At 44.1% G+C, this 54525-nt stretch overlaps 3 protein-coding genes and 1 long non-coding RNA gene across 5 annotated transcripts; 1 reads left to right on the top strand and 3 right to left on the bottom strand.

Moving 5' to 3' along the window:
- Positions 1 to 4163: 4163 nt before the first annotated feature.
- On the bottom strand, positions 4164 to 15212 carry Cstf1 (cleavage stimulation factor subunit 1). 2 transcript variants are annotated; one of them, XM_074075009.1, is made up of 6 exons: positions 15072 to 15212; positions 12782 to 12979; positions 10932 to 11209; positions 10586 to 10783; positions 9290 to 9680; positions 4164 to 5993 (listed from the first exon to the last, which is right to left on the bottom strand). In XM_074075009.1, the coding sequence occupies exons 2-6, from the start codon at positions 12948 to 12950 to the stop codon at positions 5734 to 5736; spliced, it is 1296 nt and encodes a 431-aa protein (XP_073931110.1). In that variant the 5' UTR covers positions 12951 to 12979; positions 15072 to 15212; the 3' UTR covers positions 4164 to 5733. The 2 variants fall into 2 exon arrangements, with proteins under 2 accessions (XP_073931110.1, XP_020025731.1); XM_020170142.2 differs by lacking the exon at positions 15072 to 15212 and adding an exon at positions 14873 to 14980.
- A 66-nt stretch (positions 15213 to 15278) lies between these two features.
- Aurka (aurora kinase A) lies at positions 15279 to 41401 on the top strand. Its single transcript, XM_020170143.2, has 9 exons — positions 15279 to 15418; positions 19228 to 19274; positions 20304 to 20571; positions 22642 to 22696; positions 31309 to 31500; positions 32524 to 32662; positions 37436 to 37584; positions 39734 to 39908; positions 40051 to 41401. Exons 2-9 carry the CDS (start codon positions 19233 to 19235, stop codon positions 40228 to 40230), a joined length of 1200 nt encoding a protein of 399 aa, XP_020025732.2. The 5' UTR covers positions 15279 to 15418; positions 19228 to 19232; the 3' UTR covers positions 40231 to 41401.
- LOC141423434 (uncharacterized) lies at positions 20482 to 37903 on the bottom strand. The gene is made up of 4 exons (XR_012448321.1): positions 37870 to 37903; positions 22060 to 22139; positions 21208 to 21339; positions 20482 to 20619 (listed from the first exon to the last, which is right to left on the bottom strand). It is a non-coding gene; the product is annotated as an uncharacterized lncRNA (long non-coding RNA).
- Positions 41402 to 41454: 53 nt separating the features above from the next.
- Positions 41455 to 50099, bottom strand: Fam210b (family with sequence similarity 210 member B). The gene is made up of 3 exons (XM_020170145.2): positions 49716 to 50099; positions 44409 to 44584; positions 41455 to 43887 (listed from the first exon to the last, which is right to left on the bottom strand). The coding sequence occupies exons 1-3, from the start codon at positions 49899 to 49901 to the stop codon at positions 43671 to 43673; spliced, it is 579 nt and encodes a 192-aa protein (XP_020025734.2). The 5' UTR covers positions 49902 to 50099; the 3' UTR covers positions 41455 to 43670.
- Between the last annotated feature and the right edge of the window lie 4426 nt (positions 50100 to 54525).

The following is a 54525-nucleotide window of genomic DNA, read 5'->3' as shown; positions in this document are numbered from 1 at the left end:
TATCTATCCCAGCTCTTGGGAGGCTGAAGCAGGAGGATCAGCCTACTCCTGCTTTGTTTGCTAAAAAACAACCAAAACCAAACCAAACCAAACCAAAACTGTGCTAGTAGCTCATGCCAGTAATTGTAGTCACTTGGGAGGCTCAGATTAGGAAGATGGCAGTTTGAGGCCAGCTTGGGCAAATAGTTTGCAAGACCCCATCTCAATCAATAACTGGGTACAGTGGTGTGTGCCTGTGTGAGTCTGAGATCAGGAGGATCATGGTACCATGCTAGCCTGGGGAAAACAGTTTGTGAGACCCCCCCAATGAGAAAAGCTGGGCATGGTAGCATGCCCCTATCATCCCACCTACAGCAGGAAGCATAAAAATAGTGTCACAGTTCTAGACTGGCCTGGGCAAAAAACCAACCAAACCAAACCAACCAACCAACCAACCAAAAAGCAAGACACTATCTCCAAAATAACCAAAGCAAAAGGACTAGAGGCAGACAGCACCAGTCTAGCTCTAAGTTCAAACCCCAGAACCGCCAAAATAGAAAGTATAAACAAGGAAGGACAAACTTGCTCAAGGCCAGAGTGAAGAAACTTAGCCAGCATTTGAACCTGAGACAGAGGCCACGCTGTCTCAAGTTCAGACAGTTCCCACAACATAGGCAAGCTCATCTCATCAGGTCCTTCCTCATACTTCAGGGCTTGTAAATTGCAAGCTACAATGCTGTAATTTGTGTTTCCAGGGAACTCAATCTAGACCAGAAGACAAAACTAAGACACAAAAGTAATGGGATTGGCCCTGAAATGAATTAGGCTAACTTCTCCATAGCTAGCTGAGGATGGGATTCTGTGAACAGGGCTTGATTTCTCAGTCTCACGTTTGACTTGTCTGTGGCTTTTATGAATGGAAGGTGTGAGAAACTGCTGTATTTGGCCGCAATCCAGTTATGTCTTAAGGCAAGTGAGTCTCTCACATGCAACAATATTGCAAGGGCTGTGTGTTCTAGGAAATTGGGTGCTTTCGAAATATGTCTGTTTGAAGGCTCAAGAGTTCGAGAGAGCCAAGTTAGGGAGATTCTTCTGAGTTTCTTAATTCTCTTGGCAAACATGCTACTGAGAACAGCACTTTGGATCAAATTTTCTTTTCTGGCTTGGTGAATCTGATCAATTTACTTCTATAGAGCCTAATAAGTGCATATGAAGGCAAGTTGCTTTTGTATGCTTTCTGTATGCTTTTACATTGTTTTCATGCTGAAGCTTAGTCTGGTAGTATTTTAACACAGGGCACTTAGTACCCAAACTACAAAATACACACAAACATGACCAAGGATGTCCAAGATATTAAAGGCTTGGCAGAAGTCTTGACTGCACTGCTTTAAAATCACCTTACATTATCTGGCAGATTTTAATCTCAGGAAGATAATCCATAAAAACAGCTGGAGTAGAATTTCATAAATTGTCAGGCACTGGTGGCTCACGCCTGTAATTCTAGCTACTCAGGAGGCAGAGATCAGTAGGATCGAGGTTCTAAACCAGCCTGGGAAAATAGTTTGCGAGACTCCATCTTGAGAAAACCCATCACAAAACATGGCTGGTGGAGCGACTCAAGGTGTAGGCTCGGAGTTCAAGTCCAGTACCGCAAAAAAGAACTTCATAAATTGCCAACTATCATCAAATGTTCTGGTGTAGGCATGATTCAGGGGTACTGGGGTTTGGCAGTTGCTGTAACTAATAAAGGAAACTCAGCTTTCCAGCCCAAAGTTTTTTTCAAAATTTTTTCCTTGCCTTTTATTTTAACTAGCTTGAATTTTGATACCCAGGTTGAGAGAGAAAAGGAATCAAAACAAGGATTAAAAAAAGACTCAAAAGAAATGCTGTGGACACAGAGGAAACACGAAGCTACAGGAAAGGCTTGATGTTGGCAAAACAAGAAAAACCAGGGCAGAAAGTGATCCCACAGGCAGGCAGTTGTCATGGGAGATGGGGAAGGGTCAATTCGCCAAAATATGACTGGGAAAGAGGCCTCAGAAGGTCTGAGGCTGAAAATCCCAAGGGAGGGGACAAAAGCATTAAAGTGTGAAAGCCATAGAATTGCTCTAATTTTCTACAAGTTTAATTCAAACCTACTTTTTTTTTTGTTTTTGGCTGGGTCTTGAAATGTAGCCCAGACTGGCCTCAAACTTGAGCCTCCTGTCTCAGCTTTCTGAGTGCTGGGATTACAGGAATGCCCCATCAAGCTTGGCTCTCAAATCTACTCTTGATCCTTGGTCACATTTTAGTTACTGCTTTAGCTTTTTTTTTGATGTACTGGGGCTTGAACTCAGGGCCTTCATCTTGAGCTACTCCACCAGCCCAATTTTTTGTGATAGGGTTTTTCGAGATAAGGTCTCACTATTTGCCCGGGCTGGCTTCGAACCGCAATCCTCCTAATCTCTGCCTCCTGACTAGCTAGGATTACAACATGAGCCATCATCGCCCAGCTGTTTCAGCTCTTTAACCATACTCTACATGCTTACATATTCTGCATCTGATAATTCCCTAAATCTTTGCAAATCTCATTCTGTGTTTGTTTTTTAGTGTATTTGACTGTCAACTTGTAATTGTAAGCTTTATCTGAGAAAATTGAGGGTTAAGACGTGTTCTACAGAGAATTTGCGCCAACTTCTGCAAGGCACTCAGGGTCACTATTGGCTGGAGATGGCTTTACATTTTCCACTTGTCTTTCTCCACGTTTAGAACCCCGCGAGGAAATGCAGAGGAGGTGGGATTTTGCCAAGTTCACCCTTTTCCTATGGGAGTAGAATGGGGCAACTTTTGAACTTCAGCTTTATGGATCTTGATCAAAGTTCCTATCCCACGAAGGCTCAGAGATGTGATGTCTGTTTGGAAACCATTAGGCTGCCAGGATTGACATATGTCTTTGGTCCAGCTGTCAGCTGGAGCACTCTTACTCCTCTGAAAATATTTGTTTTGTTGTTTTTGCCTCTCAGGAATTCCCTTACCTTCTTGCTAGCTCAGCTATTGAGAGATTAAAATAAATTCTACTCAGGTCTGTACTGAGCGGGCTCTCAGAGTACTTTCAGAAACAGCAGTCTTCCCCATAAAAGCAATGCCTTCCCTTTCCCCTAAACCTGTTTACATCAGGATGCATTAAAAAGAAACTTCACTGGCTGAAGTGCACACTGGAGACCATGGTGACAAGCCAGAAGCTGTTGGCCAGAAGATAAGTGACTCGCCTGACTACTTACCAAGTCGGTGACAGAGCTGAGACCAGACTCCCCACATTGCCTTTCCTACAGAAAGCCCAAGTACAAGACAAGACAGTTTTCTCCAAATGATCCAAAGACCCTGAATTATACTCAAGTTCTTTAAGTTCACACACTGTAGAAGAGTGAAGATATAGAACTAGAAGTGGTTTAGCTGCAAACTTGACTTCTAGAGCATGCACCACAGAAAGTGTGAAGAGTACCAGTTATAACTGCTGTTTGAGTATAGGTGTTCAAAGCAAGCTCCAAAAAAAAAAAGAACTAGCTTTAATTGCTATTGTATACAAAGTTTATTTTAGAGATCACATATATTTTAAAAATAACAGAAGGTGCTCTCATTCTCACTGGGTATTATCCATCATTTAAACGCCAGGGTGCTCAGCGGTACCATGGTACCATCACTAAGGTACAAACACCAAGTCTACATAATATTCTTGGCATTTATAACAGCCCAAACATTAACATGACTTTTAAAATAAAGCAAAGAAAGAAATCTATTTTAAAAACACGCAAAAGTTCTTGATCTTGTAAGTCCTGAAACTACAGAGCTGCTGAGATCAGTCTAGAAACTATAAAGAGCAGGCACTATTGCTTTCATTCATGAGTAACTGGAAAGATCCAGTGGAGTTGTGGTCAGGAATGTGAGCGGTCACTTCAGTACGTGAACCAGGGTGGACTACTACACTCGCCAAACCTGTTTTACAGCTTCATAGGCTGAAAGCAACAAGGAAGTCAGAAAAAGAAGGGAGGAGTTCTACTGGCTAATTTTTTTTTTTGTAGAACTGGTTATTCTTGTTCCCACTGAGTAGTTTTCTTTTACTCTCATAAGGGTAGTACCCCAGACGGCCATGTTCGAATACTGGAGAATCAAGATGCAAAATAAAACTAAACTTGCACTCACTGTGGACTGAAAAATACAGCTCTTTGGAAATCTGAATTAAGACACTGATTTTTTTTTTTTTGTGGTATTGAGGTTTGAACTCAGGACCTCATGCTTGCTAGGCAGATGCTCTTACCACTTGAGCCACTCCACCAGCCCTTTTTTGTGTTGGGTATTTTTGAGATGGGAACTCGAGAACTATTTGCCCAAGCTGGCCTCAAACTATGATCCACCTGATCTCTGCCTCCCTAGTAGCTAGGGTTATAGGCATGAGCCACCAGTGCCTAGCCCCTAAAACTCTGTGACTTACCACGTGGGGAATGTGTAAGATAGCTTTACACACCAAGCAATTAAAATGATCCCCAAGGATAGTGACTAGAGCAGAATTTTTCTGTAAGAGATTCTTGCAAAATGCAGCAATTACTTTCACTTTAACCTATTTATTATTTCTACCAAGTGCGCCTAGATTATATTCCTAGGTACTGCTTCCTGGATCATGAGGGAGTTGCTTTTTTGGATAAAACATAAAGCAGTTTATGTTAGTAAGAGGGGAATGTGGGGTTCTCTCACCTAGACAGAACTGAGTCCAGAGAAATAATATTTCCTTCTAAAAAATGTCAAGAAAAACCAAACCTCTATTGGATGGATCACATAAGTCTTCTAAGAACACAGTTCCCATGGGCACTGGCCATGAGAAGTCAGTCATGCTGGAGACAACCAAAAAGCAAGCCTTAAGATGACCTAATAGGGGCTGGTGGAGTGGCTCAAGTGGTAGGGGTCTATCTAGCAAGCTCAGAAGCCCAGAATTCAAACTCCAGTACCACCAAAAGAAAAAAAAGATGACCTAAGAAAGCCAAGCAGTATCAAGGTGGAGACAGACTGAGGGCAGCGGCCAGCCCTCCTAACCTCACTTGGATCTCACAGATCATTCATGGTGCTTCCCATCGACTGCCAATCATTTTATTAGGAACGCATTTACTAAGTGGCGGAAAAATACTGGGTGAGGTACGATGGGCCCAGCTCCTGATGAACCTTCAGGAAACACGGGCCATTCGTTTTATTGAAGGGAAAAATACAGAGCACTGAAGTTGCAGATCTGCGCTTTATTATCAGAATGGTGTCACTTTAGGATAGAGTTGAGAGGTTCTCAAAAGTGGTTCAACATGGCACGCAACTCCAGGTCCTCAGAGCTGCTCATCTGCCACAATGCATCTGGAAAGGAAATACACAGAGAGGGGAGCAGGAGAACCGAACCAAGTCCTCACGGTAGACTCACCTGTGATCTAGAAAGCACTTTAATAGTCTATCCTCCTCCAAATGACCCAGAGTCAAAGAAACAGCGAGTCCTGTATTTACAAAGCCGATAAAAATCACACTGTAATAATCAGTGAATGCAGAACTGCACGGATCTGTTTCCAACCTTTTCTACCATGATTCTCCATCAAGGTAAAAAGATTCTCTTGTACAAATCCAAGAAGGATGTAGGTAAGAGGTGGGAGCACGCTGCAGGTGGTTTGACTTATGACTGAAGCTGACGGCAGGACACAGGGGAGCAAGGCAGAGTCCTCGAGACAAGAGTCCTTTCAGTGGGGCGACTCAGTCAGTGGTTGATCGCCGGTACCAAAACCGGGCTCTGAAGTCGTCACTGCATGTCATGAACCCAGGGTTGGTGGGCGAATGCACAATGCAGCGCACAATGTTGTTGTGCCCCAGGGACAGCAGATTCCTGCGCTCAGCCGTCCTCGAGTCCCAGCAGCAGAGGCTGATGGTCCTCTCGTCAGGCAGCAACACGTAGTCCTCGGTGTGGTTAAAGACGGCTTGTGTCCGGTGCACCTGCCGTCCACTCAGGCCCGCGCCTGCCACAGAAACCAAGATGTTAAGGGCCTGTGGACCAAGGGGTCGGCCTGCGAGGGCTCCAAGTTCACGACTCAGACCTCAGAATGTTCTACATTGTTCTTAAATGTTCCATGGAAAAAATGCTTTAAAACTGGTGAATGAAACAAATTATACAATATGCAAACTCTAAAAATGCATCAAAAGGAAAACCATCTTTCTGCCCCTTGCCTAAGGCAACCCTGTTACGTTTTATTCTGATACACAGCTATGCAGAAAAACACAAAAAGGAACCAGGTGCTCATGGCTCAAGCCTGTAATCCTAGTAACAAGGGAGGCTGAGATCAGGAGGAGGCCAGCCCAGGCAAATAGTGTGGGGACACCATGACCAAAAGTAACCAGAGACAAACGGACTGGAGGTGTGGCTCAAGCAGTAGAGCACCTGCTTTGTAAGCAGGAAGTCTTGAGTTCAAACCCCAATCCCGTCAAAAACAAAACACCCTACAAAACTGGTGCTGCGTTATATATTTGTCATAGTAGCTTAAACCAACCTTGTGTTGAGCACTTTTTCTGCATTTACTAGCTGCAAGTGTCTCATGTCTAAAAGCATCATTCCTTAACACTTCCTTCACTGCTAGAAGTTTATTTGTATCACTTATAAACAATGTTGTGAAAAACATTCTTTGTACAGACAGCTCTTTATTTCCTCAGGATTAAACTCCTAGGAACAGAATTACTAGGACAAAGTGTATGGCCATTCTCTTTCCAAAACAAAGCTTTATCATTTTATAACAAAAAATAAAACACACTTTATGTTTAGAGTATTAAAATATAAAGAACATTAAAACTGCCAGATAATTTCACCACCCAGAGACAACGCTGCTCATATTTTGGTGGATATCCTTTCCAAATATCTGTATATGGACACTCATTTGTGAGTTACAGAAATCAGGGCATAGCTCACACCTGTTTTCATAGGCGAGTGGGTGGTGCAGATCTGTAAGAAGGAATGAGTATAGTTTAGTGGATAAAAGTACACGCTCTGGGGTTAAAAGTGAAGTCAGCGCTTACTACTGATGTGGCCTTCAGGAAACTATTTAATACTCATAAGACTTAACTTTCTTGCCTGTCCTAAAGAAATGCCACCATGACTATTTATTTCCCAGTACTGGGGTTTGAACTCAGGGCCTTGATGCTCTATCACTTGAGCATGACCCAAGTCCTTCTGTTTAATTTCAGATAAGGTTTCGTTTTTGCCCAGGGCTGACCTTGGAGCATGACCTCCCTTGGCTTCCCTCTTAGCTGACCATGAGCATGTACCACCGTGACGAGTCCCAGTGAGTATTTATTTTAAAGGTTTTATGCAGAATGGATTTATTCAATGTTTTATGGTGAAAACTTATGTTGTTTCTAACCTTCAATGACTCTAAATGAGAGGATGGACATTCTTTTATGTACGTGCATTAATTGTTCAATTATTCTTTTTGGCTCAATTTCTAAGCACAGATACAGTGTGACAAAACCCACATATTTAAATTTTTGATACATGACACCAGATTGCCCTTCAGAAATATTTTAGCAATTGATCTGCCTACCAGTAAAATATGCAGATTTCTTCAAATCTTTATCAATACTAGATACTACTATATGTTAAAATTTCTGAAATCTGATGAGCCAAAAGATACTCCTTTTTGTACTTATTACAACTGATCATCTTATATTTATTGCACATTTTTTATTTTGCTTTTTGGCCTTTCCCATGTCAAATTTGGGCTTATCGTTTTCTTATTTATAAAGCCTCTTATAGATTAAGAATGTTAACCTGTTTGATTATGTGTAGTATGTTCTATAGTGTTAATTTAGCACCAAATTTTTTAATGCTCCCTTTAGAGTTTTTCCTTTTCTGTCATTTATTTCAGAAACACTTGGAGAAACCTCAATGTGCTGACATGACTTGACAGGATCTCCACTTGTGAATAAGTAAAAAGGTAATTTGAAAACCCAAATTGTAATTCTCCAGTTAAAGAAACCAACTACCCACTCACTAGCACAAAACCTTCCAGACCATTACAAACCTAAGCTCTTGTCAGCAGTCTATACATCTGTCCAGACGCATCACTACTCCCAACAGGCTATCAGTAGTGGAGGGGAGCATTCTTTTACACCTTAACTCTGATCGCTCTTGTAGCCTCTTCATGAAATAAGCACACAGTTCTTTACAAGACTAGCTGTTTTTCAAAACAGCTTCATACAAAAGAGTCTCAGCAAAATCATCAAGAATGATGATTAAAATGGCTCTTCTGGAGATTTGCCAGGGAGGCAGCAGGGAAGCAAACATCCTTCCCAAGGAGACACATCTAGGTAGGTTATGCTGCACCCTTGTGGTTTCAGCACTTCAATTTTCTTCAAGGCGCTAACTCACACAGCAGAGCCTCTTCAATAAAAGTGTTTTTGTGACTTTTCTGAGCTATGGTTGGTGATTTTAGTGTATAACACAAATATATCTCACAAGAGAGGAAGCCAGTGAAATTTCCTAAAGGGTTTCTACCAAAAAAAGTCTTCGCTGCTATTGGAACAGGAAAGTAAGGCATAATTTTTTAATACTACTCATTTTTCAACCCTGGTTACTGGTGATAAGATAAATTTAAATAGATTCATTATAAAAAGAGCTCATGGTATACCAATGACAGACCAACTGAATGAAAGAATTTAATGAGTTCAAATTTGGTTTTCTCCTGCTGAGTCCATTTCACGTCCTGGTTCAGGTGTCATTAGGGGGCTACCTCTGCCCTCATAGGGCTGGGTCAAGGTCTTCCCTCTCACCTTTCTCCCCAAGTGCATGCCATTACTGAGGTCCTCTAACAGACTTCCCTTTGGCCTGTGTTCATGTTTTTGTGGGAAGAGGGCAGGTGACTGGTGTATGAATGGACCACCAGGTTCTCAAATGTTACCTGTGTGGAATCCAGACCTAGTCTACCTAAGCTGTGATGTATTGAGAAGAGCACAGTTAACAAACCATGATTCTATCCCCAGCTCTGCCTCTTACTGTCACTGTGGTTAGATGATTTAATCTCTATTTTTTTCCTTTTTGCTGTGATGGGGATGGAACCCAGGGCCTTTTACAGGCTAGGTAAGTGCTTTACCACTGAGTTACAACCTCAGCCCCATGATTTAACCTCTAAGCCTTGGTTTCCTCTTAACTGAGAGGGATAACATCTACCTTGCCAAATGCATACATTTATTGTGTTGCTCTACTCTACTTATGAGCTCTGGAAATGGTAAAATAAAATAGAAATGTTAGCATCAACAGCTCACGTACCCGTGTATCTGACCAGTGTTCGTCCTGTTGAGATTTCCCAAAGTTTAGCCACAGAGTCTTTTCCACTTGAGAGAATGTACTTAGAATTTTTGGAAAAAATGGCAGAACAGACTTCAGCACCATCATGAGCTTTCTCAAAGGTCGTGATGCAGCGATTGGAAACACCATCCCATAATTTGATGCAGCCGTCCTTGCTACCTGTTACGTACATATTGGCACTGGGATTGTAATTAACGGAGCATATAGCATCTGTGTGCTGATCTTGAGGATTGCAAGAAACAAAACATTGAAACGTGTTGATATCATAAAGGCGAAGAGTAGGGTGTTGTGTTCCGACAAGTATAAAGTCTCCAGAGGGATGAAAAGAAATGGAGCGTAACATTTCAGCTTCCTGCAATGACAGAGACATTACGTAAATGACAATTAGCAAACAGTTAAATCCAGAGGAAACATGGGAAATAAAATCTAAATGATGCAAAGAAACCATAAAACAAACACCAGGTATCACACAGGTATAAGAAGGAATAAAAGTACTTTCTGGCATAAGGTTTTTTTTTTTGGAGCAGAGATTTCTAAAACTGTCTTATTTACTGGTTTGATTGATTATCTCCAACTACAGAAGGGAGCTTCATTTGCAAATGAACACTGGGAGAACTGAGAATGAGCTGTAAGTAGATTAACAGATTATTGGTGCATGGTATATGATGCAGTGCCTGAAGATAAACACACCTGTAAATGAGAATGGCATCTATAATTTGCCCAGGGCTACAAAGAGTAAAAAATAAGGTTAATCACTGAAAGAGGGGAGCCACTATTAAAACATTAGTATTTCTGTAACATATATTTAAAGCAGGGCACCAAATGTCACCTCCCCAAGAAACACTTGCTCTTTATAACCAAATGCATTTTTTTTTTTTTTGGATTCCCACAAGTTATACTTCTAGGGAAGGTGGCAGTTTTGCTTTTAAGGGGAATCTGTCACCTCAGTGAAAAAGTGGACTTGAATTCTTGTTCTGTGAACAGCCAGCAGCAGCCCTGACCAGCCAGAAGCAGCCAGCACGTGTCAGGATGTGAACCAAGTGCCAATGGAATATGGAAGTGTCCTGGTTGTTCTATTTTTGTTTTATAAGATGACCACTGAAACCACTTTTTGTTCTTTTAAAGTCATACAATGGTTCACTGTATTAAAATGTAAAGCTCCCTTCCAAAAATTTCTTTTATTTCAACTTTTTTTTGTTTTAAATTTTTGTGTTTGAACTCAGGGCCTCGTGCTTGTCCATTCCAAACATTTCTAACCTGAATGTATTTGAAGGCTCTTTTTGCAGATGGTTTGGAATAATCAAACAATTTAAGAGTATAATCCCTTGAACCAGAGGCCAGGATCTGTTCTGTTGGGTGGAAAGCGAGACACGTGACTTCATCCACGTGGTCGTAAAGAGTTCGAATCACAGGGTGGTTTTCCATGTTCTGTTGCGCAGTCTCATTCATCATGACCTGGGCCAACGAGAGAAGGACACATGCTCAAGGACGAAGCCTTCTGACTCAAAGCATAGCATCCACAATTGCAGGCACCAAAGCAGGTCTAAACCACACTCTCATCCTCCAGGCTGAGCAACAAAAGGCTACTATGTTACGGCTTTACCTCTATGGGCATGGCACTTTTAGCCAACATTCTTTCTGTGTCAAGGATCTTTATGGAAGCATCAGCAGATCCAGTGGCTATTAGCTGCCCATCTCTACTGTAGGTAGCTACACGGCACGGTCCTTTATGGGATGTGACATAGCATGTCTCATATTCAGAGGCTTCTGGGGACATTGTCTGGACATCTGCGTCGAACTCCAGGTCAATCCCTGTGCCAGGGGCAACTGTGTCTGAACGGCCAATTGCGTACTGAACTGCAGTGTCATCGTTTTCCATCCCTGAAAGAAATCAAAATTAAACAGTATGAAAAGAATTAACGGCCAAGACAAAAGTTCTGGATCTAAACTGAAGATATTCATCAGTATCAATCTACAATTTCTAGGAAACAATCAACAATTAACATTTTACAAAATTATGCAACTATTGCCCAGGCTCTTCAAGGCTCACAGTGCTGAGAGGCAACGTGGATGGGCCGAGGGTCAGGCTCTATAGCCAGAGTTTACTACTTTAACTACAACCTCAGAAATGCAATAGAAAGAGCAAGAGCGGTTCGCAGTGAAATTATTCATTTTTCCCCCATTCTGAGTTTCAGTATTTTTTTTAATGATTTTTATTTTCATTTATTTATTTTTTATTCATATATGCATACAATATTTGGATCATTTCACCCCCTTTCCCTACCCCTCCCTTACCCCCCTACTCCCTCCCTCTCCCCGCTCACCCCCTCCCTCTCCCCCCCACCCCCTTGCTACCCAGCAGAAACTATTTTGCCCTTATCTCTAATTTTGTTGAGTTTCAGTATTTTTAAGGCTAAGATCTGTTAGCAGCTTTGAAACTCATTCAGTCAGCCACACTGTTTAACATCCCGGGAAATGTTTCTGAAAACATGTGAGTTAAATAAACTCAAGAGTATTGAGTATACGTGCTTTAAGTTTTAAAACAACCACACAGCACATAAATGATACTCTTATCAGTAGGAAAAACTAGAAGTATATATGACTAAGAAAGTGATCTAAATTTTACCACCCAGGGAACGTTATTGTTACTGTTGTCATGAATTCTTTTGGCCTTTACCCATGCACATAATTGTTTTATTTCTCAAAACAAAAATATAGATTTACATTGTGTAGATGACTTCCTTGGTCATTTAATCATACACAATAAAAATCTGTCTTTGCTAATAAATTTCATCTATACATTATACTACTCTACTCAGTTTTATAGATGTTTAAAAGTTGATAGCTAATTCCATGTGGTGGGGGCATTTTAGTTTATTCATTTTACTTCCCTCAGGATAAATCCTCACAATTGGCTTTATAAGTCAAAAGGAACAGACATGCTCTGTAAGCCATTTTATTGAATGTAAGGAAAGCACAAGAATACACCACTGAACAAGACAAAGTCCTGATCTTTACCAAGGCTGTAGTCTATTTTTTGTGGGAGGAGAGGGATGCTGGGGAGCAGGAAGGTGAGGATGGTAGGGAAACCAAATAAGCAATAAAGGACTTTCAGACAGCAATTCTATCATGAAGAAAATGGGAACTATTGTGGTAGAGCAACCCGAGAAGCATGGGGAAGACAGCGGGATTATTTTTAAAAAGGTGTCTAGGAATCTGAGGTGACATTTGAGCTGAGACTTGAAGAATGTCAATGATACAATGACTGAGTGCTCCAAATAAAGTGTATAAAGTTTAGAACTAGCTTAAAGTCTCCATGATCTGGACTTCACTTAATGCTTCAGTACCTAGTGCACTTGGCACTAAAAGTAAACAAGGGTAATGGAAAAATTCTGTCATGTGGAAACATCTAGAAGTTCACGGTGAGCTCTATGAGGTGCATTCACAAGATACCTAGCTTGATGAGATGCAGGAGCTGCTCTGAGGGTGCGCAAACTGACTGCGGCTTGATTTCGTTGATGAGACCATTGGCAATGCTGATGTAGCCGTCATACAGCAGCTGGCTAATAATCAACTTGTAAAGTTGCTGGCGGTCCTTCAAGCCCACTTTGGTTCTGTACATCTTGGAGAAGAGGACAGTTTCCTTGCCAGCTGCAAGAGACAATGGGTAGACAGCAAAAGGTAGAGGCACTAGTAAATCCAAAGCAATTCAGGTCTATTTGGTCAGACTTAATCGTGCAGGGCTTAAATCACAGCTGACTAGCTGCATTATCTTTGTTCAGGAACCTCATTTTTGGCTTACTGGAGGTTAAACAGGACCGTGCATGTGAAGCACTGAGTTGAATCTATTCAGGTAACATTAGCTGATATTTATATTAGAAACTCTCATTAACTTTTCTTTTCCACCAAACTACCCACCTATGGTTTTTATTCTTTATTGCTGCTATCCCTGAAGATTCCATTTCTTCTGTTAATTAAACATTCATTGGTATTTGCAATAAGCAAGACAACTGCTGTTCTGTTGGATGTCTGGACTTCAGCTTCTATCAGCTGAGGTGTCTGTTTACTAATGGTTGTTATGTTCATTCTTAAAACCTGTTTTAAGGCAGCTGGACTTATCACTATAATTATACAACCTAGATAGTCAAAATGAGGACAAAAAAAGGCCATTGCACTATGAAATTAAAACTAAGTTGAAAGCTTTGGAAAGATTCAAAGTGACATTGCTTAATAAAATATTGCCAAGTAAGATATGGACAAAACAACTATACAAAACAAATGGAAAGAAATGTAAAAATGTGAACAGATTAGGTACTCAGATTTATTCCCAAGTGTCTATGTTCCCCTTTAGATTATAAAAGTGAAACAGAAAACTGTAAAGTATGCTTTCTGGCTTATGCAAAAATGAACTCCAATTGTGGACATGAGTAGATCATTTGATTACAATATATCTTTTTTCCTTTTCCGAGGTACTGAGGTTTGAACTCAGGGCCTCATGCTTGCTTGGCAGGCAAGTGCTCTTACGGCTTGAGGCTTGAGCCACTCCACTAGCCCTTTTTGGTGATGGATTTTTTTCCCAGATAGGGTCTCCCGAATTATTTGCCTGGGCTGGCTTTAAACGCTAGCCTCCTGAGCAGCTAGGATTATAGGTGTGAGCCACCGGGGCCCGGAACAATGTATCAGTATCTTTATGCATGTATATGTTTGCAAGAGATACCAGGTTGCTGGGCTCTGGGGAAGAAATAAAGAATAAAAGTGACCTCAGGACCTGGGTTCTTACCCACTGTGCAATCTTGATGGGTGTCAATAACAGTTAACATTTATCAAGCACTTCCTACCTTCTGATACAATTCCAAGCACTTTCTAAACATTAGTACATTCAATCAAAAGTATCAATGTATTCCAGTACATATGGAAACAAATGTACACAAATCTACACTAGTGGAGAAGACATCGGCACACAGATGGGATGACCAAAGGAGCTCAGCGCTTAGGACAACCACCGAGCTAAGTCAGTGTGGCTGAGAACTCGTCCCAACATAAAGTAGCTGCCACCGCGGTCTCGGAACTCAGTCCTCGCCCCTGCCCGGCCCATCGGGGGTGGACAAGACTTTAAAAAGGAAAAAGTGGTCGAGCCCCCGTTTCTTAACTCCTACAGAACTTCCACCCACCGGGCCGGGGAAAAGGAAGCCTGCTTATCGCCTCCACTTCGCAGGTGGGGCCACTGAGGCACGAGGAAAGGAAGATCCCGACCTAGGACCGGTGACACCAGAGCAGGAGCGGGGCCGAGGGAGGGCGCGCAGCCGTGCTCGTCACCTCCATCTCCACGCACAGGCGAACGAGGGATGGGGTCACAGCAGCAGCGAGGCCCTTTGAGAAACGGGGTGTGCAGGCCCAGCCCGCAAGCCTGGGAACATGAACTCGGGGCGCATGCCTCCCCGCTCACTCACTACCCTCCCCGCCTCGCCCCACTGTCTCATGTAGTCCACCACAGGCCCCGGCCAACCGCACCCGCCGTCCACCCCGTGTGCCCACACCCCGTACCCGCTGATCCGATTCTTGGGTCTCCGGCTCTATTCTACAAAAATGGAGGCGCGAATTCTGTCCGATCGATCGCTCTGCGTGCACGTCCACTGCGCACGCGCCAAGGGCACTGCGGCGAGTGCTGCGCTATCGACCAGCCTCACTCTGCCTTGCCCTTCTCGCCATCTTACTTACTGGCACGTTCGAGACGTTCGCTCACCTCCTCCGACTTTATCTCCTATGCGACAACCCTGAATCCAAGGGGCTGTTGTTTCACTGACCAATGCCTGGTCCTGGAGACCACGGCGGGCGTTAGACCCGCCACGGATCTGGCGGGCCGTTGACTCCACCACTTCCGGGATCTTACGGGAAAGTGCGCCTGCGCACGACCTGCGCCGTGGCACGTTCGCTTTGAGCCAATCACAAGGCAGCCTCTCTGTAGTTCAGGCCAATCAGCTTCCAGATGAGAGGGTTTAAACTGCTACTTAAAGAAAAGAACCTTTTCGTTATAACGGCTGAGCTCTTGGAAGGACTTGGTGGACTTGGGTCGGAGGTGGGAGCTGGCCGGTGGGTAGTCCAGGGGACCAGCTGTATGTGGCGGGCAAAGACTGGGGTGAGGTGTAGCGGCCGGGGCGGCCTTTGATGGCTGGCGGGGCTGCGGGCCGGGTGGCAGGAGGGGAGGGAGATGTCCGCTCTCCGCCCGTGTCAGCTCTCCGTCCCGTTCCGCGGTACCCTCCCGGGCTGGGGTTCTTCAGCAGCTTCATCCGCGCCTGGGTGCCGGCGCATCCTCTGAGGTGCCGCGGAGACTGATTGCTAGAAAGGAGAGGGGATTGTCGCGTGGAGTGGGTGGGGGAAGGGGGCTTCCTGGTTGTGTTTTGTAGTCAGTGAGCAAGGACCTGGGAAAGAAATACGGAAGGTTAGCCGGACCCCGATGGCTCACGTCTGTAATCCTAGCCACTTGGGAGGCTGAGATCGGGAGGATCGCGGTTCGACTCCAGCTAGGGAAAATAGTTGTGAGACCCGCCCCCCCCCCTTCCCCATCTCCAAAATAACTAGAGCAAGATGGACTGGAGATGTGGCTCAACTGGTAGAGCGCCTGCTTTGCAAGCACTAAACCCTGAGTTCAAACCCCTGTCCCCTCCTTGCGCACCCCCTCAGTGATGGGCGTCGTGAAGGAGATAAAACTAGTGGGGGGACCGGGGTGTGGGGGGAAAGCGGCTGCTTCACATAGAAAGCTGGGAAGGCCGTAGCCCTGCTGGCCTGGATGAGCCAATGAACTAGAGCCTTCTGCCGAGGCCTTCCCTGGCCGTTGCTGCCTACACCGAAGACCCCAGAGCAGTTATGTCGGGGTGACTTGAGGTCCTGGCTAAACATACAGTCTCTATGCACATCCAGTAAATCAGTCTCCTAGGGGTAGGACTCAGGTGACCTAACAAGCTCCCCAAGTGATTTTTTCATTGAGAGCTAGTAACTGGAATTGGTGAGTGCTAATCACAAGGGGATGTTAAAATGCAGGATCTAGTTTATTAAAACTGATTGGATCAGAGCATGTCCATTTCTAACAGACATGGGGGAGGAAGAAGTGGCTACTGCCCTTGACTTCTAATGGCTCTACTTCCTCTTCCTTTTGAACTAAAAGCTCTTCAGCAGCATACTCTGATTTTTGTCCCTCTTGTTCATCTCTGAAGACATTCTTAGGCCCGAAGGAGTTAAAGACAAATACCTGAGTGCTGCTAACCCTGTTCCTATTTAGAACAGTAAACCTTTGGTCTGGCCTTGATGGAAACTGGAGGTCATGTGAGTCCTGACTCTAGCTGCAGATCTGAATCACCTGGAGAGCAGTCTTCCTCAGGGGATGGGGCAACTTACCCCAGAATTCTGGATCAGAGTCTTACTCCTCTGTGTTTCATCTTCCTGAGAAAGAAAAGTAGAATAAATTGGGGCAAATGTTTGTAGCTCCTGTCAGAAGAATGTTGAATGAAAGTCCTTGAGTTATGATCTCATTCCTCTGCTACTTGTAGTTGTTAGGGAAAGTGAAGAAAGTGTTAGAGCATGCATGAATCTTTATTGCTTTTACTAATCCACCCTTTTATATAAGGGCTCTGGGTCCTGGCTTTATTGGGAGCTACTTATTTGTAAATTGAATATGAAACTGGGAATGGGAGAATGCTTTGTGACTGGATTCTAGAATTTAAAGAGCACCTGGGTAAGGATTTTTTTCCTGGTGTGTGTTCTACCTACTTGATGGTGCTTGTGCCTTACTCCCAGCATGGGCTAACAGAATGTTTTAACCTGTCTTTTTTACTGATTTCCTTTGTCATTGGATTGATTCATTTCTAAAGTATTTGAGTCATGTTACATGCTATGCACAACAGCAAATCCAATGGGACCAAATAAGCCTTTAGTCTCATGATACTTATTTTTGTGGAGGTTTTGAGCAGGTAGCTGGAATATCTGAGTCTGAGAATGTTTCTGGGGCTGTGGCTTAAGTGGTAGAGCACCTGCCTACCAAGTGGCCCTGAGTTCAAACCCCAGTACTGACACACACACACACACACACACACACACACACACAAACATGAAATGATATTCACATTTGTTGGTAGAGCAAGCATGAAGCCCTGAGTTCAAACCTCGGCACCACAAAACACTAAGATGTTAAGGACTATGGAGAAAAATAAGGGAGAGATGATCCTGGGGACATGGGGACTTTGAACTTGAAAGAAATGAAGGAGTGAGCTGCACACTTGGAGGAGGAGTCTATTAGGGAGAGCAAACAGGACTTTGAGGAAGTTCAAAGGAGCTTTGAAATGCAGTAGACAGAGGAGGTAAAATCAGAGGTTGTCAGGGTCCTATGAGAGCATGTAAACCCTCCTGCCTGTAGGAATTTGAATTTTTTTGACTGACCTGGGGTGCAGTTGGGGCCTTTTGAACCAAGGACAGACAGATCTGCCGTGTCACTAGGATTACCAGCTGTAGTGTTGAGAATGAGCCAGTGGGGCAAAGGTGGACACGGGAAGACCATTGAAAGCCTGTTGTGAATAATCCAGGGCCACAATTTTGGTTGGACTGGGTGGTAGTAGCAGTGGAGTGTGGCGGTGAGCTGTAATTTTTTTTTTTTTTTTTTTTTTTTAGCAGTACTGGGGTTTGAATTTCATGTCTCACGCTTGCTAGGCTGGCAGTCTACCACTTGAGTCATTTCACCTATCAGAGCAATGATCTTTTAAAAAACATTTTGTTTTACTTTAAAATTAGCATACAGTGATAGGAAGAGGGGGTTTCCTTGTGATAACTGCATGGATGCATACCGTGTACTTTGAACAGGTTCACTCTGTCGTGATTATTTTGCAGTCATCAAAGAAGCTGATAGATAATGTGTGGACTATGAGAGAGCTAACCAGACTGCGACGTAAGTCTGGAGCCAGGGGAGAGGTCTGGACTGGAGTTGATATTGGGAGTCCGCAGCCTGTGGGTGGTGTGGGCGAGCTCACCTTGGGAGTGAGTGTAGATGGGGAAGTAGCGCTGGACCTGAGTTCAGCCTCTCCTCCCTCCACCCCCAGGAGGGGAAAAAGAACATGTAGGAAAGAGGTTCCCTTCTCTTCTGGATGTGTCAGGATTGAGGTGCCTGGTAGACATTGCTGGGAGATTCTGAGCAGGTACTTGGTATCTGAGTCTAGAAGCCCGAGGAGAGATTGGAGCAGATGTTGCATCTTGAGTTCCCCTGTGATGGTGTTTAGAGGCAGTGGATGAGGGTTCCTACAAAGGGTGTAGACAGGGAAGTCGGGTCCAAAGGCTTACTTGAGGGTCACCTCAGACCCTTAGACTGGGAAAATGAGGCCACGCCAGCAAAGGAGGGTAAGAACTGAGGTGGGAGAGAATCCTGGAAGCTATGTGAGCCCTTGCAGTGGAGGATGGTAGGAATTGCTGATCAACTTGGTCAAATGCAGTGAGGTGAGGGCGGAGTTGAGCGCTGGGTTTGGCAACACTAGGGGTCAGCTATGAGCCTAAAATGCTGTAGGGATAAAGAAAAAAAAAAAAGCCAAGAGCGAAAGCGGGAGAGAAGAGGTAAAGTGGCTTGAGGTAGCCCTGGGACAAATAGGTGCCAACAGGCAGTGCAGCATGGAAGTGTCTACTAGAGAGAGGATGAAGGGGCAGACGGACAAGTCAGTTCAGGAGGGTACAGTGCCTGAGAGGGTTGGGGTGCAGTGTAGAGGGGGAGGAAAAGGTTACACGCCTGTGCGTTATGTGTATCGGATGAGAAGACTTAGCTGCACTTGTGCGAGGAAGTGTGAAGTGCTGTGTGTGGCGGAGCTTTTTCATGAGGGAGTTGGACTTTAAAGCAGGTGGTTTTCAATGAAAGGTATTTTTCTTTTCAGGCATCATGGACACACCCAAAGAAAACTACATACCAGGGCCTGTTAAGGTAAATGGAATTACCTTTAGTCACAATCACATTTTAAAAATCACATGGAGGGGCTGGAGGTGTGGCTCAAGTGGTAGAGCACCTGTTTTGCAGGCATGAAACCCTGAGTTCAAACCCCAGTCCCTCCCCAACCCCCCCCACCCCCTGCCAAAAAAAAAATCACATGGAGATTGGTGTCTGGAATTCTCTTTACCTTGGATTGTAACTTCAGAATACTTGATTCTACACTGGATCTGCCTGAGTGCCTATAGGTTGTGGAGCAAGCTTATTTTGAGAAGGAATTGGCTTTGTATTGACATTTTAGCCCTCTTTGTGGAGTGTGCATACAGAGACACTGATGGACGTGAGGCTTGGCTTTCCAGCACTGGCCCTCGTGTAATTGAGATGAACTGTTGAAGCTGGAGGAATTTTCACCCACACTCATTTTGGGGTCTTAACAGCTACTTAAGCTTGCTATATGCTACGTACAGGTATAGTAATAATTGAGTGATAACTTTTTGAAGAGCCTACATTTGTTCCCTTTGCAAATAGACTTTTTTAAGTCTCTATTCTGTAAGTATTTGGAAAATGAAACACTGGCAAATGAATAAAGCTTATTGTGGAAAACTGAGCTTATGCCAAAATGTGGACTGCTTTCCAAACTTGTTCACTCAAGACTACCACTGTTGCATACTTTTATACTTTAGTCTTTTTCTAATCATATGAAAGAAAGCTCAGTGGAATTGAGATTTTTGGTACAAGAGTTTGGAAACGATTGTATTTCCAGGAATTCTTAAATGTTCAGTGTCTTCCCTCATCCAGTGGAAGTTTACTTAGTGAACACTTGTTAGTGGGGCATGACATTTAGGGTGAAGAACTTGGGTTGGAGGGATCATTCAAGTATTCCTTTCAGCCATATGCTGTGTCTTTGTGAAATGTTCCATTTAGCATCAGTGACATTCATTCATTATCCTAAAAAGCTTTGTAGAATTTTCAAATGTTCATCTTTTGTTCAAGGAGGCCATAAAGCTGATTTCCCTCCCATCTTAGGTGACATTTCCACTGGGTGACGGTCCAAAGCGTGTTCCAGTAACTCAGAAGTTTCCTTCTCAGAGCCAGGTATCTGCAAGCAGTGGCCAGGCTCAGCGGGTCTTGTGTCCTTCAAATTCCTCCCAGCGAATTCCTTCACAAGCGCAAAAGCTTGTCTCTGGTCAGAAACCTGCACAGAAGCAATTGCAGGCAGCCAGCGCACCTCGTCCTGCCTCCCAGCCAGTGAATAACTCCCAGAAGAACGAGCAGCCCCAGCCATCAGCATCGGGTAAGCGAGCCTTTTGAGAGGTTTGATAGTCATTCTTTCTAGTTGTTGCTACAAAAAAAAAGAAAAGAACAAATACATAGACTTGCACTTACTGTTTGGAGCCCTAGCTTTTGTATCATGTCTGTCAAGGGTGAGGAGACGATAGGGTGTGGTAAGAAGTAACAGTGTCTATGGGGCTAGGCCTTGCTAGAGGGACAGACCCAATTGCCATCCTCTTGGAAGAGTTGGGCACCCAGGGCAGATGCTGCATTGGCCTCACACCCTTTCTGTCGCTTAACAGTGGCTCGGGGTGTAGGGTGTTCAAGTAGGTACACTTGAGGAACCGAAAAGTACCAAAGTTTTGGCATGCAGGCAGAAATCCAGACAAGTGGAATGGGGCACACTGGGGTGAGGTCACTGTGAGGGCATTGCTACTGTGTTAAGGGGGGGCTTTGTCTCCAGTGCGTTGGAGAGCTACTGAATGGTTTTGAGCAGAGGAGAGACTGATTATGACTAGCCTTTTAGAAAACTTTCTCTGGGGGCGTTGAATGAATTGGAGAGTAGCAATTGCTGGAGCCAGGGGTACGGGATGCAAGGAAGGTCAAGGTCAGAGATGGCAATGCTCTGGACTGGGTGGAGCAGAGTAATGTTATTTACCAGTTAGTTGTTAAGTGAGCACAGATAGCAGACTCTGAGAGGTGACTCCTTCATCCACATTGTCTGACTCAGTCCTTGTAACCACTTCATGAAGACAGCCAGGGTTATTGACTCACTTTCACAGGGCAGCAGCTAAAACTCAGGAGTAGTTAACTTATGCAAAGATTAGCTAGTGTGCAGAGGTGTATACGAAGTTGAGAGCTCATTTAGGATGCAGACTCAGGAAAAGTGAAAGATGAGCGAGGATGAGTTAGGGATAAGGGAACTTCCCCTCCACCCTCAGGAAGTTTAATAATTGAATCTATAAAATAAACCAATAGGTAAACAGAAGAAGAAAAGCATTTTTTAATGTTTATGCCATATGGTTGAAGTTTGTATATTATTCTGAGCTCCAAGAAAGTACCAGGTACTCCAGTGGGGAGGGGGTGAACGTATAGTGAATGAAGGCTGTGCAGATAGAAAGCCTCTGGGGAGGTAAGAGGCTGCCCTGTAGCTGTCTGTCCTCATACAGTTACATCTTAATGTCAGTTTCCTTTAGAGGTGCTTCCATAATAGGACAGCTTTCAGAGCTCTCCATGTGTCTGCAGTTTCTCCAAATAGCTGGCTCAAAATAGGCCATAGAAGTGTATTTTGGTGGCACACTGTGGTATCCTCTAGTCATACGTTGGGGTGGTGTGTCCTTGAGCTCCAGCTGAGTTAGTGAGTCATGAGGAGGCAACCAGGTTTTGTTAAAATTCCTGAGTGCAGCATACAGTGCTACTGGAGTTTGAGGAATCAGAGGTAGACAGTGGAAATGTCCCATGTTCCTACAGCTAGTGAAATAGTAACTAGGTCGGGTGTGATGGTACATACCTGTAATCCCAGCACCTGGGAGGCTGGGGCAGGAGTATGGCAAGTTTCAGGCCAGCTTGGGTAACATAATGAAACCTTGTCTGGAAAAGAAAAGAAAAAATCGTAACCTTGGTCCCTTTTTGAGCAACTGTTTAGTGCACATTCTTCTTGGTGGTTTCTACTCACTTCCCCTTGGAAGGAAGGTGCCTTGCTATGTCTTGTTGCATGCTGCTGGTAGTTTGCATGTAGATGTGGGTGTTGGCTGGCCATGTAGTGGGTGGAGAAGGTGACAAGGTGGCCACTTGTTGTGGGTGGGAAGATGGGCCATTCCTCCCTAGAAGCCCTTGATTTGGAAACTGAGGCTTTGGGGAGCATCTCCATGGTGTCTGCCTTTCCTTGGAGGAGGCCTGGCTGGAACGACTGCATGTGTGGGGAGCCAGGTGAGGGCCTAGGGGTTCTCTACAAAAACCAAAGGCCCAGGCTCCTCACTCCTGACATCCCAGTAGGGTTTTGGTGACCATTGACTCCTTCCTGTTCACAGATTTTTAAACTTATTCTAGAGAGTGCTCTAAAAACAGGATTTTAACTTATTCATCCATATAGGAAATAATCCTGAAAAGGAACCAGCATCAAAACAGAAGAATGAAGACTCAAAAAAGTAAGCTTTTTATTTACAGAGTTCTAGACTGTTACTCTACTAGAATACACCATTTCATTGCAAAGTTAGTTGTGGGAACTATTAAAAAATAGGCTTCTATTTTCAGACATGCTTCCAGATTTCCAGTCTTAAACAAAATACCTTTTTTAAAAAATGGGTTTGTTTTGGGTGCTGGCGGAGTGACTTAAGTGGTAGAGTGCTTGCCTAGCAAGTGTGGGACCCTGAATTCAAACCCTAGTACCACTAAAAATAAACAAAAACAAGGAACTTTGAAGTTTTTGGAATTGTTTTCCAAAGGTAGAAAAAGATTGAATGAAATGTGTTACTGAAAATGTGCGAGGTTTCTCTCTGTCCTCAGAAATAACCTGTACATGTGGCTTAGATGTGTGCTTCTGTTCTTGTGCAAAAATGCAAGATTTTCTTGTTCTTGGATTTTTTGTTTGTATGGTTTTGAAGCCGCTGTCTCACCTTCAGGCTGGCCCTAAACCGGGCTCAAGTGATGCTCCTGACTCAGCTTCCCGGGTAGCTGGGAACTATAGGCATGCACCCTTTCGTCTGGCTAAAAGTACAGGTTTTTAAAAAACAATGTCAGGTTGCAGAACAATATACTGGAAAGGTACTTATGACTGTATAGGTATTTTGGCAATACTAATATAACTGTGCATTAATTGTGTTTTATAAAGGTTGACTGTGATTTCTTCCCCAGATACTTTGTAAACATGTGCTCTTAACCTCTGAGCTAGACTAGCATGGAGGAGCAGGGACCAGAAGTGATCGATCCCACAAACTTTTTTTTTTTATTTCTTTTATTCATATGTGCATACAATGTTTTTTTTTTTTTTTTTTTTTTTTTTGTTTGCATGTCTCTTATTTTTTTTTTTTTTTTTTTTTTTTTTATTATTCATATGTGCATACAAGGCTTGGTTCATTTCTCCCCCCTGCCCCCACCCCCTCCCTTACCACCCACTCCACCCCCTCCTGCTCCCCCCCTCAATACCCAGCAGAAACTATTTTGCCCTTATCTCTAATTTTGTTGTAGAGAGAGTATAAGCAATAATAGGAAGGAACAAGGGGTTTTGCTGGTTGAGATAAGGATAGCTATACAGGGCATTGACTCACATTGATTTCCTGTGTGTGGGTGTTACCTTCTAGGTTAATTCTTTTTGATCTAACCTTTTCTCTAGTTCCTGGTCCCCTTTTCCTATTGGCCTCAGTTGCTTTAAGGTATCTGCTTTAGTTTCTCTGCATTAAGGGCAACAAATGCTAGCTAGTTTTTTAGGTGTCTTACCTATCCTCACCCCTCCCTTGTGTGCTCTCGCTTTTATCATGTGCTCATAGTCCAATCCCCTTGTTGTGTTTGCCCTTGATCTAATGTCCACATATGAGGGAGAACATACGATTTTTGGTCTTTTGAGCCAGGCTAACCTCACTCAGAATGATGTTCTCCAATTCCATCCATTTACCAGCGAATGATAACATTTCGTTCTTCTTCATGGCTGCATAAAATTCCATTGTGTATAGATACCACATTTTCTTAATCCATTCGTCAGTGGTGGGGCATCTTGGCTGTTTCCATAACTTGGCTATTGTGAATAGTGCCGCAATAAACATGGATGTGCAGGTGCCTCTGGAGTAACAGTCTTTTGGGTATATCCCCAAGAGTGGTATTGCTGGATCAAATGGTAGATCGATGTCCATCTTTTTAAGTAGCCTCCAAATTTTTTTCCAGAGTGGTTGTACTAGTCTACATTCCCACCAACAGTGTAAAAGGGTTCCTTTTTCCCCACATCCTCGCCAACACCTGTTGTTGGTGGTGTTGCTGATGATGGCTATTCTAACAGGGGTGAGGTGGAATCTTAGTGTGGTTTTAATTTGCATTTCCTTTATTGCTAGAGATGGTGAGCATTTTTTCATGTGTTTTCTGGCCATTTGAATTTCTTCTTTTGAGAAAGTTCTGTTTAGTTCACATGCCCATTTCTTTATTGGTTCATTAGTTTTGGGAGAATTTAGTTTTTTAAGTTCCCTGTATATTCTGGTTATCAGTCCTTTGTCTGATGTATAATTGGCAAATATTTTCTCCCACTCTGTGGGTGTTCTCTTCAGTTTAGAGACCATTTCTTTTGATGAACAGAAGCTTTTTAGTTTTATGAGGTCCCATTTATCTATGCTATCTCTTAGTTGCTGTGCTGCTGGGGTTTCATTGAGAAAGTTTTTACCTATACCTACTAACTCCAGAGTATTTCCTACTCTTTCTTGTATCAACTTAAGAGTTTGGGGTCTGATATTAAGATCCTTGATCCATTTTGAGTTAATCTTGGTATAGGGTGATATACATGGATCTAGTTTCAGTTTTTTGCAGACTGCTAACCAGTTTTCCCAGCAGTTTTTGTTGAAGAGGCTGCTATTTCTCCATCGTATATTTTTAGCTCCTTTGTCAAAGATAAGTTGCTCATAGTTGTGTGGCTTCATATCTGGATCCTCTATTCTGTTCCACTGGTCTTCATGTCTGTTTTTGTGCCAGTACCATGCTGTTTTTATTGTTATTGCTTTGTAATATAGTTTGAAGTCAGGTATTGTGATACCTCCTGCATTGTTCTTTTGACTGAGTATTGCCTTGGCTATTCGTGGCCTCTTGTGTTTCCATATAAATTTCACAGTAGATTTTTCAATCTCTTTAATGAATGTCATTGGAATTTTGATGGGAATTGCATTAAACATGTAGATTACTTTGGGGAGTATCGACATTTTTACTATGTTGATTCTACCAATCCATGAGCATGGGAGATCTCTCCACTTTCTATAGTCTTCCTCAATCTCTTTCTTCAGAAGTGTATAGTTTTCCTTGTAGAGGTCTTTCACATCTTTTGTTAGGTTTACACCTAGGTATTTGATTTTTTTTGAGGCTATTGTAAATGGAATTGTTTTCATACATTCTTTTTCAGTTTGCTCATTGTTAGTGTATACAAATGCTAATGATTTTTCTATGTTGATTTTATATCCTGCTACTTTGCTATAGCTATTGATGATGTCTAGAAGCTTCTGAGTAGAGTTTTTTGGGTCTTTAAGGTATAGGATCATGTCGTCTGCAAATAGGGATATTTTGACAGTTTCTTTACCTATTTGTATTCCTTTTATTCCTTCTTCTTGCCTAATTGCTCTGGCTAGGAATTCCAGTACTATGTTGAATAGGAGTGGAGATAGTGGGCATCCTTGTCTGGTTCCTGATTTTAGAGGGAACGGTTTTAATTTTTCTCCGTTAAGTATAATGCTGGCTGTAGGTTTGTCATATATAGCTTTTATAATGTTGAGGAACTTTCCTTCTATTCCTAGTTTTCTTAGAGCTTTTATCATGAAATGATGTTGGATCTTATCAAAGGCTTTTTCTGCGTCTATTGAGATGATCAAGTGGTTTTTGTCTTTGCTTCTGTTAATGTGGTTTATTACGTTTATTGATTTTCGTATGTTGAACCACCCCTGCATCCCTGGGATGAAGCCTACCTGGTCGTGGTGGATAATCTTTTTGATGTGTTGCTGAATTCGGTTTGCCATTATTTTGTTGAGGATTTTTGCATCAATGTTCATTAAGGAGATTGGCCTATAGTTCTCCTTTTTGGAGGTGTCTTTGCCTGGTTTTGGGATAAGTGTAATACTGGCTTCATAAAATGTGTTTGGCAGTTTTCCTTCCCTTTCTATTTCATGGAACAGTTTAAGGAGGGTTGGTATCAGTTCTTCTTTAAAGGTCTGATAGAATTCAGCAGAGAATCCATCAGGTCCTGGACTTTTCTTTTTGGGGAGACTCTTGATTGCTGCTTCAATTTCATTTTGTGTTATAGGTCTATTCAGGTGATTAATTTCCTCTTGGTTCAGTTTTGGATGATCATATGTATCTAGAAATCTGTCCATTTCTTTTAGATTTTCAAATTTATTTGAATATAGGTTCTCAAAGTAGTCTCTGATGATTTCCTGGATTTCCATGGTGTTTGTTGTTATCTCCCCTTTTGCATTCCTGATTCTACTAATTTGGGTTTTTTCTCTCCTCATTTTAGTCAGGTTTGCCAGGGGTCTATCGATCTTGTTTATTTTTTCAAAGAACCAACTTTTTGTTTCATTAATTCTTTGTATGGTTTTTTTGGTTTCTATTTCGTTGATTTCAGCTCTTATTTTTATTATTTCTCTCCTTCTATTTGTTTTGGGATTTGCTTGTTCTTGTTTTTCTAGGAGTTTGAGATGTATCATTAGGTCATTGATTTGGGATCTTTCAATCTTTTTAATATATGCACTCATGGCTATAAACTTTCCTCTCAAGACTGCCTTAGCTGTGTCCCATAGGTTCCGGTAGGTTGTGTTTTCATTTTCATTGACTTCTAGGAACTTTTTAATTTCCTCTTTTATTGCATCGATGATCCATTCTTCATTAAGTAATGAGTTATTTAGTTTCCAGCTGTTTGCATGTTTTTTGTCTTTACTTTTGTTGTTGAGTTCTACTTTTACTGCATTGTGGTCAGATAGTATGCACGGTATTATTTCTATTTTCTTATATTTGCTGAGGCTTGCTTTGTGCCCTAGGATATGATCTATTTTGGAGAAGGTTCCATGGGCTGCTGAGAAGAATGTATATTGTGTAGAGGTTGGATGAAATGTTCTATAGACATCTACTAGGTCCACTTGATCTATTGCATATTTTAGATCTTGGATTTCTTTATTGAGTTTTTGTTTGGATGACCTATCTATTGATGATAATGGAGTGTTAAAGTCTCCCACAACCACTGTGTTGGCGTTTATATATGCTTTTAGGTCTTTTAGGGTATGTTTGATGAAATTGGGTGCATTGACATTGGGTGCGTACAGATTGATGATTATTATTTCCTTTTGGTCTATTTCCCCTTTTATTAGTATGGAATGTCCTTCTTTGTCTCGTTTGATCAATGTAGGTTTGAAGTCTACTTTGTCAGAGATAAGTATTGCTACTCCTGCTTGTTTTCGGGGGCCATTAGCTTGGTAAATCTTCTTCCAGCCTTTCATCCTAAGCATATGCTTATTTCTATCGGTGAGATGAGTCTCCTGTAAGCAACAAATTGTTGGATCTTCTTTTTTAATCCATTTTGTCAAACGGTGTCTTTTGATGGGTGAATTAAGTCCATTGACATTAAGTGTTAGTACTGATAGGTATGTGGTGATTCCTGCCATTTAGTTATCTTAGTTGTTTGAAGGTTTGATTGTGTGTACCTAACTTGATGTTACTCTCTACTGTCTTGCTTTTTCTTATCCTGTGGTTTGGTGCTGCCTGCCTTTTCATGGTTAAGTTGGGTGTCACTTTCTGTGTGCAGGATCCCTTGCAGAATCTTTTGTAATGGTGGCTTTGTGGTCACATATTGTTTTAGTTTCTGCTTATCATGGAAGACTTTTATTGCTCCATCTATTTTGAATGATAGCTTTGCTGGGTAGAGTATCCTGGGGTTGAAGTTATTTTCATTCAGTGCCCGGAAGATCTCACCCCACGCTCTTCTTGCTTTTAATGTTTCTGTTGAGAAGTCTGCTGTGATTTTGATGGGTTTACCTTTGTATGTTACTTGTTTTTTCTCTCTTGCAGCCTTCAATATTCTTTCCTTAGTTTCTGAACTTGTTGTTTTAATGATGATATGTCGTGGAGTAGTTCTATTTTGATCTGGTCTGTTTGGTGTCCTGGAGGCCTCTTGCATTTGTATGGGAATATCTTTCTCTAGATTTGGGAAATTTTCCGTTATTATTTTGTTGAATATATTACGCATTCCCTTCGCTTGCACCTCTTCTCCTTCTTCGATGCCCATGATTCTCAAGTTTGGTCTTTTGATGGAGTCAGTGAGTTCTTGCATTTTCTTTTCACAGGTCTTGAGTTGTTTAATTAATAGTTCTTCGGTTTTTCCTTTAATTACCATTTCATCTTCAAGTTCTGAGATTCTGTCTTCTGTTTGTTCTATTCTGCTGGATTGGCTTTCCGTTTTGTTTTGCAGTTCTGTTTCGTTCTTTTTTCTGAGGTTTTCCATATCCTGGCTGTTTTCTTCTTTATTGTTGTCTATTTTTGTCCTGAGTTCATTTATCCATTTATTCATTGTGTTCTCTCTTTCACTTTGGTGTTTATACAGTGCTTCTATGGTTTCCTTTATTTCTTCTTTTGCTTTTTCAAATTCTCTATTTTTATTGTCTTGGAATTTCTTGAGTGTCTCCTGTACATTTTGGTTGACCCTATCCAGTATCATCTCTATAAAATTCTCATTGAGTACTTGTAGTATGTCTTCTTTTAAATTATTCTTGTAGGCTTCATTGGGTCCTTTGGCATAGTTTATCTTCATTTTGTTGGAGTCTGGCTCTGAGTTTCTGTTCTCTTCATTCCCCTCTGGTTCCTGTACTAATTTTTTGCTGTGGGGAAACTGGTTTCCTTGTTTTTTCTGTCTTCCTGTCATTGTCCTTGGTGTTGTTACTGTCCCTGTACTGTGTGTAATTAAGTATTTTCTAGCTTGTAATAATAACAATGGTAATATTGAGAACGGAAGAGTGAGCTGAGATGGAAAGCAAGAAGTTAAAGAAAAGGGGAAAACAAATATACAGACAAGAGGGAGAAAGCAGAACAAGGTATCAGACAAGAGAGTTTCAAAGGTATAAACAGGGAGTGTTAGTGTACTAATCGACAGTAAGCTGAACAGACAATAGAGAGACAGAGAGAGGATTGAAAATCAAAGATAAAAAAAATAAAAAATAAGTATATGAAAGTAATATCTATTTATAAAAATGAATTAAAATAAAATGGAAAATAGGAAATTAAAAAAAAAAAAAAAAAACCAAAAAACTTCCAAGTTTATATGCAATGCAATTTCAGTCTTAATAATTTGGATGTCCGTCTTAATCTCCAGTCCTGGAGTTGATGCCTCAGATGTTGTTCTGTAGTTGTCTCATCAAAGGGGATGCATAAAGTAGAACAAAACTACACTCACACACACACAGAAGAAAAAATAAAAAAAAAGCCCCACCAAGTGTCCCCAGTTCAAATGCAATAGTTTCAGTAAGTTTTTCGGCTTGCAGGTGTAATTCGGTTGTTCTCTCATCAAAGGTAGGGAGAAAAAGAACAAAAAGCGTCTGGAGGCAGTTCTGAGAGTGGTATCTGCAACTGTGGCTTGCCTGCCTGCTGCTCTCAGCCTGTAGCTGGCGGCGTTATTTATGCAGATCTCTGGGGTGAGCTTAGCACTCACCTGGTCCCACAGGCTTTGTTTGCTCAGAGTTCTCCTGTGCGGGGGAGGGGGGCCTCTGCTACAGGCTTTTCCCTTTCCAAGCACTGGGAAAGGCGACACTGCCCCGCGTTGTCAGGCCTGCGTGTTTATTTACAGTTCACGTGGGAAGTGGGTCTTCCCTCCTCTCACAAGCGTCATTCACAAGAGTCTCACAAGAGTCATTTCTCCCCCCTTTTCCCTGGCCCCTCCCTTAACGCCTCCCCTCCCCCCGACCCCTCGCTACCAGGCAGAAACTATTTTGCCCTTATCTCTAATTTTGTTGTAGAGAGAGTATAAGCAATAATAGGAAGGACCAAGGGTTTTTGCTGGTTGAGATAAGGATAGCTATACAGGGAGTTGACTCGCATTGATTTCCTGTGCATGTGTGTTACCTTCTAGGTTAATTCTTCTTGATTTAACCTTTTCTCTAGTTCCTGGTCCCCTTCTCCTATTGGCCTCAGTTGCTTTAAATAATCTGCTTTAGTTTCTCTGCACCGAGGGCAACAAATGCTATCTAGTTTTTTAGGTGTCTTACCTATCCTCACCCCTCCCAAGTGTGCTCTTGCTTTATCATGTGCTCAAAGTCCAATCCCATTGTTGTGTTTGCCCTTGATCTAATGTCCACATATGAGGGAGAACATATGATTTTTGGTCTTTTGGGCCAGGCTAACCTCACTCAGAATGATGTTCTCCAGTTCCATCCATTTACTTGCGAATGATAAGATTTCATTCTTCTTCATGGCTGCATAAAATTCCATTGTGTATAAATACCACATTTTCTTAATCCATTCATCAGTAGTGGGGCATTTTGGCTGTTTCCATAACTTGGCTATTGTGAATGGTGCTGTAATACACAGACTTTTTTAGCGAATAGATGTTTTCATACTTCTTGTGCCCACACCTGTGACCTCCATCCCGATTCCACTAGTGACAGTGTCCCCATGTCCACCATTAGAACAGCTGTCCTCCAGAGTGTGAGCTTCTGCTGGGATGGAGGGAGGTGGGTTTAAAAGAGGCCCACAAGAGGTCTTGAGACATTCTTCCTCTCCAGTTACACCCGTCTGTATGGTCTTAGGGCTGTCAGTAGGTCTGTGCTCCTGAGCTTAGTACAGCCCTGGGACATTCTCGCTGCTGGCTTCTGCTCTAAAATTCCAAGGTTGTTCCTTGTTAGCAGTTTATGCAGTTAGTGGCAGCTGGGGAAGTCAGGGTTTTAATGTTTGCAACTCATTACTAGTTATGGATTTGGTTATGGCTGAGGGTACTGTTTAAGTGTAATTTGAATATAAGATTATTTATAGAATGTGTCTACTTATTGATAAATTGTTGGCAACATTTTTTTTCCTATTTTAAAATGTTCACATTTCTTTGTAGAAGACAATGGACTTTGGAAGATTTCGACATTGGCCGCCCTCTGGGTAAAGGGAAGTTTGGTAACGTTTATTTAGCAAGAGAAAAACAAAGCAAGTTTATTCTGGCTCTTAAAGTGTTATTTAAAGCTCAGCTGGAGAAGGCAGGCGTGGAGCATCAGCTGAGAAGAGAAGTGGAAATACAGTCCCACCTGCGGTGAGTTTGCAGGTTGATGTTCAGAGGAGCGGTCAGGAGAAGACCAGAGCTCTTGGAAGGCTTGCTTCTAAAAGTACTTACAGGAATGAGGAAGTTGGTCATTTCCCAAAGACTTGCCTAGACTTCAGTCTGTGGTCCTGAAACTTATTTGAGGATTTAATATTTACCTGGACTTTTTTTTTTAGTTTTGGTGGACAATTAAGGGGAAGGCCCTGGTTGATTGAGTCGGTGTATCTTGCTTTTCCTTTCAGTGTTCTTTAAATATGAGACAAATGATGACATTTAAACTCTGGCTATATTTGACCTGTATCCCACCTGCCATCAGCTGGGAGGTGGGGTGAGCAGGGCTGGAGCTTAGGGCAGGCTGTGCTCCATATCCTGTGTTTGCACATCACACTATTGGGTGAATGTTATGCTCTTTTTCTTTAATACATAGAAATTGTTAGTTAACTAAATTCCTGGCCCTCAACGTAAAGATACCTAAGGGAAAGAAATAACAGTGCTAACTAAACCTGAGGTCCATTAGTACTTTGAAGTGCATGTGAAATGGTGTGCAGGTTTTTGCATTTTTTGTGGAGAAGGCCTACTGTTTCTGATTTTCATGTCAGGTTGGGGAGAGGGTTTCATGAGGAACACCACTGATGTTTTTTGGGGGTTCTAGGATTTGAGCTCAGTCTTCTGCTTGCACAGCAGGAGTGCACTGCCACTTGAGCCATGCCAGTGAAACACCCTTTTACTTTCATGAGAGGTGTGTTTTGGTATTCATGTATTCTTTTTATTTTGTTTTGGCAGTACTGGGGCTTGAACTCAGGGCCTAGAACTCAGGGCCTACACCTTGAGCCACTCCACCAGCCCTTTTTCATGATGAGTTTTTTCAAGATAGGGTCTCTCGAACTATTTGCCAGGACTGGCTTTGAACTGTGATCCTCCTGATCTCTGCCTCCTGAGTAGCTGGGATTACAGGTGTGAACCACTTGCAGTAGCTCTGGCACCAGGTGTTACCATCTCCATTCTTTGTTGTAGGCATCCCAACATTCTCAGGCTATATGGATATTTCCACGATGCCACCAGAGTTTACCTAATTTTAGAATATGCACCACTTGGAACAGTCTACAGAGAACTTCAGAAATTGTCCAAGTTTGATGAGCAGAGAACTGCTACTGTAAGTGCCCATTTGTTTGTGCAGGTTAACTCTGTTTCCTTTATACCTATCTCCTTATATCTATCCTCCATTACAGTGTGCCTTCATGTAGAGCAGGGTCTGTCTTAATACATAGTATGTAAGAGGATCAGATATTTATAATGGAAAAATCAAATAGCTTAGCTGTACCATGTGTACAGGTAAAATCAGGTACTAGATTGAATGTTGTGGCTGGTCTGTCCACAGCTGTTTTTCTGTGGAAATGTATATAGATAGTTGCTCTCCCATTTCTTTCTGATAATTACTCATTTTAGAGTAGCTTTAGGTTACAGACATTGTGACAGTAGTACCTGGTTCGATGAACCGGGTTCCTGATTTTTCCTAGTATTAGTGTCTAGGAATAGCATGGTACTTCTGTCACAGCTAATGAACTGATACTGATACGTGGCCTTTACAGCCCATACCTTCTTCCAGTGCTGCTGCTTTTCTCTTGACTGGCTCGGGCTGTGGGTTAGCTGTAGGTACAGTCGATTTCAGCATGTCGTGGATACACACTCTTAGTTCGAACACCCGAGGGTAGCTAGGACTAGAGGTGTGGGCCACCATGCCCGGCATGGATGCATACTCTTGACCTGACCTGGGGAGGGTCAGGTGTCTGACATAGTGTGTGTTGATATCTCCACTGTAAAGTTGTTGTTCTACCTCCTTCCCACTATAATCCCTCAGTTTCTAAGCATAGCTCACCCTTGAGAGAGGAGAAGGGGAGAAGTGTTTATGTACATTATTTGAGATTCTGTACCAGAGATTTGCGGGTTCTCAGTACTTGCTCATTTGTGTAAAATGTGGATATTTATTTTGTACTTTGACTTAAAATCCAATACTTCTTTGTCAGTCACATTGTTGCAGTTTTGCCCACGGGAGATGGTTCCTGTGTGAACCATCATTGTGGGGTTTTGTTATTTTATGTACTTCGTTTCTGATAGTATACACTCAGGCCTCATCTTGTGTACTTCCTGTCCTGTTCCTGAAACAGCTATTTCCCCAAGGAAACCAAGGTCTGGGCACTAGGGCACCCATTGCTGCTGGGGTCATTACTTCTAGGGCCTCAGCTGACAGAGTTCAAGGGAATATATGTATAGAGTAATCCATGTATCTGTAGGAGCATAGGGATGTGTTCAAATAATCCGTAACCACCTGGATCATTCTAACCACTTCTCATTGCTTATCCGTAGACTACAATCCAACAATGAGAAAACTGGATTTCACCATTCATCTCCATTTACTTTAGTTATTCAGTTCTGAATAACTAACATACATGACTACACTGATATATGTGTATCAGAATTGTAACCAGTTACCCCTGTGGGAAACAACTGTCACCTACAGCAGTGTACACATTTCCTTTGTCTTTGTTTTTTAAAATTACTTAGTCCACCATTCTCCCATACCCTTCAATGAAGTTCTTTCATACGTTTGTTATATTTGGTTAGATTCTTGTGTCACAGTCTTCATGACATCTTGGATCCCCCTTCTTCCTCAGTGTTTTTATTCTAATATTGCATACACTATGGTTCTCTTTCTGTGCTGTCAAGTTTTACCGACTTTGCCAAGTACATAGGTGATGTATCCACCATTGCAGTGTCAAACAAGAATTTCAGTGCTGCAGAAAATGAGCTGTGTGTGTCACTCGCTCCACTTCCTCTCTAGCAACATTGATCTGTTTCTTATTGCTGTTGTTTTGCTATTTCCAAGTTATCATAAGTGGACCCAAAGAAGTTTTGTTTTGGTGGGACTGAGGTTTGAACTTGGAGTTTCACACTTGCAAAGCAGGCACTTTACTGCTTGAGCTACTCCACTAGTCTCAAGCTATAAGTGGAATCCTCTGGTGTATGTCTCCTTTTTATATTGGCTTCTTTCATCTGCATTTAAGTTTCATACATATCTTTTTGCAGCTGGACAGCTCTTTTTTTTGCAGTGCTGAGGATTGAGTCTCATGCATGCTGGGTAGTCTCTCTACCACTGAGCTACATCCCCATCCCAGCTCATTTCTTATCACTGAGTAAAGTTGCTTCTCCTCCTTGCCATCAGTTGCTGTCAGTCTTTTGCTAGGTGTGTAGTGGTACCTCCTGGATTGAATTTGCAGTTTCCAACAGACAAGTGATGGTGAGTTTATTTGCCACTCCCATGTCCTCTTGGTGGCACCTGCTCATCTCTTGCCAGTTTTGAACTGTTTTGTTGTTTTCTTATTGTTGAGCTTTAAGAGTTTGGTGTATATTGGAAGGCAGTTTCTAAATCTTCCAGCATGTCAAATCTTGTGGTTTTTTTTTTTTTTTTTTTTTTTTGCTTCTTCTTTGTGAATGAAATTACTTGTTTTAAGAAATTAGAGAATCTTAATTAGGGTGCTTTTTTTTTTCTTTTTTGGCAGTATTGGGGTTTGAACACAGCTTTGTGTTAGCTAGGCAAACTCAAGGCTTGCTTGTTGATTCAGAGGTTCTGTTGAGAAGTGGTTAGTTCTGTTTCTTGGAGATCTGGGTAGTGTCTATGCTAGTGTTCTTTTTGATATTGATTTAAATGACATTTATATTAAGGCGATGCTGTTTCACCACCACTGGTGAATGACTTAGTCTTGTCTCAGTAATGACTTGCATTTTAAGCTTCATCTTAAATGTTTGAGATGAATAGATAAGAAGTTCTATTTTATTTGCTTCTTCAGTGTTTGCTAATCATTTTCTTGTTTAATTGACCATTAATATTTTTTTGAATTCATTGATCAGGCATCTTTTCTCTTACTTGTTAATAAGAAATTATGCTCAATAAGTGATAGTGGCTCTGCCTGAGGTGCCTTAGCCCTGGTTGTGGGTTTTCTGTTTTACTCTTTAAATCTTGCTTGCAGTGGGTCTTAGTTTTTACTTTTGGTAAATTCATTGTTTTGTCCATTTTTTGATGTTGACATTCTCCTTAAAGAGGCTTACCCCTTGTAGATTGTAATGTTATTTCATTATTCTCATTCTCCATTTCCTTCCTCCATATCTGAGACTTCAGTCCAGATGGAGTTTATTTTGATGTAAGAGATAGCTATTTGAAAGAAAGTGAAAAAATGGTTCTTTGTAGATTCCTTAGAAGTTAGAATGAATACATACACACCTGCTTTCCTGTTTAGATGAATTCAAATAGAAGTAATTGTAGAGAAATGTTAGGAACCTTTACGCAGCCGCAGTCTAACATGTGAGTCTGGAGAAAATGGAGTCAAAGAGCTCTGATTAGAGACTTAGCTGCTTGTCTGGAGATGGACTGAGCAGGAAAACCCACTGCCCTCTGCTCTCTGCCCTCTCTGTGTGCAGCGAAAGCAACAGTGTCAGAGCTGGGGCAACAGGAGAGCAAGTTCTCTGCACCTACATGCAGTTTATTGTGGCCTAAACTCTGATCTCTGCTTAGTGCTACAGGAATGAAAAATGTCCTTGCTGGCAGTGACATTTAGTTTTTACCCACTTTTTTAGTGAACCTTTTTGGTGTAATATTTGGGCCTGCCTAGCTATTACTTGGAAAAGAAACTTCTCAAAGTCTTGCAGAGTTATGTATACACTTTGAGCGCACCCATTCTTATCTACATGTTAAAATGCATTCTGGACTTTGCTTGTTAAATTTTAAGTTTGAAATGGAACGGAAGAGCGATAGTAACTCAAGGAAACAGAAGTAACAAGGACTGATTTGTTTGTGTGCTCACTATGCTGACTGGTGAACTGGTATACCCCACAATTTAACTTGTCGTTTATGTTGGGCACTCTGCTAAGCAGCACAGAAGAAGTGGAGACTGGGTAATACATAAAGAACAGATTGGCCTGGAAGTCTAAGTGGAGGAGCCACATCTGGCATGGGCCTTCTGGCATCATGCCTTGGTGGAAGGAGGAGGGACCCTTTTGTAATCAGCATTAACAGTCACGCCCTCATGGCCCCATCTCTCCACACTGTTGTATGGGGATTGAGTTTCCAGCTCATGCCTTTGGGGCACATTCAACCACAGCACTGTTTAACATGCCGAAGTACTTTGTTGTAGTTCCTTTTATTATTCAGAGTAATTTTCCTGATACTTTTTTGCGGTTTATAATACATTTGCTTTTTTTTATTAGTGTGTAATAATTTTACAGGGGAAATCACTGTGACTTTTACATGTGTGCTCATAATAAAACTTAGATTCACCCCCTCCATGGTTCTCCCTCATCCATCCTGCCCCATACTTAAAATTTTTAGTTTTTTTGCGGTGTTGGGTTTGAACTCAGGGCCTCATGCTTGCTAGGCAGGTAGGTACTCTACCACTTGAGCCACTCTGCCAGCTTTTTAAAAAATTTCTTTGTAAATTATTATTAGTGTACAACAGGGCTGGGGGGTTGGCTCAAATGGCAAAGAGCTTGTCTACCAAGAGTATATAATAGTACAGGGGATACACTGTGATATTTATGTCCCCTTCCTCTGATAACTCTTAAAGTAAATTTTTATCTTCAGATTGTTTTGTTGTAGAATTATCATGGTTTTAAAAATGGGGAATAGATTGCACTTGAAAAATTTAAAAGATCTTAAAAACATTGCTTGTATTTTGGAATCCCTAATTTGTACCAGTCAGCATTAGTTCCCTAATTCGTTGCTGCTGGGCTATACATTGCCTTGTAGGACTGTAGTTAAAGCTTACAATGGGTCTGTCTTTAAATATCACATCAGCTGTATTGGCAAAGAGTTGACTGAGCACTGGATGCCTTGAGACTTGATTCAATTTTGGTACTTTTTTTTCTTTTCCAATAGTATATCGCAGAACTGGCGAATGCCCTGTCTTACTGTCATTCAAAGAGAGTTATCCACAGAGACATTAAGCCAGAGAACCTGCTTCTTGGATCGGCTGGGGAGCTTAAGATTGCAGACTTTGGGTGGTCAGTGCACGCTCCGTCCTCCAGGTACGTGGCTCCAGAGGTGGCAGAAGCCCTGAGTCAGAGTTCACGCAGACTAAGCGTTGAAGTCAGGCGGCTGAGCCAGAAACAGTTTGCAGTTATTTAGGCCTAATGGTAAACTAGTGTCTTTAAGAAAATTTTATTCTGTGACCATTGTGATCTATCTTGCATTCTAGGCCTAGTGGTGAAGATATTTAATGTCCTCAGAGACTAATGATGGGGATTAAATAAGCCTACAGATATGACAAGCATATTACAGGAAAAATGCAGATGTGTGGGGGGAGGACCTACCTTAATGGTGGGGCGGAAACTCCAGCTGCAACCTGGATAAAGAGATGGGAAAAATTCCAGAGGGTAGCAGTACAAAGAAGAGCCAAGAGCACAGTTTTTTGGGGAACTTTGTAAACCAAGTTGGTGTCAGTGGACCTTTGAGGCTGCTGGTTGGAGTCACTTAGTTCTGCTTTTATCAGCAATAGGAACAGTGTTCTTTTTTTGACAGTACTAGGGTTTGAACTCAGGGCTTCATGCTTGCGTGACAGGCACTCTGCCACTTGAGCCACACCTCCAGCCCAGGACTAGTCCTCTTTCTTGTCCCTGTTAAAGCTGAAGCATCAGCAGTGAAACAATTTAAATCTTAGATGGACTTTCTTCAAAACGGGCTAAACTCTTCTCAGCTGTTTTAATTTGGGTGTAAACAAGCTTTTATGCTTCATGTGAGTTGAACATTTTAAAGCTTCAACTTTGAGGGAGAACTTAAAGATTATTCCCAGGTGACTCTTAAAATCTAATTAGAAAAATTGTACAGCCTAAAAGTAGATGCTGTGTGGGAGCCTTTCTGTGTTACAGATTTGTTTGTTTGCAGCAATGCATTGAATCTGCCATTGCAGTCTGTTTTAAACTGATTGTCACCTCCCAGTGAGAGACACAAGGAGCTGTAGGCTTCATGATGCTGCAGGGTTAAGCTAGACTTCAGAAAATCCAGCTGGCTGCTTCCTGACATCATACTGTAAATGTTACCAACACAAGAATTGACAAGGGTGTGTGGACTGTTGTCAGAGAACCTGTCTCAGTGGTGACGAGAGGCTAGAGGTCTGGAGAGGTGGCCCCTTCATCGCAGGGCATGCTTCACTGAGGGAGCACTTACTGCACTCACTGGGTGCCATGGCATGGCTGCAGCACTGTCAGAGCAACAGCAGCCTCCATGGTCTCTTCGGATGGCTGCCACCCAGTTTATTTACAACCTTTGTTTCCAAAACCCAAATGGTAGCTGATAGCACCCTGTCTGTCCAGTAGTTCTATTAGAACTCAGCAGTTCTAATACTTTGCGGTATTGACTGTGTCTGCCTTTTGGGTGAATGTTTGAAAATAAGTTGCAGTGGCATCATGCTTCATCGCCAAGTGTACAGTGAGCGTCTCTACAAATAGGGCGGTCTGCATAGTCACAACCCTTGTCACTCCTGGGTTGAAGCACAATTGATATTTAGTCCGTGTTCACATTTTCCCACTTGTCCATGAAATTTTGTAGCTGTGTGATTTGTTTTTGTTTTTAACCAGAACCTAAGCAAGCTGGTTGTGGTGGTGCATGTTTTAGCACATCAAAAGTTGAGGCCAGCCTGGGCTGCATAGGAAGACCCTTTCTCAAACGACAACAACAAAAACCCCACAGAAATAAACCCAGCCAAGTTACATGCATTGTGTTTGACTGTCCCCTTGGTCCTCATCTAGACCAGTCTCTCTACATTTTTAAATGTATTTTTCTGAATATGGTGTCACTTGAACCTAATATAGAACTCCAAATTGTATAAACAGAACTCTGCATGGCAGTTTTTCTGTTTTGAGACAGGGTCTTGCTATGTAGCTGAGGTTGGCCTCTTCCTTGATCCTTTTGCCTCAGCCTCCCAAGTGCCGAGATTACACGTACGTGCCACCATGCTTGCCTGTGTGGCAGCTTTTTATTGAAATGTTAATTTTAGTTTTTTTCTAGATTGGTCAAATTTGGCCTGAAGCTTGGTGGCTAGCCGTGTGATTTTATAGTTTTGTTTCCATCTAAAAATATGGGTAGAATAGTAGGTATGCCACAGCCCAGGATCTGGCCCAAGGAAGTGCTCAGTCAGTGTTAGATAACCAGAACACGCCAACCGACCTCCCTTTCCAGGAGGACCACTCTCTGTGGCACCCTGGACTACCTGCCCCCCGAGATGATTGAAGCCCGAATGCACGATGAGAAGGTGGATCTCTGGAGCCTTGGAGTCCTGTGCTATGAGTTTTTAACTGGGAAGCCGCCTTTTGAGGCACAGACGTACCAAGAGACCTACAGAAGGATATCTCGGGTAAGACCTAACTGAGCAGGATCCAGCCCTGCTGCTAGAATTCTTCCCTTGTCAGTCTGAACTTGAGACTAAGGTCTGAATACTTATACTACTCAGTCTCTCTAACATGTGTTTTGTGGCATTTTTGGCACTCGTACTCCAGGTTGAATTCACATTCCCTGAGTTTGTGACAGAGGGAGCCAGGGACCTTATTTCACGACTACTAAAGCATAATGCAAGCCAGCGGCCCACGCTAGGAGAAGTCCTTGAACACCCCTGGATCACAGCAAACTCATCAAAACCTTCGAACTGCCAACAAAGCAAAGAATCAACTAGCAAATAATCAAGCCTGAGGAGAAAGCCTTGAGCCAGGGCTGCTGTACAGCCTCTAGGAACACGCTTCTGAAACCTCCCTTTCTGTCCACCTGCCTCTAGCCCAGAGCACTACAGGACCTGGGATTTGTCTCACTGAGCAGGCAGTGCCTCCTCACCTCACCTGCTGGTGGGAAAACTCCGCCTCAGCAGACGTGACACCAAGAGTGGCCATGAGGATCGTGCTGCTTTTACTGGTTTCACAATCTGAGGGAGGAGCTGGCCGCAACCATCCCCACGGCCTGTGTCCAGCAGGCTGTCCTCTGGAAGACGAATTTGGAGCCTGGCTGTGGGGAAAGTGGCCACCTTGCCTGGACTCAGCCAGTGATCCATCTGTACAGTGACTGCCAAGTGCCCGAGTGTGTGTGTAACTTATTGGGTGGCCAAGCCTATAGGAATGAATATGTGGTTCTTTCTTTTAAATGTTAAAATAAAGATTTATAAAGACTGGCATTTCCCCTCCATGGCAGCCCCTTATGTCCCCATTGTCCATCAACTGCTAAGGCTGGGTTTCTGGTCCTCCTTAATCACTGCAGGATAGAACACATGTGCTCGTCCTTTGTCTTGGGACCCAGAAGAAACCAGGTATCTCAGCTGTGTCTAAATGTTTGGAGTTATGGCATGCTTTTAAATTTGTTAAATATATATGTCTACCTGGAGCACACGGGTAATTATTCCCACCACTGTTCACTGTGGGCCAGGAAATGAGCAGGTCTAGCCCTTTTCTGGTCTGGTGATGTAGTCCTAATGTGTAAGGTTTATAGCTGCCATGTCATCTGTGGTTGACCAAAGAGGATGAACTTGGTGAAGAAAAGGCAGAAGTGCTGAGTTAAGAACTAGCAGAGAAATATGCTTTAATGCTGTATGTATGTATGTCAAAATTAAAGTGGCCAGTGTAAAGAAAGTTCCACGAGTAAGTGACAGAGTTGTCAAACTTCAAAACACAGCAGTAAAACTGCAAAGGTCAGGTGACAAGTGAGCTTTTGGTTCCCAGTGTTGTGCTGAGTTAACTTGTACATTCTCAGAGTAGTAAGATGTGCTGTGTGTCCAAGCTGTATTTGATGTGATGTGACCACAGTGACACCAGCTAAACTCAGGACGGTTCCTGCTACACAGGCAAAAGCTCACTAGCACACTCGTCACAGGCGCTGTTCATACCCCACAGCAATCATGGCTTACCAGAAGAGGAAGAAGGCCACAGACTACAAAGATGTTTATTTGTGTCACAGCATCTCAGCTGCTCACTGCCAGCCAGATTAAAAAATTAGGCAGACAATGGCTTACATTTTAAAACTAGTTCAGTTTCATTCCCCTAGTTCCATGAACAAACAGTGTAACAAAATGCTTCAGTTCCCTGATCCTTTGACCCCATCCTCTCTAGTAACTTTTCTGTTGTGGTTGCCACCACAGGGGCGCTTGGGGTTCAGAAGGTAGTGAGGTGGCTCTCTGGTATAATTAGTTCTATTGCTTGTCCCTTCCACTCCCATTACTCTGAACGCATGATCAGAATTGGGGATTTAATAAGCCCCTAAGCCTTTAGGGCCCTCGATCAGCTTTTTATTGCAATGGTATTGCTCGGATTGGAGACTGGATAGTGAATAGCAGCCTGAAGCTAACAAATGGCTGTTCTTTTTTGGCTGTTAGTGGGGTTTGAACTGTGGGCCTCATGCTTGCTAGGCAGGCATGCTACAGCTTGAGTCACTCCGCCAGCCCACAAATGACTGTTGAAACACGAGCAGACGGGAAGGCTCTGTCCAGTCCGTATGAGGAATTACTAATACCAGTACTAGGCATCTCGTTCAGCTATGGAGATGGCCTTGGAGTTAGATTCCAAAATAGGCACTTCCAGGGTGTGTTTGGAAGAGCTGGGGAAGCTCCTGTTTTGAATCAGTAACAGCTTTTGGCAGTGATCTAACTGCTTTAAAAGGAGAAAAAAAAAAAACGGGTATGGTGGTAGACACCTGTAATCCCAGCACTGGGAAGGCTGGGGCAGAAGGATCATTAGTTTGAGGACAGCATGGGCTACAAAGTGAGACCCTGTTTCAAAAACAAAAAACATTTCCACTTTAAAGATCTTGTAAACAGAATCTGTTGCATGAAAATTCTTTTAAATGTTAACAGATAATTGATGGGTCACGATGGATTAACTAGTGAACTGTCAACAGCCAGATCGCATTAGAACTTGTATGGTCAGTGAGTTCCTTTAGTTTTCTGATTCATAAAATATTTAAAAAACAAAACAGTCCCGGCATGGTGAACCAGATAAGTGAAACTCTTTCAACCATGCAGCAGAACAGACTTAAAATTGGGCCCCAGAGTGTAGAGCAAGTGCCCTGCATTAGCAAAGCACAGAACATAGATGATGTGAACCCCACAGGAGGGAATCCCTTCCCCAACTGTCTGCCCCTGGCTACTTAGAGGAGGAAGTCTCAGTTTGGGTCCTGGGTTTCTATGGTAGTCTCCCTAACTTGGTCTTTTCCTAGTAAAACTGGTCTGGTGGACTATAATTACACCTGCCCATTTCCACTCTCCCCAGCATGATTACTTTCATTTATAACAAGCATTACTGATTTTCTTTTATGGGAAGTGATACAAATCTTTCATATAATTTAAAAATACAAGTAGTGATGCAGTGTAAACATTGCCTCAATTCTGGAATGACTGAAGTTTGAGAGAGTTAAGTAAAGATTGTCTTAGCTTTTCAAATGTCAGTATCCAAAAGTCTCTGTGAATATGGACATCAGGAACCAAGCAATACTTTTTACTATTGGGCCAGGTGTCCATATGTTACAAAGAACCCTGGCCTAACAAATCATCTAGCCCCATCATATCCAGAGCTGACGGTGTTTTGGAGTCACCAGATATCTGCTTTTCCTGTTCCCAAGATAAGTGTAATGGATGTCAAGGGCCTGATGCTAATTTAGATCACGATTAGAGATCGACAAGTTTTGCATCATTAGCTAGATCTCTGACAGCTGTTTTGCTGCATGTTAAACTCCAGGCTGTGGCGGACAAGTCAGAGGAAGGGGAATTTTAAAAAACCAGCTAAATTAATCATTGCTTTTTAAGAACCTGAGCAAAGATGAACTCCCTGGAGCTTCTGCAGATGGACCTCACCAATGACCTCGAAGGGGCATTTTGTAGATGGCTTGGTTTTGAGATGTTAGCTCCTACGTGGTGTCTCACTGACATTTTAGAAAACATACAGTCATATGAACACCATTAACAAAATTTTTAAAGCAAAAAAATCTATACTCATTCAAAAACCTGATTTTTCCTGGAAAAGATAAAATTATTCCATGAGAACATAACAACTAGCCCCTCCCCCCTCCTCCCCAAACTACAACCCTAAACTCAATCCAGACTGTGTGATTTAAGAGAGGTTTGCAGTGTCTACAATTGAGGTGTTCATCAGGGCTTTGCAGATGGAGATTTAAAAAGTCCCACCTTCCGAAGATATCTGACAACGAAAGGCACAGAGACGAGGGTGATGCTGATCCTCACTGGCGCGAACAGCTTGTGGATCGCATAGGCCACCACAAAGGTGCTCGTGCCTGCTGCCATTTTTGACTGTACCAGTGACTCATTAAATCCAAGTTTAAGCAGGATCGCAGACATATCTACACCACTGGCAGGTGGGAAGAGGCAAAGAAAACAATTAGTACAGCCAGGGATTAAATTACCTTGGCTATAAGATTGACAGTATTTTTTTAAAAACATTTTTATTAGTATAGGATAGTTATATAGGGGGGGTTCTGTTGTGACATTTTCATATACACATATATTGTACCCCAGTTTGGTTCATCCCCTCCATTATTCTCCTTTCTTCCTCCACTCCCCTTCATGAAATGACTTCAACAGGTTTCAGTGTTCCATATTCACACATGTATAGAAAGTACCTCAGCCATACTTGCCCTCCTTTACCCTCTTCATTTACCCTCCCGCTCCTGCTGCATGAACAAACCTTAGAAACAGAGTTCTCATCCACATAGAATCTAGGTGACAGTAAGAAACAAGTATTTATTACTGTGAAAAATCTTACCTTGAGTTGGGGGCACGGCTCAAGTGGCAGAGTGCCTGCTTCATAAGTGGGAAGCCCTGGGTTCAAACCCCAGTACCATCAAAACAAAAAACAAAAACCAAACTTACCTTGAAACAACCACGTAAAATATGCCCAAGGAGATGAGTGAGATTCCGATGTGCACTGACACGCCAACAGCCCCATATTCTTGAAAAATCTTTTTCAGCTGCTGTGATTTGCTCTGCTTTTTCTCCTCTGTGCTGTTGGTGTGACTGCCTGTTGTCTGGGTGATTCTGCTGGTGTCCTGTGCACAAGCCAAAGGGGAGGCTCTACATGGATGGTCATCACCGGCTTCTCCCCACCCCACCAGGGGTTGGCTGCTGTCCTGCTTACTCAGTGGGCCCGCTTAGTCACTGCAGTGCAGCCAAAGGTTAGGTCCTAGGTATGGTTGGCAGAATGATGGCTTCAGATGTCCAGGTCCTAATCTTCAGAACCCTGGAGCATATCATCTTACATGGCAAAAGGGCTCTGTAGCTCTTAAGATGGAACCACAGGATCCTTCTAAGGGAAAAGAGGGAGGCAAGAAGCCAGGCATCAGTGGCTTATGCCTGTAAACCTAGCTACTTGGGAGGCTGAGATCAAAAGCATTGAGGTTCCAGGCCAGCCTGGGCAAATAGTTTGTGAGACCCCTCCATCTCCAAATAACTAGAGCAAAATGGACTGGAGGTGTGGCTTGAACGGTAAAGTGCCTGCTTAAAAGGAAAAAACAAAAAAAGGCAAGAGAGTCAGTGTCTGAGAGAGAGAGAGGTGATGGCAGGTGCAGAGGCACATCTGAGATGGTGTGCTGCTGGCTTGTGGATGTGGGGGTGACAGCCAAGGAGAGCAGGTGGCCTGTAGATGCTGCAAGAGGCAGGAAGTGGGTTCTGCCCTTCAGCCTCTGGAAGGAACCTTGACTCTACCCAGTAAGAACTGTCTTGGACTTGACCTCCAGCACTGCAAGGTAAGTGTGTGTGTGGCCATCTGTTAGAGCAGCAAGAGCGACTGATATACCAGTGCTCATGCACTTGGGGACGGCAGCGATGCTCTACTGAACCTTTTTCTGAGCCAGGCAGTCCTCTACCGTGTTCTCTTTGTTCCTCCCCTCATCCTCCTGACAGTACTCTGGAGCTCAATACTAGCTCCTACACTTCACAGAGGAGAGGCACAGGCTCCCAGAGGTCAATTATTTGGCTCAAAGTCATCAAGATGTGAGCCCAGGCCACCTGAGCCTGCAGCTTAGGCACACAATCACCATGCCATGATGCTACCAAAAGAGGAGAGTTGAGCGAGATAAAACGGAGCAAAAGCTACGGTATATTTACTTCCAGGATCAAGATTTACACCCGAGACCTGATTCCGAGAAAGGCAAGGCCAGTTCCTGGACAATACACCGAACAGGTCTTGCAGAGAAATCATTCACTGCACGTGGCAGCTATTACCATTTATTCATCGCCTGCTGAGCCTGGAATGTTTGTGAGAAACAATCAAAAACCCCAGCACCCTTGGAATCGAAAAAAGTAAACCTCAATAAGAGAGCACTTTTAGACAAAAGTTTTCTCTATAGTCCTCAGCTGGGCCCGGCAGGTGGCGTGCATTTGTCTGTGCTTTGGATCTAGTGATCCTGCAGCTGGATGGTTCCCTCCGGTATATATTTTTTTTCCTCCTGTATTTTTAGAGTGTGCTGAAGCTGAGCCACATTGCAAAGGCAAGGGGAAGGAGCACACCAGCCTACATTTCCCAGTAGATTGGGTTAGGACTCCCCGGGATAAAAGGGAAATGATACAGGGTCCCTAAGCAGCAGCCTCCAAGCCCATCAGGCACACCTGGGGTGTCTGTGGCCTCCAGGCCTGACTCCTGACTTAGTGTGGGAGCCATTGCCTGGAGCAGGGGCTCGCACTGAGCATGTGTATTTGTGGTGTGTGAGGCCCAAGATGCTGCACTCCTCCTGAGCTCCAAGGAGGCCCAAGTGATGCTGCTGGTAGACTCTGAGTGGTGCCAATCTAGAAAGCTTCTGCATTTGTACTATGTCTGTGTGCCCAGCCTCTGATTTTGCAGATGTTGGTGGGTAGGATGGGCCCTGGAATTTGCCATGAGCCCCCCTTCCCCAGGTGACTCTAAGGCGATCAGCCAGGATAGCCAGGCCAGCCCCTGCTCACCTCTCCTGCCTTGCCTGGCACACTCTCCTGGCTGGCCTTCTCTACTGCTAGCAAAGGATTTGCCGGGAAGGGGGATGGGTGTTCTCTGTTTTACATCAGATGGAAATGGAAATGCCACCTCCTCCAGGAGGTCCCCTCCACTGAGAGAGGCCCTTGTCACATGTCACCTTAGGCCTTCCTGGGCCACCCTGTTTAAAACTAACAGGATGTTGCCTGTCATGACTGAACAGTTTTGTTCCTACTGTAGTCTTGTGGAAGATACTGCTTATTCTGTAGTGGGAAGTCTGGCTGCCTTTTTCTTTCTTTAGTTTTTGGCTAGAAGGCCTTCTATCAAACTTGGGGACATGAACAAAGGGCCCTTAGCAGCCATGATGGGCCTGTGGAGGGGAGTGTGGGGCACAACTGAGTTTGGCCTGGCCAAGGTGGGAAATGAAAAGGCTTTCAACTGCCATCAGCGTCCTGAGCACGGTGTTGGCACCGGAGGGGCTGCACACAGTCCTATCAGCTCTGGCAGCTGTCCCATCTGTGGGGAGAGGAGGGTGGGGCTTGTTTATCAGGAAGAGCCTGGCCTCCCAGCCATGTTAGCCCCATTCTGGCCATGGCCTGGGTGCAGGGCTGGAGGGGATCAGGTGCTGGCCAAGAGGAGGCAGGAGACAGCGTTTCTCTCCTTCACAGGCAGGGAGTTCTAGAAAAGTCTCTATTAGGAGTGGCTGCTTGCAGGAAATGGAGGGGCGCCAGGAGGCATCCATCCATCTTCGCTCTGGAGGAGACTAAAAAAGCTAAAACAGCAACAATGGAACATTGTCATCCTGGTGTCTGGACTCAGTGCAGAGCGCATGTGTACAGATGCCCCTCTTCCACCCCCCCATATTTATTAAAGTACAAAAAGCCATATGAGAGAAGGGCCAGGAAAGTTGGAAAAATGAGCCACAAGTTGATGCCATCATTTGACATGACACTTGTTTTCATTCATTTGATAAGTAATAATAAACACTGTATGGTATGTGTAGACTTTGTGCCAAGCAGTGTTCTGAGTACTTTGAAATACTAATTCAAGTGATCCTCACAGCGTCCCCTGTGAGATGGGCACTACTGGCATCCCCACTTAATAGAAGAGGATCCTAGAAGCCCTGAAAGGTTGAGTAACTTACCAAGGATCACACAGAGATTAATTGTCAGAGCTGGGACTCAAACCCAGCACTACTCCTCTTGTATTCCCTGTGCTAGGCTGTGTCCGAGTGTAGGGACAGAGCAATGAAGAAAACTGACACAACCTGCAGGGGTTTAGGTCTACTGGGAGGAGAGGTACAACCAACAGACTAAATCCCTAGCAGTGCTCTGAAGACACACCCAGTAGGGCAAGGGGAGGAGGACACTGCATATGACAATAAGGGAAGCCAGAACTGATGGAGGAGAGGACAGAGCCTGCTGAGAGAGCAGGTCTTTTGCCTAAGAAGTGGCCTGGGCTTGCCTGATTTCCATGACGTTGAATCACTTGGGTGCTGTTCCTTTCTGTCTCCTTGTTATAGCAGAGCCTCCTGCTGAAGACACAGGCAGGCGTGTCTCTCATGCACTTAAGTAAATGCCTGGCACTGGCTGGGCACTCCTGCCTCCCAATACAGGCAGCAAGGAACAGCAGGCAGGGGATGCTCGGCTCTGCCCAAAGCCAGGCTCTCCTCCCTCCTTCCCCCTGCAATGGGGAAGTGTTTGCTCAGGGAGATAAGTATCTTAAGTTCTGATCCCATTTGGATTTCACTCCTCTATCAGAGAGCAGGAGAAGCAAGGACAGCTCCTGGGCCCTATGGCTGTGTTATGTTTACTATAATTATGACAATCACTAACAGTATTGTTGGATGTGCCAGTCGTCAAGAGCAAATATCTCATTTTACATTCATACTCTATGAAGTGTGAGTTACAAATGTCCCATTTTACAGACAAAGAAACTGAAAGACCGAAAAGTGAAAGCATTAAATCAAGGCCACAGAAATAACGAACAGAGACAGGAATCCTGGGAGTCTGAGGCCACACTCATCCCCACTGCATACACACACCCCTATCAGTGCAGGGCCTGGGGCGGGGCGGGGGGAACCACGACGACAGGGCTGATGTGGCTGAAAGACAGCAAGAAAAGAGGCCGTTCTAGATACTGAATGCATTGAAGAGCCATCCCCATAGGGCTGAGGGGAGCCCAAAAAGGGGCCCAAGGCACAACTGGCGGTCAGAGAAGGCTTCCTGGAGGAAGCTGGGCTGAGCACAAAGAATCGCCAGGAGACAAGCTTGCTGTGTGTGGCACATCCCTAGGCTGTGCTCACCTTAGAGACAAGGCCTGTGCGCACCTGCCACCCAGAAAAGGAGAGGGCAGGGAAGGAAGTTCCTCCACCTGTGTGGGAGGCAGGTGAGGGTACTGGCCAAATCTCTCTGCTTTTTAATGAAAACGAGGAGCCCAGAGCAAGTAGGCTGGGGGCATGGCACTGTGCTCAGACCTACTTCACTCTGGAGCTATCCACCAGACTTGCAGAAAGGTGCTATTTTCAGCCCTCTGACAGTCAGCAAGCTGGCCCAGAGGCCCTAGGGCTGGCCCATCCACAGTGCCAAGCTCGAAGCACTCCTCTGCAGGACTCCCGGCTCTGTGTCCTGACCCATCACTCCTGTATTTCCAAACTCCACTACTTTCTTTACAGAGACCTACTTAAGCGGTCCTACTGTTCTGCATGGAAATTAGTTTTCACTTAGCACTCAAGGCAGAAAACCAAAATTAAATAATAAAGGGCACCACACTATGGATTGCTGGTCGGAGGAAGCCTGCTCTTCTAGTTAGATAAAAAGGGTGGAGCAGCAGCACAGGGAGGTATTAGATACTGGGCCCAGTGCACAGGCGTGAACGGGACTTCAAAAGGGACAACGAAGGCCACATGACGAAGTTCATCCCAAGTCCAGGCCCTTACGATTCTCTCTGCTTACACCACCGTCCTGGCAGACGCTTTGGAAACTGAGGCTCTGCTGGGGACTCTGTGACCTTGGGCAGCGTACCATACCTAGCCGAGCCTCAGTTTCTCAGGTTGCTAATTGGGGGGATCACTTCCTTGGCTTGTACGGTTTTGGGGACTCAGGAACCCAGAAGATGATCGGTTTCGGGCAGTTGCAAGTGCACAGTTGTCCTTGCGGTGGAGGTGGCCTGCCGCTGGCACGGCGCTCCGGACACCTGGAGATCAGGGTCAGGGTCGGGGCGGGGAGGCTTACCTGATGGCCACGGCAGTCCCCACGGGCAGTGCGCAGCAGCCGGCTGTCTGTCCCCGGCCGAGCCAGGGCCAGGGTCAGGGGTGGCGGGGCGCAGTGGGTGACAGCGCTCAGGAGCCAGGTGGCGCGAGGCCGGACACGGACGCTCACTCTGCCCGCTGGGCCCAGCAGCGCCAGCAGCCCCACCATGGTGCGAGCCACAGCGGGGTGGGCGGGGCTGGAGCCCAGCGCCCTACCCGGTACCGCCCCCCGGAGCCGGAGCCAGGCGAGGGGTGAGCGGGACTGGAGATTGAGGGCACCCTCTGGGGTCCACCCACTACTTCCGCCCTCCAGAGAGGCCGCCCATCTCAGAGTAGACCCGGCGAGGTTCGCGCGCTCTCCTGGCCCCGCCCCCCAGGCCTGCTCCCTGGAGCGGAGTCCTGCGCGGAGTGGGCGGAGCTGGGGACGCGCGCTCTGTAGACCCCGCCCATCAGCCCCGCCCCTCGAGCACAGTCTCTCACGGAGTGGGCGGAGCTGGGGAAACGCACGCTCTCCAGGCCCCGCCCCTGGCCCCCGCTCCCCGGGGCCCAAGTCTCGCGCGGAGTGGGCGGGGTTAGGGAATTCGCACGCGCTCCCGGCCCCGCCCCCTGGGGGCCCCTTCCCTCGCGGAGTGGGCGGAGCTGGGGAAACGTGCGCGCTTCGCTCTCGGCCCGCCCACTAGCCCCGCCCCCTGGGGCGGAGTCCCGCACGGAGTGGGCGGGGCCGTTCTCCCCAGTTCCCAGTTCCGCCTTGGGGAGCGAATCTTCGCAGTGCTTGGCAGGGGTCTTGGGCTTTCCACTGTGGCGTGTGGCTGCAGCCCGAGGCTGCAGTCTTTCTTCCTAGAGGAATGGTGAAACCCATTTATAAATATGTTTTCATGTTTGCGCCAAAGAAGAAACCGAATATGGGAATTGACAGAGGAGTTCCTCTAAGCCACCCGGTGTGACATGAAGAAGTGCAGTCTCTTTGGAAAACAGTTTGGAAGCTCCTTAAAGAGTTCAACGTATACTAACCATCTGGCCCGGCCACCCCATCCTCGGTAGCTTCTCAAGAGAAACAAAGACTCGTGCTCTTTTAACACTAGGATGTGGGGACGTCAATGCTCAGAGCGGTTGTGTTCGTCTTAGTCAAAAGCGGGGCACAATCCAGATGTCCAACAGCTGGGGAATGTTGGCACAGAACCGTGGCACAGCTCTGGGATGGAGTTCAGCCAGCGATTTGAAAGGAACAAAAAAACTACTGACACGTGCATCACAGAGATGGAACTCAGCTGTCATGCCAGTGAAAAGCTGCAGGAGCGTGCACGACGTGTTGTACGAGTCCATTTCCATGCAATGCCCAGGACAGGCAAAATTCCCTCACCAAAGATAGATCAGAGGCTCCCTGAAGCTGAGAGAGGGACTCTGGACTGACTGTAAGGAGCAGAGGGGACAACCAGGGCATGGCAGGGTCAGCAGAATAACAGCAACTTACCAGACTTACACTTAACCAGAGCGAATCTTATACCTCACTGAGTTTATAAAATCCACAAGTCAGGTGTGGCAGTGCACAACTGTAATCCCAGCACTGGAGAGGGAGAGGCAGGAGGATGGTGAATTCCAGTCCAGCCTGGCTACAGAGCAAGACCCTGTCTCAAAAAACCAAAAAAAATTATAAAAATAAAATGAAAAGTCCTCAAGTTGTAATATTATATTAGCTGCATTTCAATTCAACCAAATTCTCACAGTCACAGGAATCATATTGGATATGTGCATTTTACTGTGTTTATTACAGTTTGTGGGAATTACAGCCCCACAAGTAAGAGGGTATGCTTTGGGCTACAAAGTGGCCCTGGGTGGGAGCATGCCTGTCTAAGAGAGTACAAGAAGGTGGTAAGAAGTGCTTAAAGGCGCAGGCTGTCAAACTGGTCCTACCAGATCAGCTGTGTGATCTGAGACTAGTGACTCAACCTCGCTGAGCTGCAATCGTTCACCTTTAAAATTCTTTAACATAGTCCCTGGAAAGGGCCTTACCCCAGTGCCTGGAGCACAGTGTGCACACACACTAGCTGTGATGTGGGGGAGGACCTTGTTGAAGCTCCAGTGGCAGGGCTGGCTCCAGATGGCCTGAGGTCCTCCTAGTTCCCCTGTTCTTGTCACTGGGTCTTTTTCATTCATTAAGGTTTCCTGCTCTGGCTTCAGGATGGTAGATTTTGTGATTTTGTCATATGGTTCTCAGGGCAAAAGAAAAACATGTTTTTGTTTTTCCCCTTTAAATTTGACAACAAATATAACAATATAATTACAGACTTTCAGTGACTTTTTTTTCTTCTTCTGAAAGTGAGGAGAATTTTTTAAATATTTATTTATTTATTCATATGTGCATACATTGTTTGGACCATTTCTCCCCCTGCCCCCCCACCCCTCCCTCTCCCCACCAGAGAATTTTTTTTGAGATAGAGTCTCACTCTGTAGTCCAGGCTGGCCTTGAACTCAAGATCCTCCTGCCTCAGCTCACCTGGATGGTATATTTATTTAAAATTTTCCTCACTTTGTGGGCAGGTGATGTATTGTCATGGTTCAGATGTTTAAATGCTTGGAAAGGTGTCTACAGTGAATAGTTTACCTCCTCAACCTCCTCCCCCTGCAGGCAACCACTGATACCTGTTGCTTGGGCAGAACCTTCTAGAGACTGTTGGGCAGAGCAGGCAAATTTCTACAAATGCGTTCCATCTGTGTTTTTTCCTGAATGGAGCGTGGAGTAGACAGAGATGTGCACTTTGGCTTTTTCACTTCAGATATATTTTACTCTTTTTCTGTGTCTGTACATTAAAACCTTCATTATCCTTTTAAAGTCTTCTCAGCATACCAGTGTTTTGCAAGGACTGTCCCCTGCTGGTGGATAGCTAAGCAGCTTCCAGGCATTTCTATCACAAACCACGCCTCACTGGGCCCCCTGGCATTCTGTCAGTCGCATGGTTAGCCCTGCTTACAGATAAGTTCTCCAAAGCAGAGTTGCTTGGTGAGTGAGAAGATTTGAAGAAATGGCAAAGTTGTGCTTCACAGAGGTCGCAAAGCAGGAGGACGTTTAACTGGCCTTACCCTTAGCAGACCCAGCGTGGGACTGGCTTGTTTTTTCGTAATTTCAGAGGATCAAAGACAGCCATGTGGGTAGCATTGAGAGCTGTATAGGTTACTTATGCTGCATTGAAAAATCACCCCCATGTAGAACCCATGTACGATGCCAGTTTCTACAGAAGGCTGGCATGGGTCCCCTGGGTTTTGGCTGGCATCTCACTTAGTTGGCTGAGCTGAGGTGTCCTCAGAGGCTTGACTGAGGAAGACCCACCTTTAAGCTCCCGTAAGTTATTGGCAGAGGTCGTTTTCTTAAGTTTATGAAGCCAGGAGCCCTGGCTCTTTACTGGCTGTCAGCTGGAGTTCTAGAGGTGCCGTGTGGCTCCCTTGCCACCTCTCACAACATGGCTGTTGGCTTCTTCAAGACAAGCAGGAGTCTTTTTGAAGCCGAGTAGATCAGGGAAATGGAGGCACAGGAAACAGGATCCAGGAACTCAGTATCAGCAGCGAGTGAGCACCGTATCAGCAAATGCCTTGGATCAGAGCACTGAGAATGACTTTCTTTGCTTTAAGCTTCACACTCCCTCACTGAGCTGGAGGGGACAGACAGTTAAAAACGAGCAGCTCTCTCCCTCTGACCTGTCCTAGTCACCCAAAGGATTACTACACTGGAGGAATTGAGCAAGAATATCTTAGAGAAAGACGCTGATCCTTGATAAAATGACTCCTTTGATCACAAAAGCATTTGCAAAACAATATTTATCTTTTTTTTATGGTTTTTACATTTACTCACATGCGTATACATTGTTTGGACCACCTTCCTCCTCCCCCTCCTTTCTGTCTTGAAAAGAGCATCTGATGAAACGTGACCTCTGTTTAAAGGGTCATCTTTGTCACAATGACTCGGGTTTGGTATATTGGCCAGACTCACTACCTTTGGGTCCAAGTGATGATGTCAGAACAGTGTAGAAGCAAGAGTGAGCGAATGTTCTTTCATTTCAATCCAGTAGCAGAACCCTATGGGCTCTTCCTTCGCGATATGTAGTTGGTCCTCCTTGTCGATGAGATCTCTATTCACAAGTTCTGCATCACAGATTTGACAAGCCGTGGATGGAAAATATTTGGGGTTGGGAAAAGTAGCTTAATGGTAGAGAACCTACCTGGCATGGCGAGTACCAGTTTAGATGTTCAACACTCCCCAAACTATGCATGACAGCGATGCAACATGTACTGACTTTTCCCCAAATGATACAGCACAACAACTATTTGCATAGTATTTGCATTGTATTAGGTATTACAAATCACTAAAGATGAGTTAGTGTGTAGGAGGATATGGGTAATATGCTAATGCCACACCATTTTACAGAAAGGACTTTTTTGGGGTGGGGGAGTGATACTGGTCTTTGAACTCAGCTTTGCACTTGCTAGCGAGGAGCTTTACCACTTGAGCCATGTTTCCAGCCCTGTATAAGATTCTTGAGCGTTGGTGGAGTAGGTATCCAAAGGCGTCCTGACCCCATGTTCCACGGATATGGAAGGATGACTGGTCTCCCTGCTGCTCTAGGCTCTGCCACCTCCTACCCAGATTTTTCCATAGCCTCCTGTTTGGTTCTCTGGCTTGTGCCCCTGACCCTTGGATCCTGCCTGTGCCCAGCAGCTGCAGCCATATAAGGTGGATGTGAGCTTCCGTCACTCCTGTCCTCGAATCCCTCTAGAGCAGCTGGACAGCCTGTGCCTGACAG

Source organism: Castor canadensis, chromosome 5 (genome assembly GCF_047511655.1).
Source record: "Castor canadensis chromosome 5, mCasCan1.hap1v2, whole genome shotgun sequence".
Taxonomy (NCBI): Eukaryota; Metazoa; Chordata; class Mammalia; order Rodentia; family Castoridae; genus Castor; species Castor canadensis.
The sequence above is the reverse complement of the archived record's forward strand: the minus strand, read 5'-3'. Positions and strand labels throughout refer to the sequence as shown.

Bases quoted from the DNA above. Each gene is read 5' to 3' on its own strand.
- Cstf1 (XM_074075009.1), bottom strand. From the start codon at position 12,950: ATGTACAGAACCAAAGTGGGCTTGAAGGACCGCCAGCAACTTTACAAG. The intron at 10,784-10,931 runs GTAAAGCCGTAA...TCGTTGGCCCAG, and splicing joins AAAGTGCCATGCCCATAGAG to GTCATGATGAATGAGACTGC. The intron at 5,994-9,289 runs GTACGTGAGCTG...TTTCTGTGGCAG, and splicing joins AACACTGGTCAGATACACGG to GCGCGGGCCTGAGTGGACGG.
- Aurka (XM_020170143.2), top strand. From the start codon at position 19,233: ATGGACACACCCAAAGAAAACTACATACCAGGGCCTGTTAAG. The intron at 32,663-37,435 runs GTAAGTGCCCAT...CTTTTCCAATAG, and splicing joins ATGAGCAGAGAACTGCTACT to TATATCGCAGAACTGGCGAA. The intron at 39,909-40,050 runs GTAAGACCTAAC...CTCGTACTCCAG, and splicing joins CCTACAGAAGGATATCTCGG to GTTGAATTCACATTCCCTGA.
- Fam210b (XM_020170145.2), bottom strand. From the start codon at position 49,901: ATGGTGGGGCTGCTGGCGCTGCTGGGCCCAGCGGGCAGAGTGAGCGTC. The intron at 44,585-49,715 runs GTAAGCCTCCCC...GCTTGTGCACAG, and splicing joins GGGACTGCCGTGGCCATCAG to GACACCAGCAGAATCACCCA. The intron at 43,888-44,408 runs GTAAGTTTGGTT...CCCACCTGCCAG, and splicing joins TTTTACGTGGTTGTTTCAAG to TGGTGTAGATATGTCTGCGA.